The 63,689-nt window shown below is 43.3% G+C and overlaps 1 protein-coding gene across 1 annotated transcript; it reads left to right on the top strand.

The window, feature by feature from the left end:
- Nucleotides 1-22,318: 22,318 nt before the first annotated feature.
- lrrc4ba (leucine rich repeat containing 4Ba) lies at nucleotides 22,319-60,282 on the top strand. The gene is made up of 3 exons (XM_060902697.1): nucleotides 22,319-22,366; nucleotides 55,926-56,469; nucleotides 58,342-60,282. Exons 2-3 carry the CDS (start codon nucleotides 56,224-56,226, stop codon nucleotides 60,280-60,282), a joined length of 2,187 nt encoding a protein of 728 aa, XP_060758680.1. The 5' UTR covers nucleotides 22,319-22,366; nucleotides 55,926-56,223.
- The last annotated feature ends 3,407 nt before the right edge of the window (nucleotides 60,283-63,689 follow it).

Raw genomic sequence — 63,689 nt, 5'->3', positions numbered from 1 at the left:
CTTCCTTAGGGTGTGCCCCAGCCATCTCCATTTCCTTTGCTGGATGTTTCTCTCCACTGGCTCTTGGTCCTGTCATCTCCATAATGCAGCGTTGCTGATCTTCTGTGGCCAGTAGATGTTCAATATCCTTCAGAGGCACCTTGTGATTTTACCACTGACCTCAGAGCAAAACAGAGAGCAAACATCAAATTATGTGTCAAACTCAGGAAATCAGCAACGGAGATGCTTGAAATGTTTCACAAAAACAACCCTTGGAAATATCCAAGGAATTGTTAACAGTGCAACATCACGCAGCATCCTGATGCATGAAAGTTACTCCTCAACCCCACTGTATGCTCATTATCACACAGTGCTTCATTTGTTCATCTGTTTGCAACAGGAACAGTCCTGGAATGTTTTGATTGCACCTCATATACAGCTCATTCACAGTGACGTGTTCGACAGACACTAAGGAAAGGAGTCTCCAGTGTCAGTGCTTTGTAACATCTTCAGGAAGGAGGAGTTTACGCTTCTTTATGGTTTCTCAGTAACAACAACAAGCTACATTTTTTAGTCTTATTAAAATCAAGAGAGAGAAAAAAAGGCACTGGTGAGAGAACAACTATTTATAGCTGCTATAATGTAAGTCGTTAATTACTAAATTTAAAACCAGACCACGTTTTTTTGCCTCATTCGACTGGACAGAAACATCGATCTTCGGCCTTATAATGGTAGTGGGAGTGGAAATGAATAAACCACGCCTGAGAGCTGGGACATGTTAAGGCCCATCAGTTGCGCAGTGTTCATCACTCCATGGAGCCCAGTTTGCAGGTCGGCCACGTCCTGATCCGAGCGCATGGACTGTACTCACGCTAACCCCTGTTCTTGCTAACACTCAGCTCTTGCTGCTTAATTAGCGTTGACTGCTCTGATTGAGCAGCTCGGTCCAAGCCAGAGCTCTCAGGGAATAAATGAACACTGTCAGCCCTTTAATTATTGAATAATTGTCAGCAAAAGATGGTCGTGGTTAGTGGTATTAAAATGGATGGCATAATCCAGGCAGGATTGGTGTAATTGATGTGTGTGGAGAGGGTTTTCCCAGTTAGCGTGTCCCGTGGGGCGGCGGTGGTGGTGGTGAGATGTTGGAGTTAGTGGTGTGTGAGTAAAGACATATGATCAGGATTTTAGAGAATCTCGTGGTTAAGTGAGTTAATCACTCTGGTGAGCATGTGGTGGATTCCACAGTGTTTAGAAGCTGGAAAAGGGACACAAAGATGAGGATGAGGAGGATGAGGATGAAGAGGATGTCAGATCTTCTTAGGTAAGGAGGACACCCCCGGATTCTACAGAGATGTGAGGATGTGAGAATGTGCAAAGGAACACTAAGTTTGAGAAACCTGAAAACACACCTGTGGTTTTAAACAAAACGTCCATCTCAGTTCTGCGTTTTATTTGAGATGTGACACACTGTACTGGCTCTGTCACATTTTAAATATGTGTCTTTAAAAAAAACCAACATTTGTACTGGTAAGAGGACGATTCTTCCTTGTGTAAATATATAAAGACAGATTCATTCGTGTTGTCGTTTTCGCTGTGTGAACACTTAACACAGATTCGCCATCCATTCTTTCAAGATTCAGGAATTCGTTTTCACTTCCAGTGCAGAGTTGCGAGTCACAAAAACATAACTCACAGCTTAGTGAAAAAAAAAATGACTTGGAGTCGACTTTATGCAAATTAGGAGTGGAAGCTACGTCTTGTTGACCGATCCTGACGTTGCCGCATGCCCTCTGCCGTCGCCTGACGCTCACCTCCATGGAAATGTAACTCCACGAGAATGCAGCAACTGCGATTGTGCCTCATTTCCTCTGACGCATTTCTGGCTCCTCCTTCTTTTCCACCATGTTGAACAAAATCAGAAAAGGTTAACCGAGGAAGTCTGTAAATATGTACACCCACCTTCTGCCTCAGTTGGTTCAATGGTCGTACACACCGTCTCCTCTTTTCTGTGTTGCAGTAATTTCAGTAAGTTTTTATGTAACTCTTTTTTGATGTTTATTATCTCCAACTCCAACATGCTCTGCTCAGTTTTAGTTGCCATTGTTTGAAGGACACAAAGAAACTCAACACAGTGGCACAGAAACCCTACCACCATCTAGTGTTTTGGTGATATAATCACAGAGCAACACAGACATATAAATACATAGAACTACACTGTAACCCTGCTATAGTGAACTCCCTGCAGGACATCAAAAAGTTCATAATACTGAAATGGAGCCACTCGTTTCCGTATTTTACCGTTTCCGTTTCAGGTTGAGAGTACACTATGCGCATTTTGCCTGCTGCTTCTCACCAAAGTTTTTTATTTTTATTTTTCCCCCTTTGTTTTTTTTTTATGTGATTGTATGATTTGATGCTTGGTTTTTCTTTGAATGTTCTTTGTTTGGATGTTTTGTCCACTGGCTGTGGTGTAGCTCTGGACCCAGTTTTGGGCGTTGGTTCCCTTCAGGCCTTGGTCCGCCATGGGCAATGCCTGTGCTGCTCTCTATGGACTGCAGTGAACTCGTTGCTCTTTTTAACATCAGGGTTCTCCAGCGCTCTGTGCATTGTGTATCATGGATTGTGCATTGTAAACTGTAAATCATGTATTGTAGATCGTATATCTTGTATCAAAGATCATGTATTGTAGATCGTAGATCGTGTGTCATGTATCATAGATCATATATCTTGTGTCATAGATTGTGTATTGTATATCTTGTATCATAGATCATGTATCTTAGATCATATATCTTGTATCATAGATTGTGTATCGTAGATTGTGTATTGTATATATTGTATCGTAGATCATGTATCATAGATCATATATCTTGTATCATAGATTGTGTATCATGTATCGTAGGTCATAGATCATGCATCATAGATCGTATATCTTGTAGATTGTGTATTGTAGATCATATATCTTGTGTCATAGATCGTGTATCACAGATCGTATATCTTGTATCGTGTATCATAGATTGTGCATCATAGATCGTATATCTTGTATCGTAGATCATGTATTGTATAGTTTGTATCGTAGATCATGCATCATAGATCGTACAACCCCGATTCCAAAAAAGTTGGGACAAAGTACAAATTGTAAATAAAAACGGAATGCAATAATTTACAAATCTCAAAAACTGATATTGTATTCACAATAGAACATAGACAACATATCAAATGTCGAAAGTGAGACATTTTGAAATTTCATGCCAAATATTGGCTCATTTGAAATTTTATGACAGCAACACATCTCAAAAAAGTTGGGACAGGGGCAATAAGAGGCTGGAAAAGTTAAAGGTACAAAAAAGGAACAGCTGGAGGACCAAATTGCAACTCATTAGGTCAATTGGCAATAGGTCATTAACATGACTGGGTATAAAAAGAGCATCTTGGAGTGGCAGCGGCTCTCAGAAGTAAAGATGGGAAGAGGATCACCAATCCCCCTAATTCTGCACCGACAAATAGTGGAGCAATATCAGAAAGGAGTTCGACAGTGTAAAATTGCAAAGAGTTTGAACATATCATCATCTATGGTGCATAATATCATCAAAAGATTCAGAGAATCTGGAAGAATCTCTGTGCGTAAGGGTCAAGGCCGGAAAACCATATGGGGTGCCCGTGATCCTCGGGCCCTTAGACGGCACTGCATCACATACAGGCATGCTTCTGTATTGGAAATCACAAAATGGGCTCAGGAATATTTCCAGAGAACATTATCTGTGAACACAATTCACCGTGCCATCCACCGTTGCCAGCTAAAACTCTATAGTTCAAAGAAGAAGCCGTATCTAAACATGATCCAGAAGCGCAGATGTCTTCTCTGGGCCAAGGCTCATTTAAAATGGACTGTGGCAAAGTGGAAAACTGTTCTGTGGTCAGACGAATCAAAATGTGAAGTTCTTTATGGAAATCAGCGATGCCGTGTCATTCGGACTAAAGAGGAGAAGGACGACCCGAGTTGTTATCAGCGCTCAGTTCAGAAGCCTGCATCTCTGATGGTATGGGGTTGCATTAGTGCGTGTGGCATGGGCAGCTTACACATCTGGAAAGACACCATCAATGCTGAAAGGTATATCCAGGTTCTAGAGCAACATATGCTCCCATCCAGATGACGTCTCTTTGAGGGAAGACCTTGCATTTTCCAACATGACAATGCCAAACCACATACTGCATCAATTACAGCATCATGGCTGCATAGAAGAAGGGTCCGGGTACTGAACTGGCCAGCCTGCAGTCCAGATCTTTCACCCATTTGGCGCATCATAAAACGGAAGATACGACAAAAAAGACCTAAGACAGTTGAGCAACTAGAATCCTACATTAGACAAGAATGGGTTAACATTCCTCTCCCTAAACTTGAGCAACTTGTCTCCTCAGTCCCCAGATGTTTACAGACTGTTGTAAAGAGAAAAGGGGATGTCTCACAGTGGTAAACATGGCCTTGTCCCAACTTTTTTGAGATGTGTTGTTGTCATGAAATTTAAAATCACCTAATTTTTATCTTTAAATGATACATTTTCTCAGTTTAAACATTTGATATGTCATCTATGTTTTATTCTGAATAAAATATGGAATTTTGAAACTTCCACATCATTGCATTCCGTTTTTATTTACAATTTGTACTTTGTCCCAACTTTTTTGGAATCGGGGTTGTATATCTTGTATCGTGTATCATAGATTGTGCATCATAGATCGTATATCTTGTATCGTAGATCATGTATTGTATAGTTTGTATCATAGATCATGCATCATAGATCGTATATCTTGTAGATTGTGTATTGTAGATCATATATCTTGTGTCATAGATCGTGTATCACAGATCGTATATCTTGTATCGTGTATCATAGATTGTGTATCATAGATCGTATATCTTGTATTGTAGATCATGTATTGTATAGTTTGTATCGTAGATCATATATCTTGTATCATAGATCATGTATCGTAGATCGTATATCTTGTATCATGTATTGTAGAATGTATATCTTCTATCATAGATTGTGCATCGTGTATTGTTTATCTTGTATCATACATCATAGATCATGTATCATAGATTGCATATTTTGTATCATAGATCGTGTATTGTGTATCATAGATCATATATCTTGTATCATAGATTGTGTATCATGTATTGTATATCATGTATTGTAGATCGTAGAGCATATATCTTGTATCATAGATTGTGTATCGTGTATTGTATATCTTGTATCGTAGATCGTGTATCGTAGATCATATATGTTGTATCATAGACTGTGTATTGTGTATTGTATATCATGTATTGTAGATCATGTATCGTAGATTGTATATCTTGTGTCATAGATTGTGTATAATAGATCATATATCTTGTATCATGTATCGTAGATCGTGTAGCTTAGATCATATATCTTGTATCGTGTATCATAGATCATAGATCTTGTATCGTGTATCATAGATCTTGTATCGTATATCTTGTATGGTGTATCATAGATCGTGTATCGTAGATCATATATCTTTTATCATAGATCATGTATCATGGATCGTATATCTTGTATGGTGTATCGTAGATGGTGTATCGTAGATCATATATCTTGTATCGTAGATGGTGTATCCCAGATCATATATCTTGTATCGTGTATCGTAGATCATAGATCTTGTATCATAGATCGTGTATCGTAGATCACATATCTTGTATCGTAGATCGTGTATCGTATATCTTGTATGGTGTATCGTAGATCGTGTATCATAGATCATATATCTTGTGTCATAGATTGTGTATCGTGGATTGTATATCTTGTATGGTGTATCGTAGATCATATATCTTATATCGCAGATCGTGTATCGTAGATCATATATCTTGTATCATAGATTGTGTATTGTATATCGTAGATCGTAGATCATGTATCATGTATCGTAGATCATAGATCATAGGTCATGTATCGTAGACTGTATATCTTGTATCGTAGATTGTGTATTGTAGATCATATATCTTTATCATAGATTGTGTATCGTGTATTGTATATCTTGTATCGTAGATCATGTATCATAGATTGTATATCTTGTATCATAGATTGTGTATCGTGTATTGTATATCATAGATCATGTATCATGTATCGTAGATCGTATATCTTGTATCACAGACTGTGTATCGTGTATTGTATATCGTAGGTCGTAGATCATGTATCATGTATCGTAGATCGTATATCTTGTATCATAGATTGTGTATTGTAGATCATAGATCATAGATCATGTATTGTAGATTGTGTATTGTAGATCATATATCTTTATCGTAGATCATGTATCATAGATTGTATATCTTGTATCGTAGATCGTGTATCGTAGATCATATATCTTGTATCATAGATTGTGTATTGTATACCGTATCTTGTATGGTGTATCGTAGATCATATATCTTATATCGTAGATCGTGTATCATAGATCATATGTCTTGTATCATAGATTGTGTATCGTGTATTGTATATCGTAGATCGTATATCTTGTATCATAGATTGTGTATCGTGTATTGTATATCTTGTATCTTTGATCATGTATCGTGTACCATAGATTGCAGATCGTGTATTGTAGATCATATATCTTGTATCGTAGATTGTGTATTGTGTATCTTGTATCTTTGATCATGTAGCATGTATCATAGATCGTAGCTCATGTATCGTAGATTGGGGATTGTGTATCATAGATTGTGTATCGTGTATCATAATTTTTACAGTTTTATAATTTAATTGATTATTTAGAAAATTTCAACGTTAAGTCAGCTGCTACCAAACAGGTTGTAATTCAATGTTTGTAAACGAAAAATATCATGATATCTTATAAAACAGTATTGTGTTAAGATTTATCATGATATTGATATCAATATCATCATATTGTCCCGCCTTATAGATTGGAATATACATCGTAAACAAAACTTGAAAAAATATTTTAAGAGAAACAAACTACTGGCAGAAAAAGTTATTTCTAATGTACTTTTTTAATATTATATTTTGAGTGAATGGAATGCCATCAGTGAAGAATCTTCTCGTATATTTATCGCTCGTGGATGATAAAATCTCATCACATTATAAACGGAACAATGTGACAAAGTGAACCTGATCTTACTGAGCTTCACCGACAAACCTCACACCGCTAAACAGTTAATAATCCGCCTTACGCTGCGGGGGGAAAAGATGTCACTGGAGTGTAATGTTTTAACGTAACGTAAACACAACCGCTTACAAAGTGGCATGGCAAAATCTGCGCTAGTTATTACTATAATCAAAGAGAAACAACTGCAGCATCAGCGACTGTTTTTCTACAACGTGCACAAATCCATTCTTCAAGCTGATATAATAAGGTCTCGGTTGCAGACTCAGGGGTTTGGAGCAAAATCGACATAAAGACAACTCTAATGGGAGGACATTAGGCATCACACACACACACACACACACTTGGGTGTATGTAATTCATTAATAACCAATTAATCATTGAAGTAAAACTGTGTTGAGAAACGAGCTTCCTGGATTTTACACACACACACACACACACACACACACACACACACACACACACACACGCATTATTAACATAATGCTAACTTTACATCATAGCATCATGTGACTGGGTTCCATCTCCAATCTTCATTAACCAATCAGCATCCACCGAATTATCATATCCTCACTTCCTTCTATTTCTTCACTCATTTGAGAGGAAAAAAAAACCCTTACGAAAATTAACCATGGCTTTACTATGAAAACTAACCATGGTTTTACCATGGTTTATAGTTATTCAAGGTTTTCATGGTTTTTTGGGTAACCATGAAAACCATGGTTCATGACTATGGTTTAACCATGATTTAACCATGGTTTCACTATGGTATAGTCTTTGCCATAAACCATGGGTTTTTTTCAACCAAACCATGCTTTTTAAACCATGGTTTTCTTATTCAAGTTTCAAAAGTAGGCTACAATAATTCACACAGCAAACAATAATAAATAGCCTAATTGTATCCACAAACATAAAAAACCCACTTAAATGACTTCATGCTTCCATCTGGATAAACCACAGTAATGCTATGGTTGGTTCATAGTACTTAGAATAACCATGAGATACCATGGTAGAATCATGGTTACTACATAAAAACCATGGTGAAACCATAGTAAACCATGGTAGATTTTCATAAGGGAAATAAGGGATGACTTGATCCAAAGTTTCTGAAAAAATAATGGCACCCTATAAACAGAAGAGGAGTTAGTGGTAGCCGATACGCTGCAGTGGCTGAACCTCGTTACTGGAAGATTTAGCACATGCACTCTTTCACCGTTTCATCTTCATTTTGTCGTTGAGCTTTTATGGAGGTTTGTGGGTGTGGCTAAATGCAAATGTGCCACAAATATATGCTGACAAGTATACAGAAAATTAATGCCACTGGCACTTTTATTAATGCGACAGAAAATTGATAAACGATTCATAGTGTGTTTGGTATAAATGGACCATTAGACCTTCCATGAAGAAGAGGAAATGGTGATATGATGACATCATCATTTATTGGCTTTATAATGTTTCTGTAATTATTTATCCTGAACAAATTCCTACTGATATTTATGTGTGAATTGTACAGGAGTAATAAATAAAATTTGGGGTGGCAGGGTTTTTATTTCTAAATCTGTGAAATCTGCACGACACACACACACACACACACACACACACACACACACACACACACACACACATCTTTTGCAGTTTTATGTTTAATGAAGTCTGATCTGAACTCGTGTGTGAACGGAGCAGCAGCAGAGTTCAGTCATGTGCGAAAAAGCTTGGACTCGGTCAGATTTATTTAGATCCTGGTTTGGTAACGAGAGCAGCAAAGGGTCCGGCGTCCTCCCGAGTGTGTGTGTGTGTGTGAGATGTGGACACGCCATCATCTGCATTTAGCTTCACAGAGTTTAATTCAGGTCAGTGGGAGACTAAACAAGCTCAGACCAGATGGAAATCTGCAATTAGAAATGAGGGATTTTTTCGGCTCTTGTTTGCGGGATGGCGGCGCTGCAGTACGATAAATAAGGTGAAAAAGAAAAAGTGCAAAGTTGTATTTTTTTTAAATGAGCAGAGCAGTGCAATTAATAAGAAGTGTGAGGGGGTGGGGTAAGAATGAATATATTATGAAGAGGTGTGATCAGATGATAATGACGTCTGATAATCTGGATGATCCAATTTCACTGGTGGTCAGGTCACATGACTGGTCTGGATTGTGTTTCTGTTCAAATCCACAGGTTGTGTGTGTGTGTGTGTGTGTGTGTGTGTGTGAGAGAGAGAGAGAGAGAGAGAGAGAGAGAGAGAGAGAGAGAGAATAGTGACAAGAAAAAGTAAGTGAACCCTTGTATTTAATAACTGGTCGACCCTCCTTTGGCTCCTTTGAACCTCCTTTCAGACCTTCACAACATTCAGGAGGAATTCTGGACCACTGTTCCTTACAGAACTGCTTCAGCTCAGATATAATCTTCAGAACTCTGGTGTGAGTGGCTCTCCTGAAGTTCTGGACTCCTTCCCTTTTATAATCCATTCTGTTGTAGATTGTTTCTATGACATCAGTGTCCAGGGTCCTTGTCCTTCTGCCTCTCTGAGCTTCTACTGAGCTTCAGGCACCTTGACCTTATCCTGGTGGTATCTTGGGAATTCATTTTCCACTCCATGATGGTAAGCCCTGAGGTTGCAAAGCAGCCCTAAATCATGATGCTCCCACCACTGTGCTTCACCACTGGGGTGATGTTTCCATGCCCTTTTTAAGCCATACGTAGTGCTGTTTGTTCTTCCTGAATAATTCAACCTTTGTTTCATCAGTCCACAAAATCTTTTCCCAGGAGTGTTGTGGAGTGTCAAAGTCTTCTTTAGCAAATTTCAGGCATGTAGCAGTGGAGAGCAGCGGCTTCCTCCGTGGTGTCCTTCCATGGACTGTTCAGGGATTTGCAAATGTTAGACTCATGAACAGAGATATTCGCCAATTAGTTCCAATGGTTCCTTCAAGCCTTCAACTCTTACTTCAGGGTTCTTCTTTACCTCACTGAGGATTCTGTGTTGATCATTTGGAGTAATCTCACCTGGGTGCTCACTTCATTTGTCTAACTGTGGACGGATGAAGATCTAAACTCTTTGAAATTCCTCTGTAAACCTTTCCAGCTTTATGCAAATCAGCAATTCTTTATATTAGGCCTTCTGAGATCTCTCTCTTTCTCCCCCCTCTCTCTCTCTTTCTCTGTCTGTCTCTCTGTCTTCTCTCTCTCTCTCTTTCTCTACACTCTCTCTCTCTCTCTCTCTCATGTTAAAGTATCTCTAACCCACAAGTCCAATCTTGTTTCACTGATTGGACTCCAGCTTTGTAAATCCTGGCTCCAGTTAGCTCTTGTTGAAGTCACTAGTCTGGGGAGGGGCACATACTTTTACACCACACACTGTGAATGTTTGAATGACATTCAATATGGGAAAGAACCAAGAACTAATCTGTGTGTTATTAATTAAAACAGATCAGGTTTGTTCTTATTGTAACTTAGATGAAGATCAGATGAAAGAAAGAAAGAAAGAAAGAAAGAAAGAAAGAAAGAAAGAAAGAAAGAAAGAAAGAAAGAAAGAAAGAAAGAATTGTGTCAGTCTCAGAAAGAACAACAAATAATAGTGAGTGAATAAAAGAGAGAGAGAGAGAGAGAGAGAGAGAGGTGTAGTGATGTCAGCATTATTATTGTAATAAATCTGAGGTTAGAGTGAATTTACTGAGTGCTGTGATGTGAACACTTTTATTCACTCGCCCACTCATTTCTCTCTCTCTCTCTCTCTCTGTGTGTGTGTGTGTGTGTGTGTGTGTGTGTGTGTGTGTGTGTGTGTGTGTGTGTGTACTGGGTGTTTATTTGGTTTTGCATTTGTTCAGTAGTGATTAGCTTCTCAGCTTGTCCTCGTCCTCTCACCACATACGATCCTGACAAACACCACACTGTTGCCATGGACACAATGTATTAGGGCCCTAGATGGGGCCAGAGTGCGCACTACTACCTGTCATGCCCAGGAAAAGAGGCGGAGCCTAGTTTAAAAAAAATTCATAAAAGACAAAGTTGAACTGCCACACATCAGTATTCAGAAGTCAGACTGAAATGCTGTTCAGAGGTTATGTGAGGGTTAAGCAGGCACATGTGGGCGGAGTTTGAGTAGAAAGGGGGCGTGTCTCAGCTACATGAAATGCAGCTGCTTTCATACAGTGTGATGTAATGTTGAGACGAAACAGTATTAATAATTCAGGAACAGGACCGTCCCTTTATAGGGCATGAACATATTTTTACTTCTTCACAGAGTACATCAGAGAAACAACTGCCTTCAGAATGTCTGATGAATGTCCGATGAATGTCCGATGAATGTCTGATGAATGTCCGATGAATGTCTGATGAATGTCTGATGAATGTCCGATGAATGTCTGATGAATGTCCGATGAATGTCCGATGAATGTCCGATGAATGTCTGATGAAACATTTTTGAAGACGGTGGTGCGTACACACACAGCGGCTCCTCTCCGTCCTGACAGAACGGTGTTTTCGTGTTTTTTGTGTTTTATAACAGCGTGTATCTGTTCAGCGTGTATCTGTTCGTCTTTGTCGCGTCCATCAGTCTTAAGGCGCACATACTCCCGTGAGTTTCTGCTCGACATCCGCAGAACTATATTCACGGATATAAATCCAGTGGATGCGGAAGTGCTATGAGACTATGGTTTGCTCCGGAGGCCTGCTCAACCACTGACCCCCACCCCTGCATCCAGCCCACAGTGGAGGCGCCACAGGCGGAACATGCGGAAGCAGAAGAGGGGCAAGCGCGGAGGTATCTCTGGCCAATGTACACTCGCTGGACAACAAGCTGGATTATGTCCGCCTACTCCACTCATCTTCTAAGTCTGTGAGTGAGTGCTGTGTCCTTGTGCTTGTGGAAACATGGCTTAACGACAGTGTCCCAGACTGTGCCATTCAGCTAGCCCGGCTAACATGCTACCGGTCAGACAGAGCGCTAGTTGAGGGGGGGGAAGACTCGCGGTGAAGGACTCTGTGTTTACATCAGTGATGCCTGGTGCCGTGATGCTGTTGTGGTCTGCAAACACTGCTCACCACTGGTGGAGTTTATAATTATTAAGTGCCGGCCATTCTATGGGTACCTGCCGAGGGAATTTATAGCCATATTGCTGGTAGCATTATACATCCCTCCCGGCTCCAATAGCAAGAGGAGTGAAGCACTGAATGAACTCTATCAGCACATCAGTGAGCAGCAGACAGCCCACCCAGATGCTTTCCTCATCCTGGCTGGGGATTTCAACCATGCAAACCCCAAGAGCGTGTTTCCAAAACTTTATGGACATATCAACTTTCCCACACATGGAAACAATACTCTGGACAATGTTTACACCATGCATAGAGGTGCCTACAAAGCCCTCCCCCTCCCCCACCTTGGGGCCTCAGATCACTCCACTGTTATGCTAATGCCAGCATACAGGCTGCTGGTTAAAGTCACCAAACCAGCTACAAAGCAGGTGCGTGTGTGGCCAGAGGGGTCCTCAGAGGCACTCCAGGACTGTTTTTCCACCACTGACTGGAGCATGTTCAGACAGGTGGCCACCTACAACAACACTACAGATCTCTGGGAGTACACGGAGACCGTCACCGCCTACATGAGGAAGTGCATGGATGACATTACAGTCACCAGAACCATCTCCATTTGGGCAAATCAGAAGCCATGGCTGACAGAGGAAGTCCACAGGCTCCTGAGGGCTTGGAACGCTGCCTTCAGAGCTGGAGACGAGGTGGGCCTGAGGACAGCTAGGGCCAACCTGTCACGAGGCATCAGGGTGGCCAAGAGACAGTATTCCAGGAACATTGCTGACTATTTCAACGACAGCAGAGACACCAGGAACCTGTGGTGGGGGATTCAGACCATCACAGACTATAAGCCCTCACCGCAGACCTGTGATATCTCCACTTCTCTGCTGAATCAGTTGAACAACTTCTTTGCTCGCTTTGAGGCAGACAACAGCACCACGGCACAGAAGACCCCACCACCTCTCGGCAACCAGGTGTTGACGCTGTCCCCAGACAGCGTGAGGAGAGCTCTCAGGACGACAAATGCACGGAAAGCCCCTGGTCCTGATAACATTCCTGGTCGTGTCCTGAGAGACTGTGCCAAGGAGCTCACAGATGTCTTTACAGACATCTTCAACATCTCATTGAGCCAGGCTGTTGTCCCCACGTGCCTCAAAGCCACCACCATCATCCTGGTCCCAAAGAAGCCATCTCCCTCCTGCTTCAATGACTACCGCCCGGTCGCACTCACTCCCATCCTCATGAAGTGCTTCGAGCGGCTAGTCATGGGGCATATCAAGTCTGCCCTCCCCCCCGCCCTGGACCCTTTCCAGTTTGCATATCAGCCCAACCGTTCGACCAATGATGCCATCTCCACTGCCCTCCACTCAGCCCTCACCCACCTGGAGACAAAAGACTCGTACATCAGAATGCTGTTCATGGACTTTAGCTCAGCATTCAACACAATCATTCCTCAGCAGCTCATTCATAAACTGGACCAGCTGGGACTCAACACCTCCCTGTGCAACTGGCTGCTGGACTTCCTGACGGGGAGACCACAGGCTGTACGGGTCAGCAGCAACTCCTCCAGCACCATCACATTGAACACGGGGGCCCCCCAAGGATGTGTGCTAAGCCCCCTCCTCTTCACTCTGCTGACCCATGACTGCACACCAACATCCAGCTACAACCTCTTCATTAAGTTCGCGGACGACACGACTGTGGTGGGTCTCATCAACAATGGCGATGAGACAATCTACAGGAGTGAGGTGAGTCGCTTGGCCATGTGGTGCAAGGACAACAATCTCTGCCTGAATGTGGAGAAGACGAAGGAGATCATTGTGGACTTCAGGAGAGTGCACACCCAGCATGCTGCACTAACTATCAACGGTGCTGCGGTGGAGAGGGTGAGCAGCACGAAGTTTCTGGGTGTGCACATCTCTGAAGACCTGTCCTGGAGCAACAACACTGCATCACTGGCCAAAAAAGCCCAACAGTGTCTGTATTTCCTCCGCAAACTGAGGAGAGCAAGAGCCCCGGCCCCCATCATGCACACTTTCTACAGAGGCACCATCGAGAGCATCCTGACCAGCTGCATCACCGTGTGGTACGGCACCTGCACCGTGTCCTGCTGGAAGACTCTGCAGTGCATGGTGAGAGCAGCTGAGAGGATCATTGGTGTCTCTCTCCCTTCTCTTATGGATATCTATAACTCCCGCCTCACCCGCAACGCCATCAGGATTGCAGGTGACCCCACCCACCCATCTCACAGCCTCTTCAGTCTGCTGCCGTTGGGGAGGAGACTGCGGAGTCTCCGGGCCAAAACCAGCAGGCTCAAGGACAGTTTCTTTCACCAGGTGGTCAGGAGGCTCAACTCCCTCCCTGTTCTGCCCCTCCTCCCCCCTCTGCCCCCTGCCACAGATTCTGCCCGCACACCTCCCTGCCCCCCCTTCAGCATCTGACATCATGTCACCCTCACAGTTCCCCCCAACACACACACACACACACACACACACACACACACACACACACGCACTCTCAACATTCATTCGCACACTGAACTCAGGGACTGCACATCTAACTTTACCTCGTTCATTTGCACTATTCTGCACTACCTCACCTTAACAGCTATTAGTTTATTGTTTATACTGCTTATCTCATGTTTACCTGCTATACCTCAAGTGCCCTTGACTGTTTATTTTATGTCCTTTTGCTCCAATTTATATGTATGTGTATCTGTATATGTGTGTGTGTGGTGTGTGTGTGTGTGTGTATGTGGGTGTATATATATATATATATATATATATATATATATATATATATATATATATATATACCTGTGAGTGTTTAGTCTATGTCTATTTCTTAGTGTTTATACTGTTTATTTCAGTTATTCTAATTTTATTTATTGCCTGTTTGCACCGTGGGTCAGAGAGGACTGAAATTTCATCTGTGCTGTATGTCGAGCATGTACAGCATATTTGACAATAAAGTTGACTTGACTTGACTTAACTTGATGAATGCCTGTTGAATAGCCAATGAATGTCTGATGAACGTCTGATGAATGTCTGATGAATAGCCGATGAATGTCTGATGAATAGCCGATGAATGTCTGATGAACGTCTGATGAATAGCTGATGAAGGTCTGATGAATGTCTGATGAATAGCCGATGAATGTCTGATGAATGTCTGATGAATAGCCGATGAATGTCTGATGAATGTCTGATGAATAGCCGATGAATGTCTGATGAATGTCTGATGAATAGCCGATGAATGTCTGATGAATAGCCGATGAATGTCTGATGAATGTCTGATGAATAGCCGATGAATGTCTGATGAATGTCTGATGAATAGCCGATGAATGTCTGATGAATAGCCGATGAATGTCTGATAAATGTCTGGTGAATAGCCGATGAATGTCTGATGAATGTCTGATGAATAGCCGATGAATGTCTGATGAATAGCCGATGAATGTCTGATGAACGTCTGATGAATGTCTGATGAATGCCTGTTGAATAGCCGGTGAATGTCTGATGAATATCTGATGAATGTCTGATGAATATCCGATGAATGTGCGATGAATATCTGATGAATGTCCAATTAATATCCTATTAATGTCTGATGAATGCCTGATGAATGTCAGATGAATGTCTGATGCATGTCTGATGAATATCTGATGAACAGCCAATGAATTTCCAATGAATGTCTGATGAATATGTGATGAATGTCCAATTAATACCCTATGAATGTCTGATGAATGCCTTATGAATGTCCGATGAATGTCTGATGAATATCTGATGAACATCCAATGAATATCTGATGAATGTCCGATGAATGTCTAATGAATGTCCAATTAATATCCTATGAATGTCTGATGAATGCCTGATGAATGTTTGATGAATATCTTATGAATTTCTGATGAATATCTGATGAATGTCTGATGAATATCCCTTGAATGTCTGATGAATATCTTATGAATGTCTGATGAATATCTGATGAATATCCCATGAATGCCCGATGAATATCCAATGAATGTCTGATGAATATCCGATTAATGTCCGATGAATATCTGATGAATCTCTAATGAATATCCAATTAATATCCTATGAATGTCTGATGAATGTCTGATGAATATCTGATGAATATCCCATGAATGTCCGATGCATATCCAATGAATGTCTGATGAATATCCCATGAATATCCCATGAATGTCCGATGAATATCCAATGAATGTCTGATGAATGTCTGATGAATGTCCGATGAATGTCTAATGAATATCCAATTAATATCCTATGAATGTCTGATGAATGCCTGATGAATGCCTGATGAATGTCTGATGAAGATCCCATGAATGTCTGATGAATGTTTGATGAATATCTTATGAATTTCTGATGAATATCTGATGAATGTTCGATGAATATCCCATGAATGTCTGATGAATATCTGATGAATGTCTGATGAATATCCCATGAATGTCCGATGAATATCCAATGAATGTCTGATGAATGTCTGATGAATGTCTGATGAATATCCGATGAATGTCTGGTGAATACCAGATGAACATCTGAAAAGCTGTCCGATGAATAGCCAATGAATAGCTGATGAATGTCTGATGAATATCCGATGAATGCCTGATGAATGTCTTATGAATGTCTGATAAATGTCTGATGTTCTGTATAAAGACGAATTGTGACATTTGGACAGAAGAAGAACTTCCTGTGTTTTGTGCTGCAGATTTTGTGGAATGATGCAGACGTCCCAGTTTCAGAGCTGCTGAGTCTCAACACACACACAACAGGAAGTCCTGCTAATGCGAAGAACACGTGAGAGATGGTGAGTGTGAGGCAGTTACTATGGCAACCGGGGTCTCTTAGAGCTCACTCTTCCATTTCACACAGCGTGGGAGCGAGAAAGAGAGAGAGAGAGAGAGAGAGAGAGAGCAAGTGAGAAGCAGAGAAAGAATAATGATAGAAAGAGAGAGAAAGTGTGTGTGTGTGTGTGTGTGTGTGTGTGTGTGTGTGTGTGTGTGTGTGTGTGTGTGTGTATCAGAGGTGGACAAAGAACCTAACTTCATTACTTAAGTCAAAGTACAGATCCCACTGGTTAAATGTTACTCTGATACAAGTGAAAGTTGTCCAGTCAAATGTTTACTTAAGTTAAAGTACTGAAGTATTTGCTTTTAAAAATACTTAAGTATTAAAAGTGCATTTTCTGTCAGTGCATTGTTGTATTATTGCCACAACGCTTATAATACCTCATGCCTCTGAAGCAACCGACTGGATTATTTTGTGAATTCACAAAATGAACGCATGCTGTGCCATCATGGTGGTTTAATGTTAAGCTACTCGTAGCTAGTCAGTGAAGCTCCACCTGACATGCTAGCAAACGCTTTTCAAACTTGAAATCATATTGTGTAGCTAACGCTACTAGCAAAGAAAGATTTCTACATTTTGTTTATTTGGCAAGATTATGCTAAAATGTATTTCTGAAAGGACTTCAGATAAGTTAACGTTATTAATGTTCGCGTAACTCCGTTTTTACATGCTAACTAACAGTGTCCAAGTTAACTAGCTATGTGTAAATGTTAGCTGTGGACAAGGCGATGGCAACTTGGCAGGAAAATCCATAGAAAGTCATGTGACTAACCAGACTGCATAGCTATTTCAACGTTATTGCTAGCTCTAAAAGCACAGACAGCTTCGTTGCAAGCTTTCTCTTGGAATAAAACGTTTATATCCCTCAATATGCTTCCGCAGGTTGGATGGCGGGTTTTTGTAGGCTGTGATGTGGTTCATTTTCAGCAAACAAAGCAAACATTTAAAATGAAACGAATTTTTAATCCTTTCAGAAAACTGAAAAATGGGTCCTAGCTAAAGCCATGAGTGCATGCGTTCCCCAGAAGAACCGCCTCCTTCCATTCTGCCATCAACTGATCGTGTTAAATAATGCTGCTGAGAAATCACTGAACTTGATTTTATCCAGTCTATGGATGTGACGTGACCCTAGTGATTACTGATCGGCTGTCTCAGTGTCACCTGCGGAAAAACAATCACGTTTTAGAATAGAAAAGAAAAAACATCCACTTTCAAAGCTGCTTCATAGTAACGAGTAACGAGGACCTTGACAGAAATGTAGTGGAGTGAAAAGTACCATATTTGTCTTTCAACTGTAGTGAAGTCAAAGTCATAAGTTTCCAAAAAAAAATACTCAAGTAAAGTACAGATACTCAAAAAGTGTACTTAAGTACAGAACTCAAGTAAATGCACTTCGTTACTGTCCACCTCTGGTGTATGTGTGTGTATGTGTGTGTGTGTGAGTGAAAGAGAAAGAGAGAGAAAGAGGTCAGAATGATAAAGTTAAGACACAAATGTCTGTAACACACTGATACCCAAACTGCCCCTGTTCACTACATAGTGCACTTGGTTTGTAATTTTGTAGCTACGTTTAAAGGCCTAGTGAAAAATAAACAGAGCACTGCTGGAGTCCCACAATGCACCACAGGCTAGTGTCCGAGTCATGTGGCCTTGAATAGACAGAATACCCAGAATGATCTTCGATGTTTTTCAGGGAACAGATTTGGATCATCTTCTTCTTCTTCTTCTTCTTCTATTCCTTTTGTTTTATTCTTTCTTTCTTCTTCTGCTTCTTCTGAATGTTCCAGTTGTTGTTGTTGTTGTTCTACTTCTTCTTCTTCAGAGGCTGCAGAGGTGTGGCCTCTGTGTGTGTCAGTCACAACGAAGGAGGTGTGGCCTCTGCATGTTTCAGTTGCAGTGTTGGAGGTGTGGCCTCTGCGTGTGTCAGTTACAGTGTTGGAGGTGTGGCCTCTGTATGTGTCAGTCACAACGAAGGAGGTGTGGCCTCTGCATGTTTCAGTTGCAGTGTTGGAGGTGTGGCCTCTGTGTGTGTCAGTTACAGTGTTGGAGGTGTGGCCTCTGCATGTGTCAGTCACAACGAAGGAGGTGTGGCCTCTGCATGTTTCAGTTGCAGTGTTGGAGGTGTGGCCTCTGCGTGTGTCAGTCACAGTGTCGGAGGTGTGGCCTCTGCGTGTGTCAGTCACAGTGTTGGAGGTGTGGCCTCTGCGTGTGTCAGTCACAACGAAGGAGGTGTGGCCTCTGCATGTTTCAGTTGCAGTGTTGGAGGTGTGGCTTCTGCGTGTGTCAGTTACAGTGTTGGAGGTGTGGCCTCTGCATGTATCAGTCAGTGTTGGAGGTGTGGCCTCTGCGTGTGTCAATCACAGTGAATGGGGTGTGGTCTCCCACTTCTCAAATCTAACCATTTAAAACTTATTGAGCTAATTTAATTTATAATTAATTAAGATAATTAATTCATAATATAATTTTCAACTAAAATGAAACCATACAATATTCAGTATAGCAGTATTTTATTAAAAGGATTAAACTGTGGCTTTAAGTGCATCCTTCAAAAGATTAATTTTCTACAAAGGAAACACACACACACACACACACACTACTAATTTATGCCATTAAAGCTATCTGAAATTGTTTTTAATTGAATTTAAATACAGAGAGAGAAAGATGTGAAAAGAAGGTAGATTATAAAACAGAGAGGAGGAGGCTGTCAGGTGAACAGTGCTCTTTGCAGCCCTTCTGTTCCATCTCTACACACACACACACACATAGACGCCTCACTCCCCCATGCTGTTATTGATGGTACCGTGCAGAGAGAGAGGCACAGCGTCAGTCTCCACAGTGACAGGTATCCATGGAGATGTCCATCAGTTACCGTGGGTCAGTGTGTTGCCATGGGGATACAGATCAGCATGTGTTTGCGAGTGTGTCACGGTCCAGGCTCTTATCGTGTTTGTCAGCGTGAGCGCTTTTCGGCTTGCCAGTCAAAGCCGAGGCCGTGTGTGTGTGTTACAGCGGGGCATGTGCCCATCATCTTTTATTTGAGACTCAGCAAAGCTGAACACGTTTTGTCACTATGCCTGCGTTCTGTTCAGGAGGAGGCAGAGAAGTGTTCTTAACGCAGTGTGTGTGCAGTTGAATATATACACATTTTAACTTGGAACAAAGTTCGAAAAGTTAGATGGGGCCTGTTAACCTCAGGCCCTGGGAGAATAGAACCCTCAGAATACATTAGATCAATTTTCTTTGTATAGGGCTTTTAACAATGAATATTGTCACAAAACAGCATCAAAGAAATATATAAATTCCAGATATAAATTTTGTACATATAAATTTCTAAATATATTCCTAATACGCAAGCCTGAAGCAATGGTGGGAAGGAAAAACTCTCTGAGGTCACATGAGGAAGAAACCTTAAGGGGAACCAGATGCCTGTCAAAGGAACCCATCCTCATCTGGGTGATGAACATAGAACCTTGGGAACACAGGACCCTGGATATAGAATAGAATACAACCCTGGTAGAAAAGTGCCCTGGTAATAAACAACTCTGGGAATATAGAGTCCTTGTCCCATAGAACCTTAGGAAGATAGAACCCTGGGAATACTTAGCTCAGGGAACATATGATCCAGGGAATATAGAATTCTGGCATTGTAGAGCTCTGGTAATATAAGAACCTGGAATCATAGAGCTATTTTAGACCAGAAATCCCTGTGAGTATAGGACTCTGGGAACATATAACCTGGTAAATATGTGACTCTGGGAAAACAGAGCCCTGGGAATATAAGGCTCTGGAAAAAAAAAAAAAAAACAGGACCCAGATGATGTAGGATCACATGGGAATGTAGGACCTTCATAATATAGACCCCTGGGGACATGGCCACCTAGAATCCTGCTAGAACAACAAGAAACATAGGGCCATAATAGAATAAGACCCTGAAAACTTAGAAACCTGAAAGCATGGGCCCCTGGAGGAAAAAGGACCCAGGACCATAGAACCCTGGATTATAGGACCTGGATAATATAGGATGCAGAGGACATAGGACCTTGGGAATATAGATCCCTGGAAACACAGAGCTCTGGTAAAAGAAAAAGACATTAGGAAAATAGAACCCTGTGAACATAGAGCCCCTGAAATATAGGATCCTTAGAACATAGAACTGTAGGAACAGAGGACACTGGTAATATGACAAACTGGGAATATAGAACCCTGATAACATGGGGCTCTGGGACATTGGGAACATGGGGAAAATAGAAATTAGGGAATATAGGACCCTAGAAACATATGATCCTAGAACATAGTGAACTGGTATTATAGAACCCTGGGAACATTGGGAACCAGAACTACAGAACCCTGGGAATATAGCTAACTAGTACTATACAACCCTGAGAAAATGGTGAACTAGTACTATAGAACCCTAGGAACATATGATACTAGTACTATAGAACCCTGGGAATGTAAGATACCAGTACTACAGAACCTGGGAACATATGGAACTAGGACAACAGAACCTGGGAACATAGGGAACTAGGAAAATAGAACCCTGGGGACATAGAGAACTAGGAAAATAGAACCCTGGGGACACAGGGAACTAGGAAAATAGAACCCTGGGGACATAGGGAACTAGGACTACAGAATCTTGGGAATATATGATACTAGTATTATAGAACCCTGATAAAAATTGTGAAATAGTACTACAGAACCCTGGGAATATAGGATAACAGTACTATAGAACCCTGGGAACATTTGAAACTAGGACCATAGAACCCTCAGAACATAGGGAACTAGCACAATAAAACCCTGGGGGAAATGGTGAACTAGGACTATAGAACCCATGGAATATAAGCAATAAGTACAACAGAACCCTGGGAACATAGGGAATTAGTAATAATGATTTATGTGTACAAAGGGCCCTGGAACATAGTTCTGGAAGCACAGGACCCTGTGACAGTCGGGTCTTGTTAATATAGGTCCCTCAGGACATCAAACCCTTGTAATATAGGACCCAGGGGAAATATGGACATGAGAACATAGAACCCATTCAGACCTTTGGATCATAAACATGTGGAACACAAGGTCTTGAGGATCTCAGGTTGAACTCTTCCAACAGGAAGCATTAAATGTGTTCTTAAAAAGCTTCTCTGATTTTCATAAAGTCTAATCGAATGTGATTGAGTTCAAGTGATCTGTGAAGTGCAGTATCAGCATGTTTAGAGTTACACAGCAGAGTGTGAATTAACACAAACGCACATCTTCAGGAACTGAGCAACAGTGCAAAATGAACTAATGCAGAAAATATGGAGCACAAACGCCCACGCTTAACCCTGCTCGCAGCAGTGCGGGGAAGCAAGTCGCCTCGCCTGCAGAGCAAACGCAATGGAGAGAGTGAGAGAGAGAGAGTGAAGTGCTGAGGTAAGTTCGCTCAAAAATAGCTGCGAGTGTGCCTTGTTGTGTTGCGAGTGGCCACCGTCCCTCTGCACCACTCTAAACATTTACACGCGTGTGTTAACGGCTGAACGACGGCCTGATTAACGACTTCCCCTCCGACCGGCACCACTCGAGCATATCAACATGCTTAGCACTCCAATGTGGCAATTAATTGTTTGCCAGGAGCTGGGGTGTGTTTGTCTGCAGAGGCAGTGGGGTATCAGTGATATAGATCAGGAGGGTGTAGGATCACTGCCAGAGGACTACTATCGGGGCTTTACTTTGATTCTGCAGTGTTTCTGGGGTTCTATAGTCCCAGTTTTGGCCCTTGTGTTTCAGGGAGAAGGCAATTTGTAAGAAGTTTGGTTTTTTACTTTTCTTGTGCTCAGTGAGCCTCATTTATCCAGCTGGATATCAACGTATTTATTCATAAATTGTTTGTAGGAGCGTTTACACAAGAAATCCGGTATTCATGGAATTCTCATTTTGACATTTGAAGAAAAAAAAGACATTCGTAGCCTACTCATGTTCCTGAGTATGTATGTAAATTTGCACATAAGAAAACTAACTAACTAACTAACTAACTAACTAACTAACTAACTAACTAACTAACGTAAACCTTGTCTCGATCGACTGCAGATCATACTGTCTAATCTGCGTGGACTGTATTACTACACGTTTCTATCTGGAATATACTTTGGATTGGAGTCTCAAGCAAAAATACACCCGCATCCTGGTTCAATAGATCAGGGACTAAGAGCAACATCGAGAATATTTTGGAAAAGCTATATATTTTTAATATCTAAAAAGTCTAAAGTCCTTCCAGCACTATGCCCTGGTCTTCCCAAGCAGTCTCCTGGCCCAGTACTAATCAGGCCCTTAAGCTGCATTGGGCAGCGCCGATTTCTGTTTCCGTAAACCTCATCCTCTTGACTATAGAGCCAGGGTTACAGTAGGGGGTGGGTACTCTGGTAACAATGAGAGTTTGACTCTCCACTTGCATCTGTATTGCAGCGTGCCTTGCCAGACAGCAGTAGGTACAACGTTTATGATGGTCTTTGGTATGACCCGAATGCCAGTAGAACTCACAATCCCCTGATCGAGAGGCGGACACGCTAACCACTAGGCCAGCTCGCAGTCATATTTTTAATGTAATTGGCATTAATTAAATAATATAAATTAAATAATGAGGGAAGCCATGGCCTAAAGGATAGAGAAGCATCTCTGAGACCAAAAGGTCTCCGGTTCAATTCCCTGGACCAGCAGGAATGGCTGAAGTGCCCTTGAGCAAGGCACCAAACCCCCAACTGCTCCCCAGGCTGCTCTGGGTATATTGTACCGTACATCGTTCTGGATAAGACCGCCTGCTAAATGCCATTCATGTAATGTAATCTGATGTAAAAAAAAAAAGAAAGAAAGCATGTTGATACAAACCCATAAACTAAGACATGTAAAAATAAATATTCAGTTAGGACAAAAGAAATGGTGGTGTGTAAACAGAGGATGGGATGGTCTGATTGCTCAGAGCTGTAAGCCAAAAACAAACACCTCAGCTGGTGGAAGAGTTAGCGCTCGCAAAATTATTATTATTAATAATATTAATATTACATTTTATTAAAGGTTGTTATTGTTATAGAAGTGAGTCAAAATAACTTCCACTTCTGCCTTTCAGCCTTTATTCTGATTACTCAATTTGGGCTTCCAGCTGTCTGTACACGTTTCCTTTTATGGAGTTCTGTGGGCATCATTAAATGCGAATGAGCTGTGCCAGGAATGCGCTTTGAACTTTATGGATGATCAATGTACATACACACATGAATACAAAGGATATAAGGTTTATATCCAAACGACTGTCTTGAACGGTTCCACAGATCAGTCGTGTGGAGTGTGTGGTCCAACGTTTCTTCAGTTCCCCACTCACGACCTTAGTGTCTACCACCAATTATTTCCCATTGACTGACCTCTTGTGTATAGAGACATTACGAAGTAAAATAAAGCTTGGAAGGAAGTAGCAGAGATTGTTTGTGTTAGGGTTGCTGGAGGTGTGGTGAATTAGGACCCAAAAGCAGAACACGCACACAGACAGTAATCCAAGAAGTGTAGTAGGTTTAATCCAGAAAGAGGCATGGCAAAAATGTAAACAAACTTGATTAAGAAAATAATAACAAAAATAGTCCAGGTATAAAAAAAAGTGAAACTTGACTTGGAAAAATGAGGCAGGCAAAGACATGAAAAAACACTTGGAGGAAAAAACATGAAAAACTCTCGAGGCAAAAAAAATGGCTAGAGTCTACATACAAGACATTCTGGCACTGTCTGTGGCTGAGAACGGCGTTTAAAAAGGCAGCGGTGGTAATCAGGAAGTGAATGCAGGTGAGCACTCACTGAACGGGGAAGCAGGCAGGATGGAATTCTGGAGACAAGAGGTTTCAACTGTGACACGTCGAACGTGGGGTGAATGCGTCGCATGGTGACTGGTAATGCCAGTTTGACGGAACATGGATTGATTACCTTACTGACGAGGAAGGGTCCTACGCATCTGGGAGCCAGCTTGCGGGAGACGATTCTGAGAGGCAGATGGTGCGTGGAGAGCATGACTCGCTGCCCCACCCGGTAGGTGGGCGCCTTAGAGCGGAGTTTGTCGGCCTGCCTTTTGGATGCTAGGGTGGAGCGTAGGAGTCTTCTCCAGGCCACTGCCCACGTCCTCCTGCAGCGGCGTATGAAGGTCTGGGCTGAGGGTACAGCGACCTCCTCCTCTTGGTTGGGGAAAAGTGGTGGTTGGTAACCTAGGGAGCACTGAAAGGGTGAGAGGCCTGTGGCAGATGAAGGCAGAGTGTTGTGAGCATATTCAACCCAAGGTAGGTACTTACTCCAAGAACCGGCATCCCTAGACGCCATGCACCTGAGTGCCACTTCCAAGTCTTGATTTGCCCGTTCCACTGGCCATTGGTTTGAGGGTGAAATCCTGATGAGAGACTACAGGAGGCCCCAATGAGTTTGCAGAAGGCTCTCCAGAACTGCGCAGTGAATTGAAGACCCTGGTCGGAGACGATGTCAGAGGGGAGTCCGTGTATGCGGAAAATGTGGAGGATGAGTAGTTCGGCAGTTTCTTTAGCTGTGGGAAGCTTGGGCAGAGGGATGAAGTGGACTGACTTAGAGAAACGGTCAATGACTGTGAGAATGCATGTGTTGCCACCTGAGTTGGGGAGTCCTGTGACGAAGTCCAGGGCGATGTCTGACGAGGAGTTGGGAGGGGTCTCAGCAAGCCGGCAGGGGGTCAATTGACTGTCTTGTTCTGGGCACATGTGTCGCAGGCTGCCATGAACTCCTGGACATCTTCCTTGATTGATGGCCACCAGAAGCGTTGTTGAATGAGTGCCAGGGTTTGAGCAGCTCCCGGGTGACAAGCCAACTTGGAGCCATGACCCGACTGCAGCACCTGGGTTCACACAGAACAGGGAACAAACAGATGGTTACATGGTATATTGCTAGAGTTACCAGCCCCGGGGTCCTGCTCCAGGGCCTTCTGCACTAATGTCTCTACCTCAAGTAGGGCAGCCCCCACCAGACAGCATGGGGGAGGATGGTTTCGGGCATTCTAGACTCCTCCTGGTGGGAAGAGAATATCCTGGACAGGGCGTCAAGTTTGCTGTTCTTGGAGCCTGGGCGGTAGGAAAGCATGAACCGGAATCAGGAGAAGAGAGACCATCAGGCTTGACGTGAGTTGAGATGTTTGGTGGACTTGAGGTATTCTAGATTTTTGTGGTCAGTCCAGACAATGAAGGGGAGATCTGACCCCTCGAGCCAGTGTCTCCACTCCTCCAAGGCCAGCTTGACGGCCAACAGCTCTCTGTCGCTGATGTCATAGTTCCACTCAGCAGGGGACAGCCGGTGAGAGAAGAAGGAGCAGGGGTGGACCTTGTTATCATTGGCCCTCTGGGAGAGAACGGCTCTGACCCCGGACTCAGAAGCGTTGACCTCCACAATGAACTGCTTGGCTGGGTCGGGTATGGTGAGGATGGGTGCTGTGGTGAATTTGCGTTTGGAGAATTTGAGCATGGAGAAGGCTTTCTCTGCTTCCTCCCCCCACTTGAACGGGCTCTTGATTGAGGTCAATGCTGTGAGAGGTCCAGCCACCGTGCTGAAGTCGCGGATGAAGCACCTGTAGAAATTAGCGAACCCCAGGAAACGCTGGAGCTCCCGCCGTGAGGATGGAGTGGGCCAGTCAATGACTGCCTCAAGCTTAAGGGGGCCCATCTGGATCCTTGCTGGGGAGATGATGAACCCCAGAAACGAGACAGAGCTCTGGTGGAACTCACTTTTTTCCATCTTGACAAACAGCTTATTCTCTAACAAGCGCTGGAGAACCTGTCGGATGTGACCCCGATGTTCCTCCAGGGAGCGGGAGAAGATCAGGATGTCATCCAGGTAGATGAAAATGAAGATGCTGAGAGAGTCCCTTAAGCTGTCATTCACGAGTGCCTGGAAGACTGCGGGAGCATTGGTCAGGCCGAAGGGGACTACGAGGTACTTGTAGTGACCTGTGGTGGTGTTAAAGGCTGTCTTCCACTCATCTCTCTCCCTGATCTTGATGATATGGTAGTCATTATGTAGATCCAGCTTGGTAAATACCTTGGCTCTCTGGAGTAGTTCAAAGGCCGTGGTCATGAGCGATAATGGGTAGTGGTTCTTGACTGTGATGATGCTGAGACCTCGATAATCAATGCAGGGGCGGAGTGACTTGTCTTTTTTCCCCATGAAGAAGACTCCCACCCCTGCTGGGGAGGAGGAAGGGTGGATGATCCTAGCTGCCAAGGACTCAGAAATGTACTTCTTCATGGCTTGCCTTTCGACAGGAGAGAGAGAGTAGAGTCATCCTTTGGGTGGCACCATCCCGGGCAGGAGGTTGATTCCACAGCCATAGGGTCTGTGAGGAGGGAGGGACACTGCTCGGGTCTTACTGAAGACAAGCTTTAGATCCAGGTATTCTGGAGGCACGTGAGAGAGGTTCTAAAACTCGCTGGCTGAAGGCTGCGGTGGCTTGGCTGGAGGCAGAGTGGAGTGCAGGCAGGAAGCTAGGCAGGACTGGCTCCAGCCTAAGATGGTGTTGTCGGCCCAGTTTAGGTGGGGGTTGTGCTGCATTAACCAAGGTAATCCTAGAACGATGGGTACATGGGGGTCGTTCATGACGTGAAGTTGGATGGTTTCATAATGATTACCAGAAATCCTCAGGGTGAGCGGGGTGGTGAGGTGGGTGATGGTGGTCAAGCCAGTGCCATTGAGTGTCAGGACAGTGAGAGGAACGTCGAGAGTGAGTAGCGGGATTCCCAGACGCTTGGCGGTGGCGGAGCAGATCAGGTTCCTGTCCGCCCCTGAGTTGACGAGGGCCTGGAGGTGGTGATGCTGGTTGTCAAGGATGATGATGACAGGGAGTAAAAGTCAATCAGCGGGAGGCTGGTTTCGAGTGTTGCCCACCAGGGCCCCTCGATTCAGTGGTGGGCTCGTCCTTTTAACAGGCAGGCTTGGCAGATGTCACCCAGCTGACCGCAGTAGAAGTAGGCCCCTGTGCTCCGCCGGCGCTGTTGTTCTTCAGCTGACACCCAAACCCGGTCTACCTGCATGGGTTCAATGGACGAGGCAGGAGATGGAGAGGAGGTGAAGCTGGGGTGAGTCTTCACTCGCCTCTGTTGCTGGATACGGGTGTCGATACAGTTGGCAAGGTCCATGAGGCTGGAGAGGTCAGACAGCAGCTCCCGTGATACCAGTTCGTCCTTGATGGCGTCGGACAAGCCGTGCAGGAATGCGTCGACTTGGGCGCTCTTGTTCCAACCGCACGATGCCGCCAATGTCTGCAACTCGATGGCATAGTCTGAAGTAGACCGGGACCCCTGCCGCAGCTCCATGAGTTCTCGAGCCGCCTCCCGGCCGGACAGAAAACAATCAAAAGTTTGCCTCATCTCCTCGGAGAAATCTTTGAAGTTGGAGCAGAAATGTGCATCGGCATCCCAGACCGCTGTTTCCCACTCCCTGGCCTTGCTGGTGAGGAGTGTGATGGTATATGCTACCCAGGAGCGTTCTGTGTGGAAGGCCAGAGGTTGTAGCTCTAGGATTAATGAGCACTGAGACAAGAATGATCTGCAAGTACCTGGTTCTCCATCGTAGGGTTGAGGTGCTGGGAGTCTTGGCTCACGGAGAAAGGCGGTGGCAGGAGCTGGAGTTGGAGACGGCTGGGCAGGGGTAGGCACAGCTTGATAACGCTGCATCTGTGTGGTGAGGAGGTTGAGTGAGTCAGACAGGGTGGCGAGGGTCTGATTGATTTGTCGTAGGTCTTGTTGATGGGTACCGAGGAGAGCCCCTTGTTGTTGGATGGCCGTTCTCAGATGGGCGAATTCTGCTGGATCCATGTTGGCCAGAATGTACTGTTAGGGTTTCTGGAGGTGTGGTGAATTAGGACCCAAAAGCAGAACACGCACACAGACAGTAATCCAAGAAGCATAGTAGGTTTAATCCAGAAAGAGGCGTCGCAAAAATGTAAACAAACTTGATTAAGAAAACAATAACGGAAATAGTCCGGGTATAAAAAAAAAAAACATGAAACTTGACTTGGAAAAATGAGGCAGGCAAAGACATGAAAAAAACACTTGGAGGAAAAACCATGAAAACCTCTTGAGGCAAAAAAATGGCTAGAGTCTACATACGAGACATTCTGGCACTGTCTGTGGCTGAGAACGGCGTTTAAAAAGGCAGCGGTGGTAATCAGGAAGTGAATGCAGGTGAGCACTTGCTGAACGGGGAAGCAGGCAGGATGGAATTCCCGTCCCGGATCCGGTTCGGAGCTGACGTGGAAGATCCGCAAATTCAGGAGCAGATGTCCAGGGCGGAGCATGACAGTTTGTGGATGTAGCTAGTACAGTTAGCTTGCTTGGCTAATCTAATCTAATCTTATCTGAGAACGAAATGTAACAAACTGTAAATCAAAGAAAGTACATTTTAAACAAAACTCCACCCCAACAAATGACAAACTACAATAACTCCCATATTGTCCAGCAGAGATTCTATACTACAATCCATCTGTAAACCAGATTAAACCACATCATGCTTATTTTTGCACTAAGAAAAGAGCAGATGTGTTTTCTCTCCAAACGTTTCTCCAAAAATACGAGATTGAATGATAATTTACAAGGTAGAAATAATCATGGTCAAGATGCAGTTCTGAAAATTTGGAAATTGAGATAGTATTCAAATACTGAGATTCATTTCTCACACACACACACACACACACACACACACACACACACACACACACACACACAGGGGCAGGTGTTACAGAGCCCGGAGCGTTGGTACCGAAGGAAGTGCGAGGTTGTGCTGCTGAGAGTGAATAGAGCTGAGCATCCTGCTGCATCCCAATGGACGGAGAAACCAGGGGGGTGGGTGGGAGAGAGCAAGTGAGAAGCAGAGAAAGGATAATGATAGAGAGAAACAGAGAGAAAGTGTGTGTGTGTGTGTGTGTGTGTGTGTGTGTGTGTGTGTGTGTGTGTGAGAGAGAGAGAGAGAGAGAGAGAGAAAGAGTGTGTGGGAAGTTAACATTGAATTAAATATTAGAAATACGTGTTGACTGATAAATTACTGTACACCTATAATTAAATCTTCAGTAGGTGTGTGTGTGTGTGTGTGTGTGTGTGATGGTGTTAATAAGAGTAGCCTTTTTCCGTGTCACCTCCACTTTCTGACTGTAACAGCGTATGGAGGATCTCCTCACCCACAGCCTGACTGCAGATCGCTCTGAGAGAACGGAACGTAATGTTCTGTACCTGCTGTGTCAAGTCAGTCTTTGGTGTGTGTGTGTGTGTGTGTGTGTGTGTGTGTGTGTGTGTGTGTGTGTGTCGGATCATTATGACACTGTTATGCAGCAGTTTTAAAAAGTGTTAACTTAATGGAGTGCAAGACCACACCTCATTCACTTTGACTGACAAACATAGAGGCCACACCTCCTTTACTGTAACTGACAGACACAGAAGCCACACCTCCTTTACTGTAACTCACAAACACAAAGGCCACACCTCCTTTACTGGGACTCACAAACACAGAGGCCACAGCTCCTTAACTATGACTGACAAACACAGAAGCCACACCTCCTTTACTGGGACTCACAAACATAGAAGTCACACCTCCTTTAGTGTAACTGACAGACATAGAAGCCACGCCTTCTTTGCTGTAACTCACAAACAGAGACCACACCACATTTACTGTGATTCACAAACACAATGGACACACCTCCTTCACTATGACTGACAAACACAGAAGCCACACCTCCTTTACTGTGACTCACAAACACAGAGGCCACACCTCCTTCACTTTGATTTACAGACATAGAGGCTGCACCACCTTTACTGTGACTGACAAACACAGAAGCCACACCTCCTTTACTGTGACTCACAAACACAGAGGCCACACCTCCTTTACTGAGACTCACAAACACAATGGCCACACCACACCTCCTTTACTGAGACTCACAAACACAGAGGCCACACCTCCTTTACTGAGACTCACACAGAGACCATACTACATTTACTGAGACTCACAAACACAGAGGCCACACCTCCTTTACTGAGACTCACAAACACAGAGGCCACACCTCCTTAACTATGACTGACAAACACAGAAGCCACACCTCCTTTACTGTGACTCACAAACATAGAGGCCACACCTCCTTTACTGTGACTCACAAACACAGAGGCCACACCTCCTTCACTTTCATTTACAGACAGAGGCCACACCTCCTTTACTGTGACTGACAGACATAGAAGCCACACCTCCTTCACTTTCATTGATAGACATAGAGGCCACACCTCCTTTACTGTAACTGACAGACATAGAAGCCACACCTCCTTTACTGTAACTCACAAACACAGAGACCACACCACATTTACTGTGACTCACAAACACAGAGGACACACCTCCTTCACTTTCATTTACAGACAGAGAGGCCACACCTCCTTTACTGTGACTGACAAACACAGAAGCCACACCTCCTTTACCGTGACTCACAAACACAGAGGCCACACCTCCTTTATTGTGACTGACAGACATAGAGGCCACACCTCCTTCACTTTCATTTACAGACATAGAGGCCACACCTCCTTTACTGTGACTGATAAACACAGAAGCCACACCTCCTTTACTGTAACTCACAAACACAGAGACCATACCACATTTACTATGACTCACAAACACAATGGCCACACCTCCTTTACTGAGACTCACAAATGTGGAGGCCACACCTCCTTTACTGTAACTGACAGACATAGAAGCCACATCTCCTTTACTGTAACTCACAAATACCGAGGCCACACCTTTACTGTGACTCACAAACACAGAGGCCACACCTACTTTATTGTGACTGACAAACATTGAGGCCACACCTCCTTCACTTTGAGTGACAAACACAGAGGCCACACCTCCCTTACTGTGACTCACAAACACAGAGGCCACACCTCCTTCTCTGTGAATTACATAGAGACCACACCTCCCTTACTGTGACTGTCAGACATATAAGTCACGCCTCCTTTACTGTGACTCACAAACACAGAGGCCACACCTCCTTTACGATGACTGTTCGGCACAGAGACCAAACCTATATCCATTTCCTCCAAATTCCTACGAATCAAGCACAGAAGCCACACCTCTCCTATGAATTAAGCATGGAAGCCCCGCCTCCTCTACAAATTAACAACAGAGGCAACAGCTCCTTCCCTGGCCCTCATCCGCTCGTCTCCCATACGCAAGGACAAAAAGCTACAATGGAAACTTTATTGTTATTTATTCATTTTAACAGTAATTGTTTAAAATGTTAATTAATTTCAGAATTAATTTCTAAATTTAATGAAAGCCGTTGAAAGGAAGTTATTAAAACGTGAAAAGTGTGGATGCGTCAAGATGTAGGGAGATACTATACCTATAATACACACACACACACACACACCTGCCTGTGTATTAGCGAGTGTAGCCGTAGGTTGAGTATTGAGCGGTGCATTGATTTAACTGTAACACAGAGCCTGGACCATGGCGCAGGATGTCTGAGCTCTGAACCCAATCAGAAATCAGAAACTCTATGTGCAGCACAATGCGCTTATGTTAGCATGCTATTAGTCCTGCGTCTTAGCGCATTGTGTCCTGTGTGTGTGTGTTCTCTACAGTGATGCTCACTATTCTTGAGTCCAATAGAAGTAGTTTTCATTTCTGTACCAAACAGTCACAGTGTAGGAGGTGTGGCTTCTATGTTTGTCAGTCAAAGTGAAGGAGGTGTAGCCGGTGTTTGTGAGTCACAGTAAAGGAGGTGTGGCCTCTCTGTTTATCAGTCACAGTGAAGGAGGTGTGGCCTGTGTTTGTGAGTCACAGTGAAAGAGGTGTGGCCTCTGTGTTTGTGAGTCACAGTAAAGGAGGTGTGGCTTCTATGTCTGTCAGTCACAGTAAAGGAGGCATGGCCTCTGTGCTTGAGTCCAAGTGAACTAGGTGTGTTTTCAGTTTCGATGAAGGAGGTGTGGTTTATGGGTCTGCCAGTCACAGTGAAAGAGGTGTGGTCTCTATGTCTACCAGTCACAGTGAAGGAGGTCAAGCCAAGTCAGGTTTATTTGTATAGCAGGGGCGATTTCTCAGAGACAACAAGGGAAGCCGAGCTTCCCCTAAAATTCTCTCCCCAAACTGCGGCATCTATGACGTTGAATTCTCATTAAAACAATAACTTGCATAACATAATATATGCCCAAGATTGTATTTACGTTCATAACTATCCTGTAACTTATTTGAGTGATGTCTGACGAACTTGCAGTTCGCTACGAGAATCACCTTTGCTGCCAGGCTGTAACCAGCGTTGCCAGATACTGCTGACGTTTTCCAGCCAAAATATGTTCAAAACCCTCCAAAATGCACTTAAAACCACCCAATCTGGCAACACTGGCTGTAACCTTTCTTATTTCAATGGGCTCTATGGCTGGCAGCCGGGTTTCCATTGCAGTCTATGAGACGGCTCTGAACAGCCAATTTCGGCTAGCTGTTATTGGTTAAAATCGACAAAATCGTCACTTCCAGGGAAGCCGGGCTTCTCTGGGACTAAACGAGACAGTGGGAGGGACAAGAAGCCGGGCTGATGAAGGATTATTGGAGGTAGTGTTTGAAAGACATGAGGAGGGCGGGCTCTGTACTTCGGCGTCGGCGAGGAACACGGAAGCATGATCAGTCCCTAGCGGATGTTGAGAAAGTGTAGTCGTGTGCCAAAGCGCTGGTCGAATTTCTTTTCATATAAACGTTTCTTCTCATTGATGTCTCTGTACATTACTCTGTAAATAAATGTAAATATTACTCGTTGTGCTCCGTTAACTTTCATCCATTCTATCAGTTTGATCATTCGTGAATTCACTCGTTTATTTAATTTGTAGTTCAATCTGGTTGTAGGCTAGCTTGAGCCTTATTGGGATCTGCAGTGCTAGCTGCTAACAGAAATTGGTGAAGTCTCTGGAAAGCACAACCAGCCAGTATGACAGGGTCACAGACCATTTTCTGGAAAAGGAGCGGAGGGCAGAATTTGTGTATAAATAGTGTGCATCATATAATGTTCATGAATGTGAAGTGTGTATATTGTTCAGTAATGTTAAGAGAATGGTGGGCTCTGTGTTATAGGTTATACCTGGGTATAATATTCAAGGTTCTGTGTGTTGCATAGCCTACCTGGTTATGAATTTCCAGACTGTGTTGCAGAAGATGTTCAAGGATGTGTTGCACAGCTGGGTGTTGTGTTAAAGACTCTGTGTTGCATATCAGGGTATGATGTTCAAGGCTCTTCGTTGAATAGCCAGTGATTTTTGGATGTTTGATATTTTTGATTAAGGATATGAGGCACTAGCCTGGCAAGCCAGACTATAACATGAAATGTACAAGCAAAAATACTTTCTGCCACTAGGTAGGGTTGTCGAGTTCACTATGCTAATGGGGCACACCTTTCTATGCTTTGATATCCGGCCTACAGGTTTACAATGAATACATAAAATGGGCTTCCCCTGTTTTAAAAACCAGCAGCTGCCACTGTTGTATAGCGTTTTTACCAATAGACATTGTCACAAAGCAGCTTTACAGAATTTGAATGACTTTAAATATGAGCTAATTTTATCCCTCGTCTATCCCCAGTGAGCAAGCCTGTGGCGACGGTAGCAAGGAAAAACTCCCTCAGACGACATGAGGAAGAAACTTTGAGAGGAACCAGACTCAAAAGGGAACCCATCCTCATTTGGGCGACAACAGACAACATGACTATAGCATTAACAGTATTAACATGAAGTCAGTTTCGTTGATGTTATAAACTCTTCATTGATGGAAACTTGAGTGCAAAACTGTTCATGACAACTGCAGTCCTAAAGTTAGCAAGTCAACTGTAGTCCTCAGCCATAAAAGCATTACTATAAGAGTCCAGAGCGTCCTCCAGGTGTGACTTTCAACTGTCCATATGGGGCTGTCCTCCACAGGAGCGATGCAATGAGACTCCAACCAGACACAGGGCACCAGGATGGATCAGGCAGGTCCGAGGAGCAGAAGAGGTTCAGTATCTCGATCCCAGGATTGACATGTAACTCAGGGACAGATTGGGGGGGGGGGGGGGGGGAAGAGAGAGCAAACACAGGTTGTTAGGTATGCCCAATGTCACCTGAATAAGTAGGAACAGTATACATTTTGCGCTGAGTACAAGCAGGGACTCCGGCAAAACTAACTATGACCTCATAACTAAAAGGGGAGAGCCAGAAGGTAACACAGGCATGAGGGAGCCCCGGGACATAAAGCAGCAGCCACTACACCGTCAACAAACTCGAGTGAGCAAACGAGTAGAGGACTGACAGCATCCATACATCCCAGTTTATCAAAACACACTCTGTCTGAGGATCCTCCAGATCTACACCTTTACCTCATAAACACCATTAACAAAAGGCTTGACTAAACAGATATGTTTTCAGCCGAGACTTAAACGCTGAGACTGTGTCTGATTCCCGAACACTACTTGGAAGGCTGTTCCATAACTGTGGGGCTTTGTAAGAAAAGGCTCCGCCCCCTGATGTAGCCTTCACTATACAAGGTACCAGCAGATAGCCTGCACCTTTTGACCTAAGTAGGCATGGTGGGTCATAGAGGAGCAGAAGTTCACTCAGGTACTGTGGTGCGAGACCATTCAGTGCTTTAAAGGTCAATAGTAGTATTTTATAATCAGTACAAAATGTGATTGGGAGCCAATGCAGTGTGGATAAGACAGGGGTGATGGGGTCATATTTTCTAGTTCTAGTAAGGACTCTTGCTGCTGCATTTTGAACTAACTGGAGCTTGTTTATGCACTTATTGGAACATCCAGACAGTAAGGCATTACAATAATCCAACCTGGAGGTAACAAAAGCATGAATTAGATTTTCTGTGTCGTATAGCAACATTAAATTTCTTATCTTAGCAATATTTCTGAGATGAAAGAAAGCTATCCGGGTGATGTTCTCAATGTGAGTTTCGAATGAAAGACTGGGGTCAATAATCACTCTGAGGTCTTTCACTGCTGCACGTGAAGAAACAGAAAGGCCATCCAGAGTTACTGTGGAATCAGAAAACCTACTTCTAGCTGCATGTAGTCCGAGTACAAGTACTTCAGTCTTGTCAGAGTTAAGCAGAAGGAAATTAATAAGCATCCAGTGTCTAATGTCCTTCACACATTCCTCAATTCTATAAAGCTGGTGTCTCTCATCAGGTTTTGCAGAGACATACAACTGTGTGTCATCAGCATAACAGTGGAAACTAATACAATGTTTATGAATAATATCACCCAGAGGGAACATATATAAAGAAAAAAGCAGTGAACCCAAGACAGAACCTTGTGGAACACCAAACTTTACCTCAGTATGTCTAGAAAAATCACCATTTATATCAACATACTGATAGCGATCAGTTAAATAAGAGCTGAGCCAGGAGAGGGCCGTTCCCTTAACTCCCACAACATTTTCTAGTCTATCCAGAAGAATGGAATGATCAATGGTATCAAATGCTGCACTAAGGTCAAGCAACACAAGCAGCGAAACACAGCCCTGATCAGATGCCAACAGTAGGTCGTTTACTACTTTAACCAGAGCTGTCTCTGTGCTATGATGAGGTCTAAATCCTGACTGATACATTTCATGGATGTTATTCCAGTGTAAATATAAGCATAACTGCTGTGCCACAGCTTTTTCAAGGATCTTGGAGATAAAAGGGGAGGTTTGATATTGGCCGATAATTGGACAGCTGACAGGGATCGAGGTCAGGTTTTTTAATCAGGGGTTTGATAACTGCTAGTTTAAAGGATTTGGGTACATAGCCAATCGTAGGAGAAGAATTTATTATTTTTAGAAGCGGTTCAATTACTTCAGGTATTATCTGTTTGAATAGACGTGTAGGTAAGGGATCTAGTACACAAGTTGAGGCTTTTGATGCAGAGATTAATGAAAGTAATTAAATTTCTCTAAGGGAAATAAAACATTCTAATTGCTGATCTGATACAGTTATATTGTTAACTACAGGGTCACTTACATTGTCTGACCTTAAATTAGTAGTTTGAATTTTTTGTTGGATATTTTCAATTTTGTCATTAAAAAGATTCATGAAGTTGTTGCTACTACATACTGCAGGTGTGCATGTGTCTATGGTGGACTTATTCCTGGTTAATTTTGCTACAGTATTAAACAGGAATCTAGGATTATTTTTGTTATCTTCTATTAGGAGGCAGCACGGTGGTGTAGTGGTTAGCGCTGTTGCCTCACAGCAAGAAGGTCCGGGTTCGAGCCCCGTGGCCAGCGAGGGCCTTTCTGTGTGGAGTTTGCATGTTCTCCCCGTGTCCGCGTGGGTTTCCTCCGGGTGCTCCGGTTTCCCCCACAGTCCAAAGACATGCAGGTTAGGTTAACTGGTGACTCTAAATTGAGCGTAGGTGTGAATGTGAGTGTGAATGGTTGTCTGTGTCTATGTGTCAGCCCTGTGATGACCTGGCGACTTGTCCAGGGTGTACCCCGCCTTTCACCTGTAGTCAGCTGGGATAGGATCCAGCTTGCCTGCGACCCTGTAGAACAGGATAAAGCGACTAGAGATAATGAGATGAGATGAGATCTTCTATTAGGGAGGAGAGATATGTTGATCTCGCAGCAGTAAGAGCTTTTCTATACTTCAGGAAGCTCTCCTTCCACACTAATTTGAACACTACCAATTTTGTTTGACACCATTTACGTTCCAATTTTCGAGTGGTCTGTTTTAAAGTGTGAGTGTCATCATTATACCAGGGTGCTAATTTTTTTTCTCTCTGATCGTTTTCCTTTTAAGAGGAGCTACATTATCTAAAGTATAGTGGAACGTTGACTCTAAGCATTCAGTTGCCTGATCAAGTTCTGCAGGGGCTGACAGTGACCCAATCAAAGTTGATAACTCTGGGAGATCATTTATAAAGCTCTGTGCAGTAGTTGACGTGAATGTACATTTAATACAGTAGCGTGGTGAGGTGCATATATTATTACTCAGACATAGTTTGAATGAGATAATCTCATCTCATTTCATCTCATTATCTGTAGCCGCTTTATCCTGTTCTACAGGGTCGCAGGCAAGCTGGAGCCTATCCCAGCTGACTACGGGCGAAAGGCGGGGTACACCCTGGACCAAGTCGCCAGGTCATCACAGGGCTGACACATAGACACAGACAACCATTCACACTCACATTCACACCTACGCTCAATTTAGAGTCACCAGTTAACCTAACCTGCATGTCTTTGGACTGTGGGGGAAACCGGAGCACCCGGAGGAAACCCACGCAGACACGGGGAGAACATGCAAACTCCACACAGAAAGGCCCTCACCGGCCACGGGGCTCGAACCCGGACCTTCTTGCTGTGAGGCCTGAATGAGATAATGGTCTGAGATAACTTCAGACTGTGGAAGTGTGACTATATTTTCTATGTTTAACCCGAATGTTAGTATTAGATCGAAAGCGTGACCACCATTATGGGTCGGTCCTATGACATTCTGATTAATCCCTACTGAATCTAAAATGGACACAAACGCTGTTTTCAAAGGGTCTTCTGGGTTATCAAAGTGAATATTAAAATCTCAGACAACTAAAGCTTTGTCTAAGGAAATAACCAGGTCTGAGATGAAATCTGCAAATTCAGAAACTCAGAATATGGCCTCAGAAGGAGGCGTGATCTCTGTCTGTCAGTCAAGTCTGTGCTTGAGTCCAAGTGAACTAGGTGTGTTTTCAGTTTCGATGAAGGAGGTGTGGTTTATGGGTCTGTCAGTCACAGTAAAGGTGTGGCCTCTGTGTTTGTGAGTCACAGTAAAGGAGGTGGGGCCTCTCTGTCTGTCAGTCACACTGAAGGAGGTGTGGTCTCTGTGCTTGAGTCCAAGTGAACTCGGTGTGTTTTCAGTTTCGATGAAGGTGTGGCTCATGGGTCTGTCAGTCACAGTGAAAGAGGTGTGGCCTCTGTACTTGTCAGTCACAGTGAAGGAGGTGTGGCTTATCATTTATACTTGATTTATATGATGAGTGCTGCATGGTGTGTGAAGAGGAGATACACATTCCTAGCTCATGGATTTGATTTCCTTCCATCACCAAATGTGCTCCAATCCCAGGAAAATATTATTTATTGATTATTTTCATGCTAAGTGACCAACATTAAGACATCCAAGAGTTCAGGCTGATTACGCCGATCTGTAATTCCCTCAGCAGCATGGCCTTCTCCACAGCTCAGCCCCCACATGGAAGAAAAGCAACTTCCTGTTTCTCGCAGCTCAAAGAGGCCACTGAAGAAAGAGGCAGTGTTTCAGGGCACTGTGCGTCTCTCTGCGTTAATTAAATGGCTGAGTGTCATGACGTCGCACAATGCCCTCATTCACTGCCATAAAAGCCTCGGCTCTACGAGTCCGCAAGTCCGTTGCTCCTGGCTCAGCTTCGACTGTTTTAAATGCCTGCGAGGTTTCTGCCTGGCACTGATACACACTTCAGGGTTGGCAATTTCTCCCAAGGTGCAGGAACGCCCTGCTAGACAAGATAAGGAGCTGAAATAAGAGGCTCTCGTTAGCTTTCCAGGCTAATTAAGGATATCAAATCGAGATGCTAAGCAAAGTGGAGTTTTAAACACTGCAGTAAAACTGTGGCGTAAAAACCCTGTTCACTTTTCTACGGACTTTTCAAAGGAAATATTCCTCAGAGTCAGCTCTGATTTCTTGATGGAGAGGATTGCAGGATTTCCCTCAGTGAGAAAAAGGATGCTATGCTGTCTTCAAATCTGACCAACGTATCGGAACTCGGGAAGGAGCCTAAAATATTAGCACATATTTCAGAATGTCTAAGGTAACGGTTAAACAAATACGGATTGAAAATGATAATGAAACTGTTCTGGTTACTATTCATATTAGGGCATCAACTGACATGGAAAGTTTCTTCCCAGTACAAAATTTAAGGAGCTAAAAATTTTTCTGTCGTCATAATATCCTCACTTTTATTTTGCCATGCGCTCTTAATGAAAGCAAAATGAGCTCATATTCACTTTGTAGCCCATGCAGAATTGAGTTAAACATGCAGTGAGGACTTAAAGGAGAACTGATGTCATTTTTAAACTTGCTTTATTTCTTAATTAACATGTTATTCAATTATGTTTTCTGTTTTAGTAACCTTATATCATGACTCGTATTGGCAGCTAATTGCAATTAAATATTCCACTTATCAGCCTGTTCGGTTTTTAGCCATGTTGAATTTAGTTCGTTTGGTCCACGGTAGGCGTCGCTTATCCGCGCGATCTTCACGAGACTTGTGCGAAACTTCGAAACGTGAAGTGTCAGCCAGGTGTCAGTGCCGCCATTTTGAAAACTGTTTTCCAAACGAAATATTGCACAAAAATGAGTTGAAATGACGATTACTGCCTACTTTTTTCAAACTTTCCTGATTGCTATCAAAACAAACAAAACTTCTGGCTTGATTACATCAGCATTCGAAAGAGGGCGCGCGCGTCTTTTGACAACATTGGCAGATGTTGATCACTTTCCCTGTGTCTGAAATTGCTCCCTGGGCACTATATAGTGGGGACGCCATTTTGTAGTGCTGTCCAAAACCTTAGTGAGGATTATTTACACCCTATATAGTGCACTCAAACTATCCCACAATGCATCACGAAAAGTAGTGTACAACGATGGTCACTAACCAAAGCAATATATCCCATCATGCATTGCGGTCACGCTGAAAAAAATCAAATTAAAAGTCTCAAATTTGATTTAATAAAACGCAGCGGCAAAGAAGAAAGGATTCAGCCTTGATTTAAAAGAACTGAAAGCTGCAGGTACTGTGTATTGATTAATGTGGGAAATGCGCTCAGTATAATATGGACACATGCATGTATTTATTATTTTGAAACCCACCAGCCGACTGATCTGGCACGTTTTAATTGTGCAACAGTAATGATGTAAATACCAGCGCAACGGACTAGTGTCCGAAAGAGTTTTTTTTTTCATTTTACCAATGAGCTCACTATATAGTCCTCTATATAGTAATTCTCTATATAAGGACTAGGGAGTAGTGAACAAGTGAGTGATTTCAGATACAGGGTTTGATTTCCACTACATGTTTTACTTCCGTCCTACGATGTCTCGCACAGGTCTCAATGAACCTCATTTACGGCCATTGCTTTGACATATGGATTGATATATTACGTAGCGTATTTCAAACACTCATAACTTGCTATAGCTATCAAAAATACATTCCTATATTTAATAAAATGAGATAAATAGAATTTTGATAATAAAAAAATTGCTTTCAGTTCCCCTTTAACACCAAAACTGTAAACACAAAATAAAAGTAATTAATTAATTGAACACAACACCATTGCATCAAGTGCTGGATCAAGTGCTATTCTATAAGCTGCTGAAAAACAAGTGTGGAAGCCATTTTGTTAAATTAAATTAATTATTGTGATAATTACAACTAGGGCTAATTTGTTCAGCAATATGGGAAATATACCAGACTCATATTATATTTATTGTTTTACGTTGTATTCGAGGTGTATAAAAATTAACAACCCCTAATCCCTACACCTGACCTTAAGGGCGCCTTAAACACCCTATTATTCTAATACACAGTATTATTGTTCTCCTGTGGTTCTTGCACTTCCTTTGACTTCTCTCGAGTCTGTAAATAATTCAGGTGTACGTGATCTCTACTTGCGTTTACGTATTTTGGTCCTTTGAATATTTTAGATCTGCTCACGTGGAGATGGGATAATGTAGGGAAATATAGAGCAGTGCAACTTGAACACAATGAAATGCTCATTTATTAAGAAAGCACATGCCAGATTATGATAATGATTTATGATAATCATGAATTTCGATTCATAATTTATGAAAGTAAATGGTACTTTTAGTGCACACTTCACAAAGATATTCCACTGCAGAGTGAACACTACTGGACGGCTGACTGTTCATCACTGATTTACTGCACATCGTGAGCATGTGTGGTTTTTCATTGTAAAACCCTAATCCCTGCACTCTACCTCTAACCCCTACACACTACCCCTAACCTTAACATCCATACACATTTCCTCTACACCTAACCCCTACCATTATTACCCTAAATATAACCCTTATCACCTACACCCTACCCCTAACCTTCATACACTACAAGCCCTACATACTACGCCTAACTGTAATGCCCTAAATATATCACATAACTTTTAAACCATATACCCAGACTCCTTACCTTAACCATCCCAATACACACTACCCCAATCTTAATACCCTATACAAAACCCCTAATCCCTACAGCCTACCACTAAATGTAATCACCTACGACCCCAACTATAATCACCCAGCCCATCCCTTACACCCTATAACCCCTAAATCATACACTCTGGCCCCTCACGTTAACTGACTCTTACCCCCTGCCTCTACACTATATTCCTAACCCTAACCTACCCCTATACCCTACCTCTAACCTTAACTTACCCTTATACCCCTATATTCTACTCCTAACCTTAACCTACCCTTACACCATACTCCTAATGTTAACCATGCTACACATCACTCCTAACCCCTGCACCCTACTCCTAGCCTTAATCCACCCTACATCCCACCCCAATATCCTACACTCTACCCTTAATCCCTACATACTAACTCTAAGCTTAGTCACCTTACACAAAACCCATACTCGCTACACCCTACCCCAACCTTAACCTACCATTTCACCCTACCACTAACCTTAACATCCAACACTCTATCCCTAGCCCCTACATTCTACCCTTAACCTTAACCCCACTACACATAGCAACAAACTCCTACACCCTACCCCTAACCTTAATTGCACTACGCATAGCTTCTAACCCCTGCACCCTACTCCTAACCTTAATCCACCTGACCTCCTACCCCAATATCCTACACTCTACCCTTAACCCCATACACACTAACCCTAAGCTTAGTCACCCTACACAAAACCCTTACTCCTAACCTTAACCTACCCTTATACCATACTTCTAATTTTACCATGCTATGCATCACTCTTAACTCCTGCACCCTACTCCTAACCTTAATCCACCCTACAGCCCACCCCTAATATCCTACACTCTACCCTTAACCCCATACACACTAACCCTAAGCTTAGTCACCCTACACAAAACCCTTACTCCTAACCTTAACCTACCCTTATACCATACTTCTAATTTTACCATGCTATGCATCACTCTTAACTCCTGCACCCTACTCCTAACCTTAATCCACCCTACAGCCCACCCCTAATATCCTACACTCTACCCTTAATCCCTACACACTAACTCTAAGCTTAGTCACCTTACACAAAACCCGTAATTGCTACACTCTACCACAACTTTAACCTACCCTTACACCCTATCTCTGACCTTAACCTACCCTACACTTACACCTTATCTGTAAACTTATTACCTTCTCTAGCCAGGCACCACCCAAACTGATAATCACATCATCAGGTTTTCTTTGGCTAATCAGACACAAGGGATGACACCACTCTTGCTGGAGCAGTTGGGGGTTCAGTGCCTTGCTCAAGGGCACTTCAGCCAGTCCTGCTGGTCCAGGGAATGGAACCAGTGACCTTTTGGTCCCAAAGTTGCTTCTCTAACCATTAGGCCATGTTACCTTACACATAACTCCTAACTCTTTACACCCTACCCTAACAACCCCAAACATAACTGTTAACTGCTTTACCCTACCCCAAACCTTAATCTACCCTTATATCCTACCTGTAAACTAATATTCTACACATAACCCCTAATTCCTACACCCTACCCCTACTTTAGCCTGCCCTTACACCCTACCTCTAACTTTAATATCCTACACTCTATCCCTACATTCCACCCCTAATCTTAACCACCCTACACATACCTCCTAACCCCATACCCTACCCCAACATTCACCACCCTACACATAGCTCCTAACCCCTATGCCCTACCCCTAACCTGAACCACCTTACACATAGCTCTTAACCCCTACACCCTACCCCTAAACTTAACCTACCTTTACACTCAGCTCCTAATTTTAATCACCCTACCCATAACTTTAATACCCTACATCATAATGGCATTGAACACTTCAGATGCCATCGGCCTCTTGCTCACAGAAACGGGGTAACTTGGGTAACAGGGGTAATTCATATATAAAACCTGTGAAATTGATTTCTTCTGGGCCATCTCTTGAATATTCTCACCTCATGTTTGCTCAGATTTCTCAGATCTCTGAAAATCACATCACAGTAGAGTTTAAAGGAACAATATGTAGGTTTTAAATGGCACTCAGAGTGATGATCTGTAATAAAAAGGTACTGGTGTAATACCTGCGCTGTCATATCTGAGCTCCATCACGCTCGGCACTGTGAAAAGAAGCGTTATACAAGTGGGATTTGCTGAAATGAGACATTTCTGTGTGTGTAAAATGATATTGCTCAGATATTTTTGGAAACCAGCTGATGTTAGATTTATGAAGAAAATCACAGAGAGTGTTTTTATCTGTCTGAAACCAGAGTGTTTGTTTTGTCTGATCCTCTGATTTCCTCTCTCAGTGTCACCGTTAAACTCTTAAACAGCAGTGTTGTTTGTTAAGAAGCCATTTTAGGGCCGTCGCATCTTAATTACTCTTACAAACTCAAAAGTGTTCACAAATACTTACTGTAATAAAACATCTCATCTCATTATCTCTAGCCGCTTTATCCTTCTACAGGGTTGCAGGCAAGCTGGAGCCTATCCCAGCTGACTACGGGTGAAAGGCGGGGTTCACCCTGGACAAGTCGCCAGGTCATCACAGGGCTGACACATAGACACAGACAACCATTCACACTCACATTCACACCTACGCTCAATTTAGAGTCACCAGTTAACCTAACCTGCATGTCTTTGGACTGTGGGGGAAACCGGAGCACCCGGAGGAAACCCACGCGGACACGGGGAGAACATGCAAACTCCGCACAGAAAGGCCCTCGCCGGCCCCGGGGCTCGAACCCAGGACCTTCTTGCTGTGAGGCGACAGCGCTAACCACTACACCACCGTGCAGCCTGTAATAAAACATTTTAAAGATATTTATATAGCAGTTTTAATGTCATTATTTATTATAAATATTTATATAGTGGTTTTACTGTTGTTAAATGTTTGATATAAAGAGGCGTGGCTTCTGTGCCTGTCCTCTTGAAGGTGGAGTGGACTCTGGGCCTGTACTGTTGAAAGAGGCGTGGCCTCTGTACTTGTCCTGTTGAAATAGATGTGGCCTCTCTGTCTGTCCTTGTTGAAATAGGTGTGGCCTCAATGTCTGTTGTTGTTGAAAGAGGAGTGGCCTCTGTGCTTGTCCTGTTGAAGAAGGAGTGGCCTCTATGCCTGTCCTGTTGAAGGAGGCATGGCCTCTGTGCTTGTCTTTTTGTGGGAGGAGTGGCCTCTGTGCTTGTCCTCTTGAAGGCGGAGTAGACTTTGTGCTTGTCCTGTTGAAAGAGGCATGGCTTGAAGGAGGAGTGGCCTCTGTGTTTGTCCTGTTGAAGGAGGAGTGGCCACTGTGTTTGTCCTGTTGAAGGAGGAGTGGCCACTGTGTTTGTCCTGTTGAAGGAGGAGTGGCCACTGTGTTTGTCCTGTTGAAAGAGGAGTGGCCACTGTGTTTGTCCTGTTGAAGGAGGAGTGGCCACTGGGTTTGTCCTGTTGAAGGGGGAGTGGCCACTGTGTTTGTCCTGTTGAAAGAGGAGTGGCCACTATGTTTGTCCTGTTGAAGGAGGAGTGGCCACTGTGTTGGTCCTGTTGAAGGAGGAGTGGCCACTGTGTTTGTCCTGTTGAAGGAGGAGTGGCCACTGTGTTTGTCCTGTTGAAGGGGGAGTGGCCACTGTGTTTGTCCTGTTGAAGGAGGAGTGGCCACTGTGTTTGTCCTGTTGAAAGAGGAGTGGCCACTGTGTTTGTCCTGTTGAAGGAGGAGTGGCCACTGTGTTGGTCCTGTTGAAGGAGGAGTGGCCACTGTGTTTGTCCTCTTGAAGGAGGAGTGGACTCTGTGCTTGTCCTGTTGAAAGAGGTGTGGCTTCTGTGCTTGTCCTGTTGAAGGAGGAGTGGTCTCTGTGCTTGTCCTATTGAAGGAGGAGTGGCTTCTGTGCTTGTTCTGTTGAAGGAGGAGTAGACTTTGTGCTTGTCCTGTTGAAAGAGGCATGGATTGAAGGAGGAGTGGCCTCTGTGTTTGTCCTGTTGAAGGAGGAGTGGCCACTGTGTTTGTCCTGTTGAAGGAGGAGTGGCCACTGTGTTTGTCCTGTTGAAGGAGGAGTAGCCACTGTGTTTGTCATATTGAAGGAGGTGTGGCCACTGTGCTTGTCCTGTTGAAGGAGGAGTGGTCTCTGTGCTTGTCCTATTGAAGGAGGAGTGGCCTCTGTGCTTGTTCTGTTGAAGGAGGAGTGGCCTCTGTTTGTCTTATTGAAGGAGGAGTGGCTTCTTTGCCTGTCCTGTTGAAGGAGGAATGGTCGGAGGAGTGGCCTCTGTGTCTGTCCTTCTTGCAAGAGGTGTGGTCTCTGTGTGTTTATTGTTGAAGGAGGAGTGGCCTCTGTGTTTGTCCTGTTGAAAGAGGCTTGGCTTCTGTGCCTGTCCTGTTGAAGGAGGAGTGGCCTCTGTCTGTTCTGTTGAAGGAGGTGTAGCTTCTGTACTTGTGTGGTTGAAGGAGGTGTGGCCTCTGTGTGGTCTCATCACATAAATAAAAATACACACTGATGTACACTGCTATTGAGGTTTTTCACCCACGTGACCAAGTCATGTGATGCATCGTTAGGCTGCCATTTTGGACGTCACGGCTCGAATCAGTTTGAATGCGAGGAAGGCGACAAACGAAAAACATAAAAGAAAAAGGAGCGAGATGCAGAAAACACCTTCACTATCCAGCGACGTAGGGCATTTACAGGGCGAGCAGAGGGAGAGGTATTTGCAAAAATTGAGGTTAGCAGGCTTAGAGAACGACGTTTACCTGCTTCCACCAGGATTGTTCACTGACGTACGGAAGTACACGAAGCCCTCGTCTTTACCTGACTTCGGCCCACATGATCTGTATACCTATGTCGTTAAAAACCCATCGCCATACACAGGTATTGATCTGAAAGTGTATAAGAGTTTGGATGCCTACAAATATTTTGTGTCAGGCTGGGTAACATGCCTACATCAGCGGGTCGTCCCTGGAGCCGGTGGTCGCCATCTGATTACAGCTAAGGTTTGTTCACATTTTCATTTACTTTCGGTCCTCAGGATAAACAAAATGTTATTAAATGTCATTGAAATAACTTCTTAGTCTGTTGAGACATGGCCCGTTATAAATTTGCTGTTACCAGGCAATGACCAAGAACTGTATTATTAGGGTCGGTGTCTGTGTTGTAGCAGTGTACTAGCAGCTAGCTGTTAGCACTAGCTAATGTCAACAACATAGTAGCTAGTATGTTACTGTAACAATGTTTACGTTCAGTCATTTGGATGACTGTTAAAACCTTTCAGTCTCAGGTTTTTCCTTTACTGTATTTACTGGTTTACTGTAATTATGATCCGGCAGCTATTTACACCGGATCCAGTGTAAATAGCTGCCGGAGCGCGCTCCGGCTTGCTCCCCCTCAAATGAAGCAGCACGCTCTGGCTTGCTCCCGGAGCGCGCTGCTTCATTTGAGGGGGAGCAAGCCGGAGCGCGCTCCGGAACCTCGGCTGGAGCACTCTGGGAGCAAGCCGGAGCGTGCTGCTTAATTTGAAGGGGGAGCAAGCCGGAGCGCGCTCAGGCAGCTTTTTACACTGGATCCGGTGTAAATAGCTGCCGGATCATAATTACAGTAAACTAGTAAATACAGTAAAGGAAAAACTTGAGACTGAAAGGTTTTAACAGTCATCCAAATGACTGAACGTAAACATTGCTACAGTAACATACTAGCTACTATGTTGTTGACATTAGCTAGCTTGACCTTCAAAATTGCGGACACCGGGGCGTCACGTGACCCTGTGACGTCAGGTGAAATACCTCAATACGTCTAAACAACAGTCAAAAATAAAGCTAGAATTAAATGTTACAATTTTATTTCAGTAAAATATCTGATTCTGATATGGAGGCGGAGCATTCATCAGCGACACACCACAAAAGACAATCAGAATTTTCTGATTTTTCTGAATCAGATTCGTTTTTATTTCTTTTGCTGATCAGGTGTTTGTCTTCTCGTGTCTCTGCCTGTGGGGCATTTTAGTTTAAAGATTTCGTTTAAAGATGTTGAGTGGTGTAAACGGAGGCTGAATGCAGAGACGAAGCAAAAATAGAAAGGCCTTTTTCTCCCCTGGCTGTCTGCATGTCTTTAAGCTGATGTGCATTTTGTTCATGTGATGATGCCCCAGAGCACACATGTCTGAGGCTGAATGGGATTTTACTAGCCGTTTGTATCGTATGTCGTATAACAAGCGTTCTCTCAGATCGTTGAATGAAATGTGAAAGATTCGGACATGAATAGTGTGTGTGGGTGTGTGTTTGTGTGTGCTGAGCAGTTCTGCAGCCCTTGTGGTCAGGACGCATCATGCAGCCTACTTTGTGAGACATCTTAAATGCACATACGTGTGTGTGTGTGTGTGTGTGTTAATGAGAGGAAGATGGAGGAAAGAGAGGGGGATGGTGGAATGGGATGGATACAGCTGGAGTGAGAGAGAGAGAGAAAGGGAGAGTTTGGTGAAGAGGTAACCATGGTAACTCTCTTTGCTAAGGTCTGAATTGACAGAGGAGACAGAGGGAGGAGCTAGGCAAGGCGAAGGATAGAGCACAGAGTGTATGTAAGAGAGAGAGAGAGAGAGAGAGAGAGAGAGAGAAATGTTAGGATGCTGGTGTGGAGTCCAGGCTAAAGGGTTAATGTGTGTCAGAGCGGCAGGTTAATCTTTTATCACACGCAGAGGGCAGTGCAGTATTTACACACTAACCGGACCCCGAGGAATACACAGAGAGAGAGAGAGAGAGAGAGAGAGGAAGCAAACAAGAGCAGGACGAAAGGAGGTTAGGGATTAGATTAGGGTAGGGACCGTACGATGGAGGGAAAGAACATGAAGAGTGGGTACGCTATGTTAAAATTTGTAGCCACGCCCATTAATAATATATGCAACCAGAGATACCCTGACACCATATATGGTAATGGCCCCACCCCTACCCTGAACACTTTGTCCTCCCTAATATGGTCATTTGACAATCCCCACCCACCAGCATCTCTCTATGACGAGTGTGCGTCCCCTTAGACATGCGAAACCACCTGCCAGATATTTTCAAACTGCTCCTCATGCTGCGTAACTCACTCAGAAGAACATGCTATCTACCCTCTTCCACATACCTGAGCTCAGACTCCCATGAATGCTTTGTGTCAGCCCTGAACACTATTAAACCTGGATTGCACGTGATCTTAATGACGCATTCTGTATTTGTGTACAAGATGGCCACCACACGATCATTCAGTGCATCGCTTTCTGAAGTAACGAATTTAGTGTAAGCTGTAGGGGGGGTGCTTTTTATTACAGGTGTGCATAGTTTCAGCAGTGTATGGGGTCAGTTGGCAGGGACGGGAAAGCTTGTTGTGTCGTGTAAAAATAACAAACGGCTCCTTTAATCTTGGAACAACTGGCCTTTATGGTGCTTAAATTTCTGTTGAAGTTGTAAATGTCATAGTTACGCACAGCCGCCGTATTTGCCCATCTGATTCTGATTCTTGTTCTGAATTTGATTCTGATTCAGATTCGTCTGACTCAGCGGCGATGGCAGCAGATGTCATCTCCCATCACAGTCACTTAATGTGGCGCTTCACACTCACAGCTAATTGTGTCTCATGTCAGTCATGCATGAAGATGACACGGCGCGGGTAAATAAAACGAAGGTGGCACTAATTCAGAGCATGATGTTTTAATAAACGGTTTTATGGCGATTATGTGCACACTGGGTTTTTTTCTTTTTTTGGTAAGCCAAACCAGACAAGCCGCCATGTGGGGGTCGGAAATCTATTTGGATACAGTGGAGTTGCAAATCTGGGCTAACACACAGTAGTATGCAACGTCTGCAGTTTGGAGCGTGTGCGTGTGCGTGTGTGTGTGGGCGGTAACACATGCTTGCGTGTCAGTTGTAATGCTGTTACACACAATGTGCACGTTATTGATCATTCTAACCAGGGTTATTTGTCTCTCACTCAGCTTTCAGAGCGTCTCTTCTCCTCTCCTGCTTTCTGTCCATCTCAACCTGCTTTAAATTCATCCCCGTGTATTGTCTTTCTTCTGCATCGTTCCCTCTCTCCCTCTCTCCTTCTGCTTTATATGCACCTCCGTGTTGTGTTGTGCTTGCCCTCCCTCCATCTCAGTTTTTCATATTCATCTCCGTCTCTCGGGCCCTTCTCCTCTCTTTCACTGGGAGAGATTATTAATATTAATGCCTCTGTCTCTCCTTCTATCTCTCATGTCCTTTCACTTTCCATATGTCTTTTTCCCCCCTCTTCTTCCCTCGATCTCATGCTCATCCTGGACAGTCTCTCTGTCCCCCTCTCTCTCACCTTCTGTCCTCTCTCTATTTCAGCGCTCATCCATTAACGTTGATCATTTCTTCCTCTCCCTGCAGCTGTGCAGTCATCTATCAGTTTCGTAATCCCTTGCAACCTATCCCTCATTTTTCCGCCAGGCTCTGAAGCCTTCCCGTGTCAAATGGGTTTGCGTGTCATGTCCATTATGTGGACAATCGCCATTAATAACAGCCTGTGTTCACCAGATGCTCTTATATAAGGTCACCAAGGTCAAAATAACCCCGCAGTGAGGGTCGCTTCTCTCCGACTCGGGGGTTGGTGCTGAACGAGACATCAATCAAAGTAAATGGGCTGCGCCATCTCGCGCCCTCGGCACACCGTTAGCATTGGGATTAGCAGCTGTATTGCACTATATCATGGCGCTGTTGAATTCTCAAATCTGATTGGTCAGGAGGTATTGATTCACTTCCTATACAGTAACGGCAGCTCTGATGGTTGTTCCAGCTCTAATTCGTTTCTGTACTCACAGCTCATTCACAGCTGGACTTCGACAGCAGACCTGACGCCCAGACAGATTTAAAACATGCTGTTATTTGTTGATATGGCGAATCTTTCTGTAAGGAGACATTTATGGAAGGAGTCTCCAGTGTCAGCGATTCTTTGAAACAATCAGAGGTGAAGCTGTAACTTTAGGTTTTCTGACATTTTCAGGACAGAGGAGTTTATGCTTCTTTCCTGTTTCTGCAACATGAAAAGCTGCAATGTTTTTTGTTTAAAAAGAAAAGAAAAAGAAAAATCACCTCAGTGAGTCTGGAGCTCATACGGTACGGGCCACTGCTGTTGTGTCTCATCTCATTATCTCTAGCCACTTTATCCTGTTCTACAGGGTCTGCTAAATGTGTGTGTGTTTATGATTTCAGAAGTGAGTCCACAGCTCTTGTGAAGAAGCTGTTTTTCAGTCTGTTTGTTGTGGTTCAGATGGTTCTCAGCCTGCCTGAGTGTCCAGGGTGTGAGGGGTCTTTAAAGAGCACCATTTAAAAAAACAAATCAAGTTCCCGCCAAAAGAAGTTTGAAATTTGATCGCTATTCATCTCATCTCATCTCATCTCATTATCTGTAGCCGCTTTATCCTGTTCTACAGGGTCGCAGGTGAGCTGGATCCTATCCCAGCTGACTACGGGTGAAAGGCGGGGTTCACCCTGGACAAGTCGCCAGGTCATCACAGGGCTGACACATAGACACAGACAACCATTCACACTCACATTCACACCTACGCTCAATTTAGAGTCACCAGTTAACCTAACCTGCATGTCTTTGGACTGTGGGGGAAACCGGAGCACCCGGAGGAAACCCACGCGGACACGGGGAGAACATGCAAACTCCACACAGAAAGGCCCTCGCTGGCCCCGGGGCTCGAACCCAGGACCTTCTTGCTGTGAGGCGACAGTGCTAACCACTACACCACCGTGTGTGTGTGTGTGCTGTATAAAAGCAGAGCTCCCGATGAGTGTAAAATGTGTTAGTAAATAATCCCATGTTATTTTTTAAAAAGCAAATTAAAAATAAACACTGGATAAAAACCCATCTATCTTATGGAAATAAAGATATAAATTTTGTTGTCAGGTGGGCGTGTTTTTGAGATATGTTGCCTTGTGCTCATGATTGGGTTCCTTTTGGATCGCTAAAGCCATCAAACATCAGCTCGATGCTTCACCGTGTTCTCTTTAGTATGGAGCTTCGTTTTGAATTTACCTGTACCTGCTGTACAAGACATACAAGCTTCTACATTTATTGTCCAGAATAAAAAGTTTGTCCTTTAAAAAAAAGTTTTCATGTAAACATCTGACGAGTTTATTAACATTCCTCAGAGCTTTGTGTGTAAAAGAGATTGGAGCTTTTAGACGAGAAGATGAATATAATTTGTGAAATTCTGTGGTCCGATATAAGAGATGGTCTGAGTTCAGAGGCTATGTGTAGATCAACTTTACTTCTGTTTCTAGTTAAAACTAGACAGCCTTTGGATTTCGTAAAATCGGTGAAATTTAGTTGCCTCTGAAATGTGGTGATTGTGATATCTGTTTATTTCTGTAATATCTCACAAAATATCAGGTCATTCTGTGGCTGGGAAGTTATTTAATTTGAGGGGATTAAAGCAAATAATGTGCATGAAATCGCTCGCTTGGCGCAGTCAAGCAGACAGAGGAAGTCCGTGTGCGCATGCGCAGGTTTCTTCTTTTGGGTTTTACGGCAGCTGGCATCCACAGTGTTGCATTACTGCCATCTACAGGTTTCCCTTTGAGCGTGCACTGACAGTTCCATCATTCTGTCGCTAAACGAACAGCTGATCACACCGAGGTGCTCGCTGAGCGCCCATATTTATTAGTTTGGTCCTGCGTTTCCTTTCCTTCGTATATAACATAACGTCTTTTCTTCTCGTTTAGACTCTTCTGTAGTCACTCTTTCATGTTTCATTTGCACACTCACGTCCTCCATTTTTCTCTCCTGTTTCAAATTTATATCCCACAATGCCTTGCGTGAACGGGGAAAGCCCACCACGTGATGCATGATGTAGTATCTTGAATTGGGTCATGGTGAAGCAGGAAAAAGTAGCGGAGAATTTAGGGCTCTAAATTCATTAATTATTCTATTTTTAGAAAAAATGAATAAAATTGGAAGTCTGTGAATTTCGGCCACTAAACAAAAATAATTGGGTGTCGGGAAAATTCTTTTTATGACCTACACTTGAAAAATATGAAAGGCCGTCTACCTTTAAATTGCGCACGCACACACACACACACACACACACACACACACACACACACACACACCATTTTTATTGATGTAATTGTATTTTGGGGGAAAAAATCTTTTTTTTTAAATAAAATTTTTAAAATCAAAATCTAGATTTGGATTTTGAATGTTATTACAACCTCATAGTGTTATATTAAAGTTTCAGACAGAAAATAGTGATTTTCATGCAAACTTTTTTTTGTGAAAGGAAATACATTTTTTCTCAAGCTTATCACAGTGGATTTATCATATTTTTTATTCACACATAAATAATTACAAGTTACTTTACTCCATTGGCCTGCAAATAGTAAAATAGTAATCTAAGCAGGCCAGTGATAAACATATATAAATATCTCATCTCATCTCATTATCTGTAGCCGCTTTATCCTGTTCTACAGGGTCGCAGGCGAGCTGGAGCCTATCCCAGCTGACTACGGGCGAAAGGCGGGGTACACCCTGGACAAGTCGCCAGGTCATCACAGGGCTGACACATAGACACAGACAACCATTCACACTCACATTCACACCTACGCTCAATAGACCCCTTCGCATGTTTGTAAACAAACCGAGCGTTGCTAGGATGCGCGCGCAGCCTGGACCCAGAAACAATGGCGCTGCCCATAGACCAGCATTATGAGCTGTCAGATTATGCCAAACAATTGTCGTTACAAGATCGAGAATGCTACATAAATAAGTTAACTCTAACAAGTGGACATCGCCTACCGGATCCGCATTTAATTAAAGAGTGGACGGGCGATGTTAGTAAGTTCCCTGGTATACAATGGCCAGATACATACTCGTACCTTATTGACAAGACTTCAGTGTACACCCACGAAACACTTCGTGCCTACAAGTCTTTAGACGCATATGATTATGTTATGTGCGGGCATGTACAACTTGATTAACAATGGGCCATTCATATTCATTTTGTTTTAATCAAATGATGCCAGTGATGTGATGGCAATGTGGCTTTAGCTACAACAGCAAATACCAACACTAAACAGCAATTTGCAGGAGGTAATGGCATGAAAGGAATGATAGTGTAAAGAGTGCAGCTAAGAGAAATCAGAGCTGCGTAAAAAGCGAGAGGCAGAGAGCAGAAATGAAACTGAACGGGGCGGGAGCTAGGGTAGAGCAGTCAACGTAAGTTGGCATTTAGAGTGAGGGCACACAATTTTACCTTTCCATCCTTGCTTTAAATTGTGATTTTCGGCATACACAAATAATGACGGCACAAAATCTGGACTGCTTGAGTCAAGCGAGAGCTCTCCTACAAACAAAACTGCATGCAAAGCTAAGTTAACATGCTAACAATATTCATTACATTGTGTAACTATGACCCAGCTAATCAGACAAACGTTACCAAAGTATTTTGCTACATCAATAAACGAAGACTAGAAAGAATAAAAAAGAAAGATTTAATAAATAGCCTGATCTTACCTGTGATGAAGTGGGCGCTGCAAACCCGCGCATTTTTGATGGTGCTTTCATCCCAGTCTACACGTTTGATGGCTTGTAGTCATAGACGAAGGCGATTTTTTTGGAATGGGTGAGATCCTGCTGGAATTCTGAACTTTTTAACCCCATTACTGCTACGATTCTGACACCCGACAACACAACAACTAGGCATTTCTGAGTCTTTTTTGGGTCCAGGCTGCGCCATATATAAATATATATACAAAAAAGGAAGCTATATATAATTTATATTTACATTACATACATATATTATCGGGGCGGCACAGTGGTGTAGTGGTTAGCGCTGTCACCTCACAGCAAGAAGGTCCGGGTTCGAGCCCCGTGGCCAGTGAGGGCCTTTCTGTGCGGAGTTTGCATGTTCTCCCCGTGTCCGTGTGGGTTTCCTCCGGGTGCTCCGGTTTCCCCCACAGTCCAAAGACATGCAGGTTAGGTTAACTGGTGACTCTAAATTGAGCGTAGGTGTGAATGTGAGTGTGAATGGTTGTCTGTGTCTATGTGTCAGCCCTGCGATGACCTGGCGACTTGTCCAGGGTGTACCCCGCCTTTCGCCCGTAGTCAGCTGGGATAGGATCCAGCTCGCCTGCGACCCTGTAGAAGGATAAAGCGGCTACAGATAATGAGATGAGATGAAACATATATTATCATGTTTTGGACCCAAACTCTTCAAATGATTAAAAAGTATGATGTGTTTTTCAAAAATTGTAGGCAAATTACCGTGATGTAAGACAAATAAAACCCTTTAGGACATGTTATTATTGGAAAATGATTAATTTCAGGTGGCAGCACATCGTTGCGATGATGATTTTCCTGTAACAGTGCAGCCCATCATGTCTTATTCCTTATTTAAGCTGCAAGGATTAGAAATATAATTCTGCCACGCATGTCCTGAACTCGCAAAGAATTTAATTTACCTGTAAAAACCTGTGACTGAAAAGCATTTTGTTTTTATTTTATTTTAAAGGCCACTCGTAAAGATAATAAGAGTATGGAAATTCATAGCAGAGTATAAAATGATCAGAAGGTATATTTGCTCCAGGGATTGCTTTCAAAAAAGAGCGACTGGACAAAGGGAGTGTATTTTTTTAACTGCTCTGGAGATTCATGCATGGTTGCTGTGTAATTATTCTTAATACACTTTGCATAGTTCATAGTAATTAGGAGAGCATTTAAAATGGGATTTATCACTGTGTGTTGACCTTCTTGCAAAGTCATGATGTTTCTTCCTTTTTTTTTTACAGTAATTCCACTCAGACAGGCGTCTCGAATCCATGGAGGACCTGCGAAGATAAAGGAGATACACCATGTGTACAAGAGTCATTTGTGTGTGAAACAAAAAACAAAGAAAGGACAAACAAGAGACAGTCGAGTAATTAATTCACCTGAGGAAAAAAACAGAAAGCAAGAAAAACAATGTTTACCTAAACTAAAGTCAACACTTGGAGGTGGCGGAGTCCCAGTGCGGATATTTACCTTCTGGAATACATTTAATACAAACACTTCACACTTGGAATACAGGAAGGTCATGACCCAGATGCCATGCGGATCACCACGGTGACCGGCCTTCCTAACCCCGCCCCCTTCTTTTTCCTATTGGCCCAGCTGCTGTTTTGGCTCCTCCTCCTGGGCCAAGACATCGTAGGAGCCACGTCGACCTGCCCGACACCTTGCAGCTGCTCCAATCAAGCGAGCCGAGTGATCTGTACAAGACGAAACTTGGATGAGGTTCCGGAAAACATATCCAACAACACGCGATACCTCAACTTACAGGAGAACTCGATACAGGTAAATCAGGCTGTGTTGATAAATATTGATCTGATCACTCACTTCCAGAGCTGCAGTGTTTGTTCACTCAATTGTGTGTTTGCTGCTCGTTTGTCAACTGTTTCGCAGTTTTAATTACTGCAGCACCAAGAGCTGGTAACCTGTGAGCTGTGAGAAGAAGTCCGTGTAAGCATCTTTCACTCAGCTGCTGAGACAGAAAGCAAATAAAAATAATTACCATTACAAACCCCCCCCCCCCCATACACACACACACACACACACACACACACACACACACACACACACACACACACACACACATATATATTCAGCACCGTTTGAGTTTCAATGTTGAATCAGATGTTGCAAAGCAAAGTGAGGGATAATAAAGGGATAATAAAAACCATTTACAAATTTGAATATAATAATAATAACAACAACAACGAGAGCGTGTCAATGATGGCGTAGCTCACTCCGGCCCCGTCTAGTCCAGAAGGAACGATCTAAAGTGGGCCACCTTGCGCAATAAATGTTGCGAGCTATATACACTATACAAGCTATATGTAGAAGCGATATCCACCCTAGGAATCCCGACCTATTTACCAGAAAGAATCCAAAACGGCGAGGAATTGACCAAGACGAAGCAATTTTTGTTGAACTGCTCATTAAGGCTTAATTAGTCCATAACTTCATTAATAATTGCAATGAAGCAAATTTGGGTGGAAGCTATATGCACCCCAGGCAGACCTAGCTTTCTGCCAAAAAGAATAAAAATCGGTGAAGAATTGAGAGAGAAAAAGTTATTTTCTTAAAATGTGGACAACGCCCAATGTACAACGGACAACACATGATGGGATAAACTCACTACCTGTCAGCCGGATGAGATAATAATAATAATAATAATAATAATAATAATAATGACACCATTCGTCGTGCCTACCTGTTACCATAATTTTTTTTTTTTTTTATTTGTTGTATCCCAGAGCCCCACTTGAAATGATTAAAAATCTAAAAATGTTCCATCACCTGAGGGCATCCTAGATATTTTCTCTTTTGGCTTCTTTTCTTCTCATCACTGCGCTACCCAGAGATTAAACATTTGACAGGTTTTCTCAGTTCTCTTGAACACCCCCCAGCCCGCAGGGTTTCACACCCTCACTTTGACTCACCTCCCTTCTTGTTCTTCATATTGAGAGGGTGATGGCTCTGAACCAGGAGGATCCTTTTGCTCTCTTCCAAAGGGGAAGTAGCTCAGGCTGCCGCTAACGTGCCAGTTCTCTCCGAGTCCCCAATGTGTGAAATTGCAATGGTGCTTGAAACGCAGTCACCCTTCATCATGTGTCATGAGGGATTTCAGCCACATCTAACAAGATACGCCTTGGTTCTGCTTGGTGGTTTAGTAAAGATATTTTTCCATCTGTGATAAATTTCTTCTGCATGTGCCACCAGCAGGCTGCCGAGAGGTGTTTGTGAGGTTTTTATCAGGTGGTACGATCAAACAGATGAGCTCACTAACATGAAAATGGTTTATGAGCACTTGCTTTTGAGAACGAGGTACACTGCAAATATAGAACAAACAAAATGAGGTTTGAAATTCAAGCTTTTTAAAACACTGGCTCTCTGCTCAACAATAATTCATGTTATGTATTTATCTTTGTTTGTATCTTTGAGTGCACTATTTATTTAAATATTTAATGAACATTAGACAGGCAAATCAAACTACGATAATGAGGCTGAATTTTATGTGCATTCCTCTAATCTTAATACAAAACTTCTGACAGTTTATATAATGATGACTATTTATGATGCAGCAGTCATATCACAGAGTAAATACGAGTTATACTGTCCGGTCCAATGAAAACAAAGGATTTAACCTGACCTTCTCTCACCCAGGTGATAAAATCAGATACCTTCAAGCACTTGCGACACTTGGAGATCCTCCAGCTTTCCAAGAACCAGATTCGTCAGATTGAAGTCGGTGCATTCAATGGCCTCCCGAACCTCAACACTTTGGAACTGTTTGACAACCGTCTCACACTGGTGCCATCACAAGCGTTCGAGTATCTCAGCAAGCTCCGGGAGCTCTGGCTTCGAAACAACCCCATCGAGACTTTGCCAGGGTATGCCTTCCACCGTGTGCCCTCCCTTCGTCGCCTCGATCTGGGTGAACTCAAAAAACTGGACTACATTTCAGATGCTGCCTTTGTCGGCCTTGTCAATCTGCGTTACCTGAACCTAGGCATGTGCGGCCTGAAGGACATCCCCAACCTGACACCTCTGATCCGCCTGGAGGAGCTGGAGCTCTCTGGAAACAGGCTGGAAATCATAAGACCTGGATCGTTCCAAGGCTTGGAGTCTTTGCGCAAACTATGGCTTATGCACTCCCAGATGTCTGTCATTGAACGAAATGCCTTCGATGACCTCAAAAGTCTGGAAGAGTTGAATCTATCCCACAATTCCCTGCACTCACTGCCCCATGATCTCTTCACGCCATTGCAGAAGCTGGAGAGAGTGCACCTCAACCACAATCCCTGGGTGTGTAATTGCGATGTGTTATGGCTTAGCTGGTGGCTGAAAGAGACTGTACCAAGTAATACAACTTGCTGTGCCCGGTGCCATGCACCACCCTTCCTGAAGGGCAAATACATTGGAGAGCTGGACCAAACCCACTTCACATGCTATGCCCCTGTTATTGTTGAGCCCCCCACTGACCTCAACGTGACTGAAGGCATGGCTGCTGAGCTCAAGTGCCGTACTGGAACCTCCATGACATCTGTAAACTGGATTACACCCAATGGAACCCTGATGACCCATGGATCATACCGCGTCCGCATCTCTGTGCTACATGATGGAACTCTGAATTTCACAAACGTCACCTTGCGCGACACTGGTCAGTACACTTGCATGGTGACCAACTCAGCTGGCAACACCACAGCAACTGCCGTCCTGAATGTCACTGCAGCAGATACCAGTGTCAATTACACCTACTTCACTACCGTCACTGTTGAAACTGTAGAATCCACAGGAGAAGAGGATTCAGCCCTACGTGTGATCAACGAGACTATTATCCACATCCCTGGTCCTACACCATCTGGACGTCTCTGGCATGATGGCATCCCAACAACAGCTTCCTCTGTATCAGTTTTTGGATCCTCATCTTCTCCCCGAGCAACCAAACCCACATTTACTGTCTCGGTCTCTGAGCCAAGCTACCCCACTGGGCTGGATGATGTAATGAAGACTACCAAGATCATCATTGGCTGCTTTGTGGCAATCACCTTCATGGCAGCTGTCATGCTGGTGGTCTTCTACAAGCTGAGGAAGCAGCACCAGTTGCACAAACACCACGGACCAGCAAGAGCCATAGAGATTATCAATGTAGAGGACGAGCTCGGAGCCAGCGCCAGTGTCCGTGGAAGTGGAATCTCTGGTGGTTCCACCATGCCCCAGGCTGGATCCAGTGGAGGAAGCCAGAGCCTGAGGCTGCATCATCCAGAGATTGTCAACCTGCCCAACCTGGCTCGGACGGAGCACCTTAACCACTACTACAAGCCTCACCATTTCAACAACAACATGATGAGTTTGGGGCTCTCTGGAAGCTCTGGGATCGGCCTCAACAACAACAACAACCCTTGTTCCCAGGCCCAACCCACACCGATCTCCTGTTCCCAGGTGCCCGTCTCAGTGAGCTCTATTCCGTCCTCAATGCCCCTGCCTACCCTAGGCATCCATGGATCACTCAAAGGCCTAATGGGTAAAGGGCAGAACCCTCAAATCGAGCCTTTACTCTTTAAGAGTGGCTCCAAGGAGAATGTCCAAGAGACTCAAATCTGAGAAAGAGAGAGAGCGAGTGAGAGAGGGAGAGGGTGTGTGAGAGAAAGGGGATAGAGATAAAACAAGGGAGGGAAAATAGAAAGATGGCATGAGGGAGACAGAAACAGATGAAGTGTACTGGCTGTTCAGCCCCCGTGGGTTTGTTGTTCTCAGGAGTAACGAGCAAGGTATACCCAGCATTGTATGACATATTACCTACACAAGGAAAAGACATTGCTGTGAACCACTACACTGCAATGCCAGAGACGGAGAGCGGGAGGGAGAAAATGGCAGACAAACAGATAGATGCCACAGCATTTAGTTTAACGCTTACCAAACCAACACTCGCTCCGATCAATGTCAAAATGATATCGTCAGCAGAGCAAATGCACTCACATGGTGTCAACTTAATACGAGATCAGTAATTATGTGCCAAAGCAAAATCTTTGTGCATCAGCATTACAGCATTAGATGCTATCACAGTGAAAAGTTTCCGAAGGATCTGTCAGCGTGCATCGTTACAGCGAAGACGCTGACGGAAAATAACTCCACACACAGTATGCAGTAAATGAGATGTTTATAAATTTGAGAGCAACATTTTTTATATATGTATATCGAACATACAGATGTGTTCTAAATATGTATATACAACACACGCAGCTGAAAGTGTTATATCGTCGGTGTAGGAGTGCCAAGAAAAGACAACCGTAGGCCATGATTCTAATTTTGTTCTAGTTTCATAGAGGTTTGCAGTAGCATTCAGGGGTCGATGGATTAGACAGACCAGCACTGTGTCGAGGGCTTATGATGGGTTTGGATGGACTCCGCCATATTCTCGCTTTCTCTATCCTTTTAACACTTTGAGGTGGAAAGAAGAGAAAGAGAGAGCATTCTTTTGTTTCTTTTTCTTTTCTTTATTATTATTATTTTTATTTTTTTTTGAAGGAACCTAAAGGGCAAAAGACAACTATCTGAAAATCTGAATAAAAAAAATGAAACTGTGAAACTACACATGATATATAAATATATTTTCATTCAGAGAAATAAATTATGAAGAATCTTTCTTTTTTTTTCGTTTTCTGACCGAAAGCCACGTTTTTGGATGGATCACTTTGCCAACCTTTCGTGTTCTCACAAACAAACAAACGTCGGGATTTTCCTGGAGATCCTGGAGTTTCTGTTTTGACTCGTTTTTAGTCCTTGAAACCCCTTTTCCCTTTTCTTGTTGCATTTTACTAACAGGGTTCTTGGTGATGTGTCATGTTTTGTTCATCCTTCCAGTGAAATTTATCCCAGATTCTTGTCGCAGTATGAACATTTTAGCGTCATGATGTTGAATTAAATTGAATTGTACGGATTGAGGGGCGGGGAAATATAAAATCACCAACACCAACAAACTATGCTAACCACAACAATAACACAGTAATAGGTAATGTACGTAACTAAAAAGCAAAATGTGAATTTTTATCTAAATGCTGCTATACATACACACACACACACACACGGAGAGAGAGAGAGAGAGAGAGAGAGAGAGAGAAGTAAACTTTTATCATGATTTGTCCCTCGATATTAAAGATTAAAGACGTGAATACAATTTTATGGCTGTTACACGTATTATTATGATTATAATTATAAAATTGCCTATATGTCAGCTTTTTTTTTTATTATTTTTTATTTTAATTTCCGTTCCTTTTGTATCCAGAGGTGATGTTTGTATTTCATTGTGCTAGGCGTGATTGTCACCACAGCAGATTAAATTTTTATTCCCATAGGAATAAAAACAAAACAAACACACAAAAAAAACCTGACACCAACTTCAGCAAACGTCAAAACATCAAAACAGAAAAAACTGCGAAGGGCCGCTGACTGGGGCCTCTTTTCGACTCTGTTTTCTACAACCTCAACCTGGAGCCTGAATATATTTTTCCCCTTGTGTGACTGAACAGAAAGCCAGGCTCTGGCGTTATCGTTAACGGTGCGATTACAGTGGATTATCACCTCGCCCTTGGACTCGGACGCGTTCTTGGACAAAGACTTTTAACGCCTAATGACTCTTACAAGGAAAACAAAGGTAAGAGATTGAAATAGAGTCTGGAAAGATTTTTTTTTAAATGGGACAAGGACAAATATCTGAGAAAATATAGAAATATAGAGCTCTTTTAAAAGAAAACAGACCTATTATGATGTGTCTTTCATTATTTGTTTTTAATCTAGTTTCTTTTTTTTCATTTTTTTTTAAGATCGAGTGTTATCTTAATTGTAATATTGTTATTGTTATTATAATTAGCAAACTCGTTATTCTGAGAAATATTCTGTCTAGCGGAATTAAAAAGAAATATGGCACATGAAACATGGGAAACAGAGTCAAACCTGGTGGTGTTTAATTTTATTTATTTATTTATTTATTTATTTATTTATTTCAATTATTATAATTATTGTTGTTGTTGTTGTTTATTTTGGGCTGCTCAGAAGGACAAGATGGTCGCATCGTTCTTCTGCGGACGGACGGTGATACGAGACAGATACAGAAAGAGTCCTGTTCTCAGAATGACACCTATTAGCGGTGCTGAGAAGCGCCACTGCGCCGTGTCAGCATCCCGTTGCCATGGCAACACGCCTTCGATATAATTGAGCTGAACCGCATCAATGCTGTCGTGCCATCTTTGCTGGTCCATTTGCTGGTGTATTTGAAGATCCTTCAACCTGAAACACACACACACACACACACACACACACACTTGCTCTGGCCCCAGCATCTCCTCTCATTCCCACAGCGAGGTTTCCCTGGCAACTGTTGCCGCTGCGACAGTCACCAGCGCTGTGTTCAGGTCTCTGATGCAAATGTGAGGACAGAAAATGTTTCTTGAAGGTGTAACACACACACACACACACACACACAGGTGTTTTTTATGCATGACACACACCAGTTCATTGACATTCATGAATCTCACGGCGCCGTAACTAACACAGCGCTGATCTTCCACACACACGGCTGTGATGGAGGATTATTTCTGCACTCAGCCCATGTGCTGCTTGTGCACTGTGATTTACGCGTGTGTAAAGATTTTCTGATCTGTCTTGGGCTAAATTTAAATATTTATGATCCGATTCAGTTCAGCGGTTTCGTTGTGTCAGTAAAATTCAACAGTACATGCACAGTGTTTTTCCTTTTTCTAATTTTTTTTTGAATATTTATTTATTAATCATGTTTACTTTGCCATCTACTCTATGTCTTTCTCGCGCTTGGTAAAGGGGGTGTGGCCTGTGTGTGTGTCCCACTGTAAGAGGCGTGGCCTCTGAATTCTTGCTGAAAGAGAGAAGGTTGGGCCTGAGTGTCTGTCAGGTGCAGTGAAGGAGGTGTGGCCTCTGTAACAATCAGTGCTATAGAAGGAGGTATAGCCTGTGTGTGTGTGTGTCCAAGATAAGGA

Source organism: Neoarius graeffei, chromosome 20, assembly GCF_027579695.1.
Source record: "Neoarius graeffei isolate fNeoGra1 chromosome 20, fNeoGra1.pri, whole genome shotgun sequence".
In the NCBI taxonomy this organism is placed as follows: domain Eukaryota; kingdom Metazoa; phylum Chordata; class Actinopteri; order Siluriformes; family Ariidae; genus Neoarius; species Neoarius graeffei.
The sequence above is the reverse complement of the archived record's forward strand: the minus strand, read 5'-3'. Positions and strand labels throughout refer to the sequence as shown.

Coding starts and splice junctions, on each gene's coding strand:
- lrrc4ba (XM_060902697.1), top strand. CDS start 56,224: ATGCGGATCACCACGGTGACCGGCCTTCCTAACCCCGCCCCCTTCTTT. Junction 56,470..58,341: donor TACAGGAGAACTCGATACAG/GTAAATCAGGCT, acceptor TCTCTCACCCAG/GTGATAAAATCAGATACCTT.